We start from the raw sequence: 72089 nt of genomic DNA, 5'->3' as shown, positions 1-72089 counted from the left end.
CCAGGCATGGTGATGCATGCCTGTAAACCTAGCTACTCAGGGGACTGAGGCAGGAGAATCACCTCAACCTGGGAGGCAGCAGTTGTAGTGAGCAGAGATCAAACAACTGCACTCCAGCCTCGGCAACGGAGCGAGACTCTGTCTCAAAAAAAAAAAAAAAAAAAAAGAAGAAGAAAATATTGTTTAATTTATGTGAATGCAGGTTATCTACAAACATTACACATAACTATGCTAATTGCTCTGAAGTAATAAATAGAAAGCAAGGTACAACTACAGACTCAACTGTTCAGTTTATACCCTGAACTGTTCTTGCTTTCACAATGTAAGTACTTCAGCCTACAAATATTGGATAGTTACCTTGGATTATCAGGTTTCTGTCACAGAAACTGAGTATCATTTAGTCTTTATTATTCTGTATTGCTACCTTTAATCTTATCTTTGTGCTAAGCTCTATGTGCTCTTAGAATGAGCTTTTATCTAAACAAATCTGTGTCTACTTTAAAGGAATAAAAATCAAAAAAATAAACTTTTCAGAACCAAAAACAAAACAATAAATCTGAAGTACTAGTTAAAGATAATCTGGAGTCATAAAAAATGACAAAAGTTTTATTTAGTTGTTGACATGATTTACGTATATTTCAAATAAGCAGAGAAAAATATCTACATATATTCTAAATTCCTTAAGAAAACAGGGAATAGCAGCCAGGCGCTGTGGCTCACGCCTGTAATCCCAGCACTTTGGGAGGCTGAGGCAGGCAGATCACGAGGTCAGGAGATCGAGACCATCCTGGCTAACACGGTGAAACCCCATCTCCACTGAAAATACAAAAAAAAAAAGAAAAGTCAGTTGGGCGTGGTGGCGGGCGCCTGTAGTCCCAGCTACTTGGGAGGCTGAGGCAGGAGAATGGCGTGAACCCAGGAGGCAGAGGTTGCAGAGAGCCAAGATCGCGCCACTGCACTCCAGCCTGGGCAGCAGAGCGAGACTCTGTCTCAAAAAATAAAAATAAAAAAATACAAAAGAAAAGAGGGCATTGCAAAAATTTTTTTGGAACTTCTGAGACTTTTTTAACTCTTGGACAACTGAAATTAGCACACTGTACGCACTTGAAATAATGTTTATGGGGGAAAAACCAGAAGAAAGCTATTATATGATATCCATAAGTGCACAAGACCAATGCAACAGAATAGAGAGCCCAGAAATAATGCCACCGTCCTATACTCATCAGAGTTTTGACAAAGCTGACAAGAGGATTGTGGGAAGAATTCTCTCTTTAACAAACGAATAACAGGAATAACTACCTAGCACTATGTAGAAGACTGAAACTGGACCCCTTCATTACACCATATACAAAAATCAACTCAAGATAAATCACAGACTTAAATGAAAAACTTAAAATTATAAGAAACTCTGCAAGAAAACATGGGGAATAACTTTCTAGACACAGAAACTGGCAAAGACTTCATGATGAAGATACCAAAAGCAACTGCAACAAAAGCAAAAATTGACAAATGGGACCTATTTAAACTAAAGAGCTTCTTCACAGCAAAGGAAACTATCAATAGAGCAAACAACCTACAGAATAAAAGAAAATATTTGCAAACATTGCCTCTGACAAAGGTCTAACATACAGAATTTATTAAGAACTTAAACAAGTTTACAAGAAAAAAAGCAAACAACTTCATTAAAAAGTGGGCAAAAAACATGAACAGACGCTTGTCAAAAGAAATACATGTGGCTAATAAGCATTATATATTTAAAAAAAAAGGTCATCGCTAGTCATTAGATAAATTAAAAGAAAAACCACAATGAAATACCACCTCACACCCATCAGAGTGGCTGCTTTTAATAAGCCAAAAAATAACAGATGGGTAAGGTTGCAGAGAAAAGGGAATGCTTATACTCTGCTAGTGGGAGTGTAAATTAGTTTAATAACAGTAAAAATCAGTGTGGTGATTCCTCAAAGAACTAAAAACAGAATTATCATTTGACCCAGGAACCTCATAATTGGGTATATACCCAAAGAAATATAAATTTTTATATTATAAAGACATATTCACATGCATGTTCACCGCAGCACTATTCACAATAGCAAAGACGTGGACAGGCCCTGAATGCCTATCACTGGTAGACAAGATAAAGAAAATATGGTACAGTCAGATGCGGTGGCTCATGTCTGTAATCCCAGCATTTTGGGAGGCCAAGGCAGGTGGATTGCCTGAGCTTAGAAGTTTGAGACCAGCCTGGGCAACATGGCAAAATCCTGTCTCCACGGAAAATACAAAAGGAAACATTGGCTAGGCATGGTAATGCATATGCGTAGTCCCAGCTACTTGGGAGGATGAAGTAGGAGAGAACTGCTTGAGCCTGAAAGGTTGAAGCTAAAGTATGCCAATATCATGCCATGGCACTCTAGCCTGGGCAATAAGCCTGTCTCCAAAAATAAAATAAAATAAAAGATTTAGTAAAAACAAAACGTGGTACATAAACATCATGGAATACTCTGAGGTCATTAAAAAAAAAATGACCATGTCCTTTGCAATAACACTGATGAAGCTGGAGACAATTATTCTTAGAAAACTAACACAGAGGCTGGGCGCTGTGGCTCACGCCTGTAATCCCAGCACTTTGGGAGGCTGAGGTGGGATAATCACCTGAGGTCAGGAGTTTAAGACCAGCCTGACCAACATGGAGAAACCCCTCTCTACTAAAAATACAAAATCAGCCAGGTGTGGTGGCGTGCGCCTGTAATCCCAGCTACATAGGAGGCTGAGGCAGGAGAATCGCTTGAATCCAGGAGGCGAGGACTGTGGTGCGCCAAGGTCACACAATTGCACTCCAGCCTGGGCAACAAGAACAAAAATACGTCTCAAAAAAACAAAACAAAACAAAAAACAAAAAAAGAAAACTAATGCAGAAACAGCGAACCAAATGCATGTTATTATTTACAAGTAAGAGCTAAGTAATAAGAACACATCAACACAAAGAGAACAACAGACAGTGAGGCCTAGTTGAGGGGGGAGGGTGGGAGCAGTAAGAGGATCAGAAAACATACCTGTTTGGTGCTACGCTTAGCACCTCAGTGACAAAATAATCTGCACTCCAAACTCCCATGGCATAATTTTAGCTGTGTAACAAACCCACATGTGTACACCCCACCAAAAATCAAAGCTTTAAAAAAAAAAAAAAATCCCTGTGTGGGAGTGGGAGAGTGTGCAATGTAGGTGAAAGGACTGATTTTCATTACAGATAGTGGCCCAGGTGGTGCTGTATTCTGATTTATTTTTGTTTGCATGCAGACAGATGAGATTATAAACAGGAGGTCCAGAACCTTAGGTTGGTGGAGAAAACAGGTTGCTGTTGCAGATTCTGTGTCTAGGGGTGGGGATATGCCCAGAGACTTGTAGAGACTTGTGGGTTCTTGGCAAGAAACACTAGGACCAAAAATGCTGTGGTGAAGTTCCTGAGGGTGGTGCTTAGTCCTGGGAAGAGTGTGGACACGTCAATGTCTAGTGTGTGTGTTTGTGAGTGGGTGGGAATTCTGCGATGGCAGCTGCAAGAAAAGGGGGTCTGTCATCAGAGCTCTTTCCTCTAAGTTTTCAGTCTTCTGTCACCCTGGAAGAAGACCTTAAATCACAGGACAACAGGCAGTGTGGCAACCTGTGTACAGGAGAACAGAGCCTCCCATTTTCAAATACTCAGAGCTTTGTTCCAGGTCAGGCCTCTGTGATATCTTTTTTCTGACACCAAATCTGTAGAGTTTGCTGAACATCAAACAATTCTCCAACACCAACTCATTGCCTAATATTTGAATTCTGACACCACCCAGAGTCAGCATAGACCCTGATCCAGAGCTCATTCTCACAACATTGTCCTCACTGCAGATGCCAATCAAAAACTCCATAGGCCCATCTATACTTCTGAGCTACTGTTTGAAAACTGAGGACTCCCGGCCGGGCGCGGTGGCTCAAGCCTGTAATCCCAGCACTTTGGGAGGCCGAGGCGGGTGGATCACGAGGTCAGGAGATCGAGACCATCCTGGCTAACATGGTGAAACCCCGTCTCTACTAAAAATACAAAAAACTAGCCGGGCGTGGTGGCGGGCGCCTGTAGTCCCAGCTACTCGGAGGCTGAGGCAGGAGAATGGCGTGAACCTGGGAGGCGGAGCTTGCAGTGAGCCGAGATCGCGCCACTGCACTCCAGCCTGGGTGACACAGCGCGAGACTCCGTCTCAAAAAAAAAAAAAAAAAAAGAAAACTGAGGACTCCCAAATCTCCCTGAAATTCAATAATTTGGTAGAGCTACTTACAGAACTCAGCAAAACACTGTAGTTATGTTTACCAGTTTCATATATAAGATGCAGCCCAGGAAAAGCCAAATGGAAGAAATGCATAGAACAAAGAAAAGAGATGGGGAAAGATGAAACACATAGATAATCCTGGAAAATATTTGTGATTAATAAAATTCTCCATCCTTTGTGTGCTCCAGGAACAGTATATGGAAAGAAACGCCCTTCTCATTATGACTTAGATGGTGCCCTCTTTTCTTACCTATCACACAGCCAGACACATACTCTGCACATTTTCTCCTTTTTCTCATTAAGAAATTCAGTTGAATTTGTCTTCAGTGGTCAAAATAATTTTTTTTTTTTTTTTTTGAGATGGAGTCTCGGTTTGCCACCCAGGCTGGAGTTCCTTGGCACCATCTCAGCCCACTGCAACCTCTGCCTCCAGGGTTCAAGCAATTCTCCTGCCTCAGCCTCCCAAGTAGCTGGCATTACAGGTGGCCACCATGACTACTGGCTAATTTTTGTATTTTTAGTAGACACAGGGTATCACCATGTTGACCAGGCTGGTCTGGAACTTCTGACCTCAGGTGATCCGCCTGCCTCGGCCTCCCAAACTGCTGGGATTACATGCCTGAGTCATGGCACTCAGCCTAAAATATTTCTTAATCAAACTTTACTTAAGTTTATCTCCATCCCTCAGGCTAGTGAACTTTGAGCTGCCCTCTCTGTCTGAGTCAACATACAACCCCATTTTATGTCCCTCCTAAGAACACACTGATTTCAGGGTAAGACATTCTCTGATCTAAATTCTGACTTTTTCACCCTCCATTTGCAATTCCCCTCTCACCTTCCTCTGTAATCTTGTTTACTCCTCCCTACAAAAGAAAGCCCTTTTCTGCCTACATTTTTTGCAAGCCATAAAGATCTTTTAGTCAGTTGGTACTTCTTCCTGTTGCAATACTTTTTTAGGAACTCATTTTTTTTTTTACGTAAATCTAACATTTTTATTTTAGAAAGTGTAAAAAGTGCCTCAAAACCATAACAACTTCATTACCAGTAAGACCCTCCAAGTTTCCTTTCATCTTAATCTTAACTGCATCTGCCTGTGGGGCCCCAGCTTTCCAGGGCTCTGTAGCTTCTTTCAGAATAAAGGCTCCTTCCATGGCTGGGGTGAGCAGTCTGAGATATCTGCAGGGGAGACTCCCCAGAAAAAACTAACAGTGCCTTTAATAACCTCCTATTAGCCGGGTGCGGTGGCTCACACCGATAATGCCAGCACTTTGGGAGGCTGAGGCGGGCCTGATGCAGAGTTCAAGACCAGCCTGACAAACACGGAGAAAACCCGTCTCTACTAAACACCAAAATTAGCCGGGCGTGATGGTGCATGCCTGTAATCCCAGTTACTGGAGGGCCTGAGGTAGGAGAATCACTTGAACCCGGTAAGCCGAGATCACGCCATTACATTCCAGCCTGGGCACCAAGAGCGACACTGTGTCCAACAACGACAACGACAACAACAACAACAAAAACCCTCCTGTTGCAGGCTTAATATTAGCCTTAGCTTGGAGACACTAGCTTCAAGCTTTAATTTCCACGTCAGAGTTATTCACTTGGTTTTTGAAACTAACTGTTAGAAAATCAGTGAAATTATTCACAGTGTTTACATAAAGGAAGTTTTAAGATGCTTACTTTTTTTTTTTTTTTTTTTTTGAGCCGGAGTCTTGTTTTGTCTAGCAGGCTAAGATGACTGGATCTCAGCTCACTGCAACTTCCGCCTCCCGGGTTCCAGAAATTCTCGTGCCTCAGCCTTCCAAGTAGCTGGTACTACAGGCACGTGCCACCACACCCAGATAGTTTTCGTATTTTTAGTAGAGACGCGTTTCACCACGTTTGCCAGGCTGGTCTACAACTCCTGACCACGTGATCCACCCGCATCGGCCTCCGAAGTGCTGGGATTGCAGGCTTGAGCCACCGTGCCCAGCCAGGAAGGGGTTTTGAACCCTAATGCAGTTCCTGTTTTTGTTTCCTTCCCCTGTTGTCTGGGATCAGACCGCACACTCTAAGCTGATCCCGGTTAAGCTTAGACCGAAACTTTTTCCAAATAAGGTAAACGCGCGACTTGCGAGAAAAGGAAAAGGGGGAAGAAGAAGGGGTAGGGTTGATTTACAACTTTTACAACTTATGACCAGAAAGTTAAGTCATTTAAGAGTAACTTTGTTGTCCTAACACCTCTTTACCTCAAGTGATCCACCCGCCTCGGCTTCCCAAAACGTTGGGATTACAGGCGTGAGCCACCGCGTCCGACCCCATAAATTTTTAATAGGAGAAAAGAGAAACTGTAAACCCAAAGGAACAAAGCTCTTCCCATTCATGAACCCGCACCCCGAGTCGGGATTCTCCCCTGCCCAACCTCCCCTGGTCCCTGCACAATCTGGGAGAGACGCCACGCTGCGGGTGCAGAGCTGCCCAGAGAGGGCTCCGCGCCAGGGCACAGTCACCGCGCAGTGAAGAGACAAAGCGCCCGGGGGCCCGGCTGTCAGCACAGCTGCCATCTTATGGCTGGACGGGATTGAGGCCGAGCTGGGCAAGGAGAACTGGGGACGCAGATTGTGGAACTGACTGCGGGGAAGCCTGAGTCCCGTCACAGCCACTTTTCACCGGTTCCAACCAGTCCCTCTCCTCTCTCGGGATGTCGGACCGGCACTCTCACCATTTTTGGCTTCCAGGAGGTCCCGGTGTCTTAGCTGTGGATCTCCCAATACCTGCAGGACACAGGACCACACAACCTGAGCGTCCAGGAGCAGTGAGAACGAGACCTAGAGCTCTGACTACAGCGAGAGACAAAGGCCTCACCAAACCGGAAACCGCCCTCTTCACTCCAGCTGCGTTTCTGATTGGATGGTTTCCAGCCCGCCGTCCCTGATTGGATAATGCTTAAGACCCCGCCCCCTCAGGCCCGGAGTGACAGTAGATGTGATCAGACGCTGGGCTGAGTGAAGAAAGAGTGACAGCCTAAGCTGCAGCCTTTTCAGGCAGGGCTTCCTCCCTGAGCTGAGCCAAGTCCACCCCAGAGCCTGGGAAAATTCTCTTTTCTTTACTCTCTCTCTCATTGAATGTATTCAAAAGGTGAACAGAAGTATTTTACTCTCATATTAATAATACATAAAACTTTTTTTCAAGAGAAAATCAACTTTTACTTTGGCAATAATGTATTGTCAATACTAAAGGTAATTTTGATAAAACGTTATAAAAGATCAAATTTGTCATTTTTGACCTCTCGAGATTTACATATATATTTTGTAATCTAATATCATTTTTTAACTGTTTATATTTTATTTTATCTATATTATTTTTATTTTTTCAATTTGAAACAACCTTTAAGTAATTTCAAACTGTTACAGGAGACAGAAAGAAATCATTTAGGGCCAGTCCGCTGGTGCACGCTTCTAATCCCAGCACTTTGGGAAGCGAAAGTGGGTGGATCTCTTGAGCTCAAGCGTTCAAGACCAGCCTGGCCAACGTGGCGAAACCTCATCTCTAATAAAAATACAAAAAATTAGCCACGTGTGGTGGTACATACCTGTAGTCCCAGGTGCTACGGAGGCTGAAGCAGGGGAATCGCTTGAACCCAGGAGGCGGAGGTTGTGTAACAGCCTAAGGGCTTCATCTTGTCTAGACAGAGGTGATTCATCAAGACAGGGGAATTTGTGGAGGAAAAGTTAAATATTAAATTTGAACTCAATTGAATGTGGACACACACAATGGTCATCAAGTCCTGGAACAGGTTATGTGAGCCGCTTGAGGCATTCCTCTGCTGACCCTCCCCTGGTCCCTGCACAATCTGGGAGAGACGCTACGCTGCAGGTACAGAGCTGCCCAGAGAGGGCTCCAGGCCAGCGCACAGTCACAGTGCAGTGAAGAGACAGGACGCCTGGGGGCCTGGCTGTCAGTGCAGCTGCCATCTTCTGGCTGAATGGGACTGAGGCCAAGCTGGGCAAAGAGAACTCGGGGCGCAGATTGTTTTGGAGAAATCTCTACTTTAGTCTATTCCTATATGTTAGTTATTGAAAACAATAGCCATTCGCAAAAAAAACATGTTGACCTTTTTGTGTTCCTTGAGCCCAGTTGCAAAGAGCCCAGTTGCAACTGGGCCTCATGCCAAACAACTTGTTATAAAAGGAGCTAGGATCCTGGACTGCACCAAAGCTTCAAAGACCTCTCCTTGTCTGTGCAGGGATGGGTGGCTGACTCTTGGGCCCAGGCTGTTGTTTCCTGGTGTGGTGGTGAATCGTGGTCTGGTGAGTGGGTGTCGGACTCTGGAGTCCAGACTGTTGCTTCCTGGTCTGCTGATGAATCCTCCATAGTCTGGCGAGTGTATGGAGGATTTTTTTCTCTTCTCCCCTTCCCATTGCAATGTTCTTATTATATCAATTTTCTTATTATAGATGCATTGCCATTTACCTGGGATAAAGCTTGTTTACCCTTAAAGGTATTGCAAGTGTGTGTCTTTTCTTCTCCCCTCATGTGTTTCCTGCACAGAACATTATATTTCGCAAGGGCTTTGCTTGCTCCTTTTTATTATTTTTTGTTTAATCTTGTCTGCATGCCTTATTTTGCCAAGGTGGTCTTCAAACTCTGATGTCCTTTCTTCTGCTTGGTCAATTCGGCTACAAATACTTTTGTATGCTTCATGAAGTTCTCATGCTGTGTTTTTCACCTCCATCAGATCATTTATGTTCCTCTCTAAACTGGTTATTCTAAGTTAGCAGTTCCTCTAACCTTTTATCAAGGTTCTTAGCTTCTTGGAATTGGGTTAGAACATGTTCCTTTAGCTCAGCAGAGTTTATTACCCATCTTCTGAAGCCTACATCTGTCAATTCATCCATCTCATCCTCTGTCCAGTTCTACACCCTTGCTGAAGAGACATTTTGATAACTCGGAGGAAAGGCAGCACTCTGGCCTTTCAGCGTTCTTTTGTTGATTCTTTCTCATCTTCATGAACTTGTCTAGTTTTGATCTTTGAGTTTGCTGACAATTGAATTGTTTTTGTTTTTGTTTTGTTTTGTTTTGTTTTGTTTTGAGACAGAGTCTCACTGTGTCACCCAGGCTGGAGGGCAGTGGCACAATCTCGGCTCAGTGCAACCTTCGCATCCCAGGTTCAAGTGATTCTCGTGTCTCAGACTCCTGAGTAGCTGGGACTACAGGCATGTAACACAATGCCTGGCTAATTTTTGTATTTTTTAGTAGAGATGGGGTTTTCGCCATGTTGGCCAGGCTGGTTTTGAACTCCTGACCTCAAGTGATCTGCCTGCCTCAGCCTCCCAAAGTATTGAGATTACCGGTGTGAGCCACCATGCCTGGCTTTGGATGGGTTTTTGTCGGTACTTTTTTGTTGTTGATGCTGTTGTTGTTGCTTTCTGTTTGTTTGATTTTCTTTCAGTGGTTAGGTCCCTCTTCTGTAGGGCTGCTGCAGTTTGCTGGGGGATCACTTTAGGCCCTATTCAGGACAACAGGTTCACTCCTGTTCCTGGAGATGTCAATCAAGGAGGGTGAAGAATAGCAAAGAAGAGTGTCTGCTCCTTCCTCTGGAATCTCTGACCTCAAGAGGCACCAACCTGATGCCAGTAGGATTGCTCCTGTATAGGGTGTCTGACAACCCCTGTTGAAGGGTTTCATCCAGTTGAGTGGCATGGGGAGGAGAATCCATTTAATGAAGCACTTTGTTCCTTGGTAGAGGGGAGTGTTTCACTGGGGGGAAACCCACTCATCTGGGCTGCCTGCATTTTTCAGAACTAGCAGGAGGAAAGGCTAAGTCTGCTGGTCCGCAGAGACTGCAGCCACCCCTCCCCTTAGGGGCTCGGGCCCAGGGAGATCAGAGTTATGTCCCTGAGCCCCTGGCTGGAGTTGTTGGAGTTCCTGCAGGGAGGCCCTGCCCAGTGAGGAGGGATGAGTCAGGGTCAGGCCTAAAGAGACACTTTGGCGGCAGTCTGCCACAGCCAGTGTGTTGGGCTGTGGGGGACACCTCTTGAGACCAAGTTGTCTAGCCTCCCTGGCTCTAGCAGGGAAAAAAATGCAGCCAGGAGCTCTAGAAATTGCTGCTGCCCTTCCCGTGCCCAGGGAGCTTAGCCTTTTAGGCAATTGGGAGCCTCAGAGTGCTAGCTGCTGTCCCTCCTCCAAGGAGCTCAAAAGGCTTAGACGCAGGCAGCCACAGCCATGGTGCCGGTCGCCCCTCCCCGGGGAACTCAGCAGGCTTAAGCAGACTCTAGCTGAGAGGATGTTAAGAATCTGTTCAACTCCCGGGTTGGAATCTGAGGCTCCAGTGGCGTGGCTGCAGGAGTGGAATCTTCTGATCAGTGGATTGCACAGTTTCACGGAAAAAGCACAGTTTCCCAGGCTAGGTAGCCTGCTCGGTCACCGCCTCTCTTGGCTGGGAAATGGCTGTGGCGGGACTCAGGCCTCCCACAGTCAGCTCCAAAATCTGCTTCCCGAGTTTTTCTTGCCCAGCTCGGCCTCTGTCCCCTTCAGCCATAACATGTTGGTTACGCTGACGGCCGGTCCCCGGCCGTCCTGTCTCTTCCCTGCGCGGTGACTGTGCCCTGGCCTGGAGCCCTCTCTGGGCAGCTCTGCACCCGCAGCGCCGCGTCTCTCCCAGATTGTGCAGGGACGAGGGGAGGGTCGACAGGGGGAGATTCTTGACTCGGGCTGCGGATTCATGAATGGAAAGAGCTTTGGTCCGTGGGGTTCACAGTTTTTCTTTTCTCCTATTAAAAATGTATTGTGAGCGAGTTCGCTCACGCCTGTAATCCCAGCACTTTGGAAGGCGGAGGTGGGCGAATCACTTGAGGTCAGGAGTTGAAGACCAGCCTGGCCAAAATGGGGAAACCCCATCTCTACTAAAAATACAAAAATTAGCTGGGTGTGATGGCGAATGTCTGTAGTCCCAGCTACTCCGGGGACAGAGGAGAGAGAATCTCTTGAACCTGGGAGGCGGAGGTGGCAGTGAGGTGAGATCGCGCCACGGCACTCTGGCCAGGGCGACAGAGCAAGACTCTGTCAAAAAAAAAGAAAAAGAAAAGAAAAAAAATCCCAGCACTTTGAGAGGCCGAGGCGGGCGGATCATGAGGTCAGGAGATCGAAACCATCCTGGCTAACACGGTGAAACCCCGCCTCTACAAAAATACAAAAAATTAGCCGGGCGTGGTGGCGGGCGCCTGTAGTCCCAGCGACTGGGCAGGCTGAGACAGGAGAATGGCGTGAACCCGGTAGGGGAACTTGCAGTCAGCCGAGATCGGGCCACTGCACTCCAGCCTGGGCGACAGAGCAAGACTCCGTCTCAAAAAAAAAAAGAAATAGAAAAACAAAACAAAACAAAACAAAAAAACCATATGGGAGTCACTGCAACAATATCAAGTAATTTAATGAAAGAATTATAGAAGAATTGTAGAGCACCCAGCTATAGTTTGTAGTTTGAGGTCCATGGGAGGGGCTTGAAGAAAACACATTTATAAGATGCATGATGAAGAAAACCATATTCAATAATTGGTCAGATATAGTTAGGTAGTGTCTTAATTTGTACAATCAAGGTGGAAATTTCCTGATTATGTAATCAGAGTTTAATTTGGCACTTTATAGTTGTTTAAGCTTGAATTGTGTTTCCCCTAATGTAGTGATTTACCAAAAAATGCACTTGAGTTTAGATTTTTTTCTTAGAAGTAGGAATCCGGGGACGAGAGCCTCTTCAGTCTCTCAGACTCCTAAAGTCTAACTGTCTGCCACTTAATTATTTTCACACCCCACAGGGGACTGATTTTCTCTGGCATTTTTCACATGTGTCCCAAGCAGGGCCTCAAGTGTACCCCATGTTCCTCAATTAATCATTTTTTAAAAAGCCTTGCATAACACTATTAAATAAATTTGTTTTCTGTTTGTAAATATTTCCCCTGAGAAGAAAGCAAAGAATAATCCCCTGACACTGTATTGTAAAAATATCTGTGCTTCTTTTTCTTCTATTTTTCCAGAGAACTTATCAGAATGTTTTTAGGTTAAGATTACTGTTTGGAAATTTTATAGGGTGATGTGTCCTCAGCTATCCTTGAGTTTTTTTTTTTTTTTTTTTTTTTTTTTTCTGGGCCTGGGTTTTAGTACTTTCTGGCAATAAACCAAGATACCCACCATGGCTATCTCTGCTAGAGTGTCTAGTGACTATTAGCTCTTTGGTCATTTTCTCCAATAGGACCACTTGAAGTATGGAGTGTAGCCTCTCGAGGGAGCAGGTGGCAGCCTTGGGGCTGAAAGGCATCTCCCGGTGCACTATTTTTTTTTTTTTTCTTTTTGAAAAGCTAACCCTTTGAGACATGAAGATTGTCTTCACCCAATCTAGCTTCCATTTGTTGGATACGCATTGCTGGGCAGCCAATCAGATGCTGGTATTGAGGGGAAAACAGATAATTTCTGCCCCCTGGATTCTCTTGAGTGGGGCAGGAGAATAGTGAAGAAAAAATAGTGAAAATTTTGAAAAAAAAAAAAGAACACTCCAACAGACAAAGAAACTGACCCCAGTGTGATGGCATAAAAACTTACGAAGTAAAATGCACCTGGGGCCCTCACTGGGGCATACCGCACTATCTCCTGGGAGGGTGGTTACTGAGCATGTAAGTGAACCGGATGGGATAGGTAATTGGATGTGTACCTTGAAAAGATTTGTTCACTTATTTTGACCTTCGGTATTTATTTATTTATTAGACAGTCTCCCTCTGTTGCACAGGCTGTAATTCAATGGCTCGATCTCAGATCACTGCAACCTCCGCCTCCTGGGTTCAAGTGATTCTCATGCCTCGGCCTCCCAGGTAGCTAGTTCTATAGGTGAGCACCATTGCGCCTGGCTAGTTTTTGTATTTTTAGTAGAGATGGACCAGGCTGATCCCAAACTTAGGGTCTTAAGTGATCCACCTGACTTGGCCACCCAAAGTGCTGGGATTACAGGCATGAGCCACTGCACCCAGCTGCATCACTTGTTTTTTTTACTGTTATTTGCATTTTATTAGTAGGGCTTAAAAGGTAAGAAAATATTTACAAAGGACATTAAAGAGATGAGTTTCAAAAAATTGGTATTTAATAATATATTCCATTTGTTAATAATTCTCATTTGCCTTTTTCTTTCCCAGAGTAAGCTTAGGAATTTTTTCAGGTGTGTTTTTTATGGTTGAGTTATTTCAAACAAAATTCCTTAAAGCTTTACCATTAAGAATGTTAGCTACTGGCTGAGCGCGGTGTCTCATGCCTGTAATCCCAGCACTTTGGGAGGATGAGGCGAGCAGATCACGAGGTCAGCAGTTCAAGACCAGCCTGTCCGAGATGGTGAAACCCTGTCTCTACTAAAAATACAAAAATTAGCCGGGTGTAGTGGCCGGCGCCTGTAATCCCATCTACTCTGGAGCTTGAGGCAGAGAATTGCTTGAACCTGGGAGGCAGAGGTTGCAGTGAGCCGAGATCATGCCACTGCACTCCAGCCTGGGTGACAGAGCAAGACTCCATCCTCTATCTCAAAAAAGAAAAAAAAAAAAGAATGCTAGCTACCAAAAAAAAAAAAAAAAAAACCAAAAGAAAAAAAATTAGAAAAAATCTCTCTTTCATTTTGACTGTGGACAGTGAACATATTTCCACAGGAAAATGCGGTAGATCATTTATGGGTTACATAGATTCATCAAAACATCAGTTCCTCTTTTTGCAGGGTAAATTTGTGACAGTGATTATCTTGGTTCTATATCATGTTGTCTTGATTTCTTAGTTTAATGCTAAATTATATGTGATGAAACTTATGTACCTTCTACAAGTGTTCCCATATGACTAATTTTTTACTACATTATTTTTAATAGAAATAATAAAATAATACATATATTTTCCGAAAGAAGTAGACATATTTGCTTTTCTTATGGAGATACAAAATGCAGGCACCTTAGCCATTTTCAGTGGCTCATGCCTACAATCCTGGCACTTTGGGAGGCCAAGGCAGGTTGATCACTTGAGGTCAGGAGTTCGAGACCAGGCTGCCCAACATGGGGAAAACCCGTCTCTACTAGAAATACAAAAATTAGCTGGGTGCTGTGGCACATGCCTGTAGTCCCAGCTATTTGGGAGGCTGAGGCAGGAGAATGGCTAGAACCTGGGTGGCAGAGGTTGCAGTGAGCTGAGATTGTGCCATTGCACTCCAGCCTGGGTGACAGACTCCATCTCAAAAAAATAAAATAAAATAAAATAAATGTAAGCACCTTAAAATTTCCTTCCCTTATGTAAACACTTTGAGTAATTTCACTGGATTTTTCAAGCAGTTAGTTTCAAAATCAAGTGAGTAACTCTGACATGGAAATTAAAGCTTTAACCTAGTGACTTGAACTTAAGGCTAATATTAAGCCTGCAACAGAAGGTTATTAAAGGCAGAGTTAGATTTTTTTTTGTTTTTTTTGAGACGGAGTCTCACACAGTTGCCTAGGCTGGAGTGCACTGCCAGGATCTTAGCTCACTGCAACCTCTGCCTCCTGGGTTCAAGAGATTATCCTGCCTCAGCCTTTCGAGTAGCTGGGATTACAGGTCCCCGCTACCATGCCTGGCTAATTTTTAGTAGAGACAGGGTTTCACTATGTTACAGGCCAGGCTGGTTGCAAATGCCTGACAACGTGATTCACCCGCCTCGACCTCCCAAAGTGTTGGGATTACAGTCATGAGCCACTGCACCCGGCCAAAGACCCAGTTACTTTTTTCTGGAAAGACTCCCCTGAAGATGTTTCAGCCTGCTCACCCCAGCCATTGAAGGAGCCGTTATTCTGAGAGAAGCTACAGAGCCCTGGAAAGCTGGGGTCCCACAGGCAGATGCGGTTGAGGCTAAGATGAAGGGAAACTGGGAGAGTCTTACCGATCATGAAGTTGTTATTGTTTTGAGGCACTTTCTAGATTTTGTAAAATAAAAACGTTATATTTATGTAAGAAAAATAAATTCCAAAAAATTATTGCAACAGGAGAAAGCAACAACCAACTATAAGATCTTTATGGCTTGCAAAAATGTAAGCAGAAAAGGACTTTTTTCCCTATGGAGGAGCACACAAGATTAGAAAGGAGGTGGGAGGGGAATGGCAAATGGAGGGTGAAAAAGTCAGATTTTAGATCAGAGAATGTCTTACCCTGAAATCAGCATGTTCTTAGGAGGGATGTAAAATAAGGTTCTGTGTTGACTCAGGCTGAGGGTAGCTCAAAGTTCAGGATCCTGAGGGAGTGAGAATATCCTAAGTAAAGTTTGATTTAAAAATATTTTATTTTAAGCTGGGTGTGGTAATCCCAGTACTTTGCGTGGTCGAGGCAGGCGGATCACCTGAGGTCAGGAGTTTGAGACCAGCCTGGCCAACATGGTGAAACCCTGTGTCTACTAAAAATACAAAAATTAGCCAGGCATCCTGGTGGGCACCCGTAATCCCAGCTACTTGGAAGGCTAAGGCAGGAAAATTGCTTCAACCTGGGAGAAGGATGTTGCAGTGAGCCGAGACTGTGCCACTGCACTCCAGCCTGGACGACAGAGCGAGACTCCATCTCAAAAAACATATATATTTTGACCAGTGAAGACAAATTCAACTGATTTTTCTTAATGAGAAAACGGAGAAACTGTGCAGACTGTGTGTCTGGCTGTGTGATATGTAAGAAAAAGTCATCACAGAAAGAGTGTTTCTTTCCATAAACTGTTCCTGGAGCACACAAAGGATGGAGAATTTTATTAATCACAAATACTTTCCAGGATTATCTATGTGTTTCATCTTTCCCCATCTCTTTTCTTTGTTCTACACATTTCTTCCATTTGGCTTTTCCTGGGCTGCCTCTTATATATGAAACTGGTAAACATAACTACAGTGTTTGCTCAGTTCTGTGAGTAGCTCTACCAAATTATTGAACTTCAGGGAGGTTATGAAAGTCCCCAATTTTTAAACAGTAGCTCAGAAGCATAGATGGGCCCATGGGGTTTGTGACTGGCATCCGCAGTGAGAACAATGTTGTGGGACTGAGTCGTGAATCACGGTCTGTGCTGACTTTGGGTGCTGTCAGAATTCAAATGTTTCACACTGAGTTGGTGTTGGAGAATTGTTTGATGTTCAGAAAACTCTACAGATTTGGTGTCAGAAAAAAAAAAATATCATGAAGGCCTGGCATGGAATAAAACTCTGGGTATTTGGGAACGGGAGGCTCTGCTCTCCTGTACACAGGCTGTCACACTGCCCATTGTCTTGTGATTCCAGGTCTTCTTCCAGGGTGACAGAAGACTGAAAACTTAGAGGAAAGAGCTCTGATGACAGACCCCCTTTTCTTGCAGCTACCACCACAGGATTCCCACCTGCTCCCAAACACACACACTAGACATTGACGTGTCCACACTCCTCCCAGGACTAGGCACCATCCTCAGAAACTTCACCACGGCATTTTTGATCCAAGTGTTTCTTGCCAAAAAGCCACAAGTGTCTACAGGTCTCCTTGCATATCCCCATCCCTGGACACCGAATCTGCAGCAGCAACCTGTTTACTCCACCAGCCTAGGGTTCTGGTCCTCCTGTTCATAATCTCATCTGCCTGCATGCACACAGAAATAAATCAGAGTACAGCCCCACCTGGGCTACTATCTGTAGCAAAAAATTATTCCTTTCACCGACATTGCACTCTCTCCCATCCAGGGATTTTTTTTTTCTTTTAGCTTTTATTTTTTGTTCACGGTACACATGTGGGCTTGTTACACAGCTAAAATTATGTCATGGCGGTTTGGTGTGCAGATTATTTTGTCACTGAGGTACTAAGCATAGCACCAAACAGGTATATTTTCTGATCCTCTGAGTCCTCCCACCCTATTGCAGGATCTGGCCAGCAGTCCACAATGCAACGGGACTCTCTTTTTGCTCCCAGGTGGATCTGCAGGCCGAGAAATAATAGACACACACAAGATAGTGAAAACGGCATCCAGGGGGGTCACCGCCTTCTGGTCCCACGGTGCCAACAATGCACTGGATATGCCAGCATTTATTATTAAGTTTAGTGAGGGCGGGGGTAGGTTAGTGAGGGATTTAGGGCCATTTGATTATGAGGTGAGATGGTCACATGGGAATGAAGTAATTCTTTAACATAACTTCCGTATGCAGAAGTACAGTATACAGAGATAAGAATTAACAATCTAGTGTGTGCATCAGTAATTTCTAACAGAGCCTTAAAACAGGAACACAGTCTTTCCATAACCTATGATTAGCAAGATATTAATCAGCAGTAACAGTTGCAGCAAAAGCTGGTTACAAACAATTCATAGAAACAGGACGTGAAGTTAGACAACTGGTTAGACCAGAAATTCTCAGAAGGGAGTATGCCTTAACCCTAAAGAGGCCTAGAAGAGCCGCGGCAAGATGAGGGTGTTTATAGCCCTATCTTATCCATATGGACAGGCGCCCCCCATGCATCCGTTTATAGGCTTTCCACGAGGGTCGCGTTCCATTCCCAGAGCTATGAACATCTGCTCTTCTGGGATAGGAATCTTGGTGATGTGAAACCTCCCTGACTGCACGTCCATTCATAGGCTCTCTGCAGGGGGAAGCACATCACACGCTGTTGGCTCATTCTGGCAGTCCAACCTGGCATTGTCTTTACACAGTCCTGCATGCAATTTTGTATTTACAATAATCAGGAGCATTTCATCTTTTATTCCATAGCCATAGTTTCAGGAGGTCTCCCTACGCCACCCTCCACCCTCAACTAGGCACCTGTCGTTCTCCTCTTTGTGTTCACGTGTTCTTATAACTTAGCTCTTACTTAAAAATAATAACATGCATTTGGTTTTGTTTCTGCAGTAGTTTTCTTTTTTTGTTTTTTTTTTGTTTTGCTTTGTTTTGTTTTCCAGTAGGAGTTTTGCTCTTGTTGCCCAGGCTGGAGTGCAATGGTATGATCTCGGTTCACTGCTACCTTAGTTTTCTGGGTTCAGGCTATTCCACTGCCTCAACCTCCCAAGTAGCTGGGATTACAGGTGGGCGACACCGTGTGTGGCTAATTTTGTATCTTTAGTAGAGACGGGGTTTCTCCATGTTTATCAGGCTGGTCTCAAACTCCCGACCTCAGGTGATCCACCAACCTTGGCCTCCCAGATTGCTGGGATTATAGGCATTGAGCCACAGCACCTGGCCTCTGCATTAGTTTTCTAAGCATAATGGTCTCCAGCTTCATCCATATTATTGCAAAGGACATGATCATTTTTTTTTTAATGGCCACAGAGTATTCCATGATGTTTATGTACCACATTTTGTTTTTATTAAATCTTTTATTCTACTTTATTTTTGGAGACAGGCTTATTGCCCAGGCTAGAGTGCTATGGCATGACATTTGCTTACTTTAGTCTCAACCTCCCAGGCTCAAGCAATTCCGTCGCCCTCATCCTTCCAAGTAACTGGGATTACATGTGTGCATTACCATGCCTGGCCAATTTTTCTTTATGTATTTTTCATGGGGACAGAATTTACCATGTTGCCCAGGCTGGTATCAAACTTCTAAGCTCAGGCAATCCACCTGCCTCGGCCTCCCAAAGTGCTGAGATTACAAGCATGAGCCACTGCATCTGACCATACCATATTTTCTTTATCCAGTCTACCATTGACAGGCATTTAGGGCCTGTCCATGTCTTTGCTATTGTGAATAGTTCTGCAATGAACATGCATGTGGATGTGTCTCTATAATATAATAATTTATATTTCTTTGGCTATATACCCAATTATGAGGTTCCTGGATCAAATGATAATTCTGTTTTTAGTTCTTTGAGGAATCACTACACTGCTTTTTATAGTTGTTGAACTAATTTACACTCCCACCAGCAGACTATAAGCATTCCCTTATCTCTGCAAATTTGCCAGGATCTGTTATTTTTTGACTTTTAAAAAATAGCCATCCTGATGGGTATGTAGTGTTCTCACAAGTGTGATGTGACATTTCATTGTGGTTTCCCTTTTAATTTCTCTAATGATTAGCGATGAACATTTTTTAAATATGCTTATTAGGCCCATGTATGTCTTCTTTTGAACAGCATCTGTTCATATTTTTTCCCTCTTTTTAATGAGATTTTTTTTTTCTTGTAAACTTGTTTAAGTTCTTAATAAATTTTGATTATTAGACCTTTGTCAGAGCCAAAGTTTGCAAACATTTTCTTTTATTCTGTAGGATGTTTACTCTGTTGATAGTTTCCTTTGCTGTAAAGAAGCTCTTTAGTTTAAATAGGTCCCATTTGTCAATTTCTGCTTTTGTGGCAATTACTTTTGGTATCTTCATCATGAAGTCTTTGCCAGTTTCTATGTTTAGACTGGTATTTCCTAGGTTATCTTGCGGGGTTTCTTATAATTTTAAGTTTTTCATTTAAGCCTTTAATTTATCTTGAGTTGATTTGTGTATATGGTTTAATGAAGGGGTCCAGTTTCTGTCTTCTACATAATGCTAAGTAGTTCTTCCAGCCCCACTTATTGAAGAGAGAATTCTTCCCACATTCCTCTTGTCAGCTTTGTCAAAAATCTGATGGGTGTAGGAGGGCGGCATTATTTCTGGGCTCTCTATTCTGTTGCGTTGGTCTTGGGCACTTGTGGATTTTTTATAACATCTTTGTCTCTTCTGCTTTTTCCCCCATAAACATTCTTTCAAGTGCATATAGTGTGCAAAATTCAGATGTTCAAGAGTTCAAAAACTCTTTAAAAAGTTCCAAAAATTTTTTTGCTATTCCCTCTTTTCTTAAGGGAATTAGATTATTTGTAGATGTTATTCTCTGCTTTTTTGAAATACCTGTAAATCATATTAACAGCTGAATAAGCCTTTTGTCATTTTCTCTGACTCCAGATTATGTTTATCTAGTACTTCAGATTTATTGCTTTGTTTTTGCTTCCCAAAAATTTATTTTTTTTCATTTTTAGTCCTCTAAAGTAGACACAGATTTGTTTAGATAAAAGCTCATTTTAAGAGCATGCAGAAGCTTAGCACAAAAATAGGAATAAATTTAGCAATATAGAATGATAAAGACTAAAAGACACTAAGTATCTTTGACAGAAACCTGATGATCCAAAGCAATTATGCAGTGTTTGCAGGCTGAAGTACTTATACTGCAAAAGCAAGAACAGTTCAGTGTATAAACTGAACGGTGGAGTCTGTAGTTATACCTTGCTCTAATGTTTTTTATTAATAAATAAAACAGACTTTACATGTCTATGCAGAATATTCTCACTCTGAATGAAAATATTAGTAATTGGAAAATAAATTACCCTGTCTCCACCAAAAATACAAAAGTTAGCTTGCTACAACCCAAGACCCAGTCTGCATTATTTTCCTTATTAGGGAATAGGTTACTTTCCTATTTCCCCCATAATGGACCTCTGGTCTCTCTCTCTCTCTTACATCCCTTACGAGACTCCCTTTTCTAAAAAATTTGAAGTATTTAGCCAATCGGGACTAGTTTAGACTGTGTGGTCCAACCCTAACCAGTAGTAGAAAGACACCGAAGTAGAAGCTGCATCAGAGATAATAAAAACTCCTGCTTCCTTTGCTCTGTGTGCCCTTGCCATTGCTTAATATATGAGACGCAACCTTTTATGGAAGTAAATTTGCCTTGCTGAGTGCTATTTCTTGTGCAGTACCAAAAATCTGTTTTTAACATGTGTTTGAGACTCATAGTCTGGACCAGGGGCTCCAAGATTTTTATTCTGTACAAGTGGCCAATGAGCACATGAAAAGATGCACAACATCTTTATTCATCAGAAAGATGCAAGTCAAAATCACAATGATATATCACTTCATACCTACTGGTGCAGGTATATTTCAGAAGACAGATCAGTGTGGGTGAAGATGTGGAAAAATTGAAACCCTCATAGAGTGCTGGTGGGATGGTAGAATTAGGCAGCAGTTTTGGAAAACATTTTGGCAGTTCCTCCTGAGGTTAATATAGAGTTACCACATGTCTTAGCAATTCCACTTCTGAGTATATATTCAACTGAAATCAAAATAGGTCCACACAAAAACATGTATATGCATATCCGTAGAAACATTATTCATTATAGCCAAAAAGTGAAACCAGTGCAAATGCCTATCCATGGAGGACTAGATAGACAAATGGGATATAGTATACAAGGCAATAGTATACTTCAGCCGAAAGAGGAATGATGTACTAATATGGGACACAACATGGATACGTATTAAAGACATTATGCTTGATGGAAAAAGCTATACAAAAAGGGTCATGTACTTTATGAATCCATTTGTATAAAATTCCCAAAATGGGCAAATCCTTTGAAACAGAAAGTGGATTAATGGTTGCCAGAGGCTGGTGGGGAAAATAGAAAGTGGCCGCTTGATGGGTGTGGAGTTTCTTTTTTGGGTAATTATACTGTTCTAAAATTACCTAGTGGTAATGATTGTAAAGCATTGTGAATACACAAAAAGATACTGAAGTGTAAACCTGAAAATAATTAATACATTGCATTTGATGTTATGTGAACTTTACCTCAATAAACATAATTTTATAAGCAAACTTCAAGCCACTGTTGCCAATGATAAAGACTAGATAATATGCTATAAATGCAGTAGAAAAACATAGAAACATATGTATTTAACATCTGAGGAATCTGCCAATATGATAACCAGTACAAAAAAGAGTCAAATGGCCAGGCGCGGTGGCTCATGCCTGTAATCCCAAAACTTTGGGAGCCCAAGGTGGGCAGATCACGAGGTCAGGAGTTCAAGACCACCCTGACCAATATGGTGAAACCCGGTCTCTACTAAAAATACAAAAATTAGCTGAGCTTGGTGTTGCATGCCTGTAATCCCAGCTACTCAGGAGACTGAGCCAGGGGAATCACTTGAAGTCAGGAGGCAAAAGTTGGAGTGAGCTGAGCTTGTGCCACATCACTCCAGTCTGGGTGACAGAGTGAGACTCTGTCTAAAAACACACAAACAAAGCAAAAAAAAAAAAAAAAAAAAAAAAAAGCCTGTAGCGGTGACTCACACCTGTAATCTCAACACTTTGGGAGGCCAAGGGAGGCCGAGGCTGGTGGATCACCTGAGGTTCGGAGTTCGAGACCAGCCTACCCAGTTACTTGGGCGGCTAAGGCAGGAGAATCGGTTGAACCTGGGAGGTGGATGTTGTGGTAAGGCGAGATCGTGCCATTGCACTTCAGCCGCGACAACAAGAGTGAACTTAAAAAAAAAAAAAAAAAAAAAGAGGCCAGGCGGGGTGGCTCATGTCTCTAATCCAAACACTTGGGAGGCTGAGGCGGATGGGTCACCAGGTCAGGATATTGAGACCAGCCTGGCCAACATGGTGAAACCCCGTCTATACTAAAAATACAAAAAAATTAGCTGGGCATGGCGGCACACGCTTGTAGTCCCAGCTGCTTGGGAGGCTTAGGCAGGAGAATTACTAGAACCCGAGAGATGGAGCCAAGATAGCACCACTGCACTCTAGCCTGGGCAACAGAGCAAGACTGCTTCTTAAAAAAAAAATAAAAGCAGATTTCACCTTCTTAGCAAGAGCAGAGCTGCAGTTCTGCATGATATGTTTGGACACCTCTTGTGGGAGATCTGCTGTGCCCAGTGTCTGGACTCTTCCATGGTTATGTTTCTTGCTGCCACTCTTGAGTACCTGATACCCCATATTCTGGAACTGGTGAGCAATGAAGCTCATAATAGCCACAGAAGGTACCATCTATATGTTATTACCATCTATATTGCATATGATTACACATGTGTGTATTATATATATACATATATTCTATATATTATATAAAATGTATATATATGTTTTGGACAAAGATGTATTCAAACGGTAGTTAATAGTTTTTAAATATTCAGAATCAAAATTATTTATAAATATATTTTATTACAAACACAATATTCATCTTATTTATAGCCAAACCACCTGATCTGTCTAATAAGCACATATTTCACAGAGCTACATAGAGTTATCAATGGCTAAATACATTTTTTAGAGAAAAGTATACTCTATAGAAATTCTGGCTTAATTGATGAACTCAAAGCCCCAAATGTTATAAGCACTTTTATGGCTCCATTAAGTTAAAAGTAAGTGTTCCATCAAGTGTTGGGTCAATCTAACTCCTTCCTCCTGAGTATCAACATTTGAAGTTTTCACCTATTCGCCAAAGGCTCACATGGCACCCTCTGGTATCTCTGGACTTTTCATAGACAGATGGTAAGAAGCTGCCCAGCTCATTTGAAGTTCAGGGTCAGATGGTTTGTTCTAGAAGTTCCAGTTTACCATGTACCAGCCATGTGATTCTGTATATTCATTTATTCTCTCTAAGCAGTAGTCTCTACCTGTGTGAAATCAGGATGATGAGTTTCTCTATCTTTGGGTTATCCCAAAGAATAAGTCAATTTGAGCTTAAGTTCAAGCTTAATGCGATGTTTGGCACCACAGGGCATGACACAGGATGCTAAATTGGGCACCTGTATTTTAGAAAACTATAAAACTTTGAGTTTCTTCCCTCTCCTGCATTTTCACATGTATTTACTTTAATCTCTAAAACTGTTCAAGTTGAATAGATGTGTAGACAGGGATTGAGATTAATAATCTCATTTACTAAAGCATCAAAAAGAAGAAAATACATAGAAATACATTTTTTAAAATTTATTTATTTATTATTATTATTATACTTTAAGTTCTAGGGTACATGTGTGTAATGTGCAGGTTTGTTACATATGTATACTTGTGCCATGTTGGCGTGCTGCACCCATCAACTCGTCAGCACCCATCAACTCGTCATTTACATCAGGTATAACTCGCAATGCAATCCCTCCCCCCTCCCAGAAATACATTTATTCAAAGAGGTAAAATATCTATACACTAAAAACTCTAAAACATTAATTAAATAAATTGAAGGCACTAAAAAATTGAAAGATACACCATGTTTATGAATAGAAAGAATTGATATTGTGAAAATGTCCATACTACCCAAAGTGATCTACAGATTTAATGCAATCCTTATAAAAATTCCAAATATATTTTTCTCAGAATTTAAAAAGTAATTATCAAATCTTTATCAATTCATGAAAGACCCAGAATAGCCTAAGCAATACTGAGGAAAAACAACAAAGCTGGAGGCATCATACTACCTGGTTTCTGAATATATTACAAAGCTACAACAAGGCCAGGTGCAGCGGCTCACACCTGTGATCCCAGTACTTTGAGAGGCCAAGGTGGGTTGCTTGAGCCCAGGAGTTCTAGATCAGCCTGGGCAACATAGCAAAACACCATCTCTACAAAAAATACAAAAATTAACACGGTGTAATGGCACAAACCCATAGTCTCAGCTACTTGAGATGCGGAGGTAGGAGGATTCCTAGATCTTGTGAAGTTGAGGCTGCAGTGTGAGTCACGATTAAGCCACTGCACTCCACCCTGGGCAACAGACTGAAACCTGTCTCAAAAAAAAAAAAAAAAAGCCACAGTAAGCAAATAGCATGGTACTGGATAAAAATAAACACACACTAATGAAGCATAATAGCAAGTCAAGAAATAAATGTATCTACTTCATTTCTGTTAATGAATGAACAACGTTTTCACCAGTAGGCTTCACCTTTCAGTGTTCTATCAATGAATATTTATTGGTAGATTATTTTTAATCTAACTTCAAGCATTCTGTAGAAGGCCAAATGAGGGCAGGTCAGATGAATATTAACATGAAATTTTTGTGGATTTATAGTTCATCAGTAATCATTTATGAAAGACTTACCTTATATTTCTGCAGCTGATTTTTTCCAATTGGTCTGGTGGTGAGCACAGGCAATAAGAAACAGATAAATAAATAAATGTATAATGAGAAATTAAATCAGTTGCCTGAAGAAAAAGTAGAGTTCTGTTTAAAACAATAAAGAAAGAGTGAGAATGCTTACTGATCTTTTTTTTAAATCTGTGATGAAGAATCAATCAATATTTCTCTCAGAAGGAAAAAAAAAAAAGGTGGCTAGGAGACAGGATTAACTTGTATCTCCCACTTGGATGGATAGAACAGCATGTGGAGACTCTCATCTCGAACTTTTGCTCATCTCATCTTGAATTACCATAGGAACATACCAGGAAACCCAAAAGAATGCACAGACTCTTTGAAAGAAGTGACTTGCCACTGCAATCTCTGCGAGACTATGGAAAAATAGCAAGTGTCAAAAGTGTAAGAGAAGGAACATTCACCTCTAAACACACATACTCATAGCCTGAAAATCCAGATCACCAGAGAAGGATTTAGCCTTACCTAGGGCTGAAATGAACTTAGAGAGCCAAGCAAAATATAAAAGCAGAAGAAGCAGTGGGAAGAGCCCCACAGGCACTCTTGGTTCTCAGGGAAGCCATTTCTGACTTTATCTCACAGGGGTCCTTGGGAAGGTCTGTCAGTGGAACTGGGGAAGAGCCACAGGGAGAAGGAAACTTCCGGCTAAACTCTGTAATAATTTTGACCTAAGTACGAATGTTCCTTGGCAGAATCGGTGAGGGGACAGTGAATGAGAAGCACAGATATGGGCACAGAAGCCATGGCAGGTGGTGAGGGGTGGGGCCTGAAAGCCCAGGTTGCTTTCTCAATGGGGAGGTTTATAGCCTGGGGCAAGATCTCAGTACTGCTCACTGATTGGATATAAACTTGGTGCCGTTGGTGGGGTATGAGTGAGTGAAACTGGCCTTGCTGGCTTCATGGGAGCTGAGTGAGGCCTGTCACTGCTGGCTTTCCTTCACTTCCTTCCTGACCTGTATGATATGAGCCATAATCCCCCTGGGAACAGAACTCCATCAACCTGAGAACCATACTCCCAACCCCACAGCAGCTGCAGCAAGCCCCACCCAAGGAGGGTCTGAGCTCAGACATGTCTAACCCTGCACTCACCTGATGGCCTTACTCTACCCATGCTGGTAGCTGAAGACAAAAGACATACTCTCTTGGGAGCTCTATGTTCCCACCCATTGCCTGAGAAACCTGAATACTTATCCAGGTGACCCGATGGCAAGCTTGCATACCCCCTGTACTACCACAGCTGATGCTCTATTGAAAATCCCACCTCCAGGTTGGAGGTCAACCAACTCAAGCCATTACATCAACTCATCAAAGAGCAACCCCAGCCAGGTGGTGTGGCTAACACCTGTAATCCCAGCATTTTGGGAGGCTGAGGCAGGTGGATCACATGGAGTCAGGAGTTCCAGACCCCCCTAACCAACACAGAGAAACCACATCCAGTTTCTACTAAAAATACAAAATTAGCCAGGCGTGGTGGTGCACGCCTGTAATCCCAGCTACTTGGGAGGCTGAGACAGGAGAATCCCTTGAACCTGGGAGGCAGAGGTTGCAGTGAGCCGAGATCACACCATTGCACTCCAGCCTGGACAACAAGAGCAAAACTCTGTCTCAAAAACAAACAAACAAACAAACAAACAAATTAAAAAAAAAAAACCCACTCCAATAAAGGAGAAAACAACAGCTAATTCCATCACCTGTAACATCCTGGCTAACCAGAAATCCTCAGTCTTTCATGTGACAACTTCACTGCTAGAACAACCAGCATTCAAAAAACAAACAAACAAAAAACAGTGCACTAAACAGAACTACAATTAACCACCCTCACAGAGTCTACTTTACTCCCCTGCTACCTCTACCAGAGCAGGTGGTAGTATCCATGGCTGAGAAACCTGAAGACAGATCACGTCACAGGACTCTTTGCAGACACTCGCCAGTACCAGCCCAGAGCCAAGTAGCTCCACTGGGTGGTTAAACCCAGAAAAGCAATAACAATCCCTGCAGTCTGGCTCTCAGAAAGCCCCATCCCAAGGGAAAAGGGGAGACCATCACGTCAAGGGATCACCCCATGAAACAAAATAATCTGAACAGCAGCCTAGAGCCTCAGCTCTTTCCTCTGACATAGAAAACCCAAATGAGAAGGAACCAAAAAAACAATTCTGGTAACATAACAAAGGAAAAATTGTTTAACACCTTTGAAAGACTACACTAGCTCCCTAGCAATCCCTAGCAATGGATGCAAACCAAGAAGAAGTCTCTGAAATGCCAGAAAAAGAATTCATAAGGTCCAACATTAAGCCACTTACAGAGGCACCAGACAAAGATAAATACTCACCAAGGCGGGCGCCTGTAGTCCCAGCTACTCGGAGGCTGAGGCGGGAGAATGGCGTGAACCCGGGAGGCGGAGCTTGCAGTGAGCCGAGATCGCGCCACTGCACTCCAGCCTGGGCGACAAAGCGAGACTCCGTCTCAAAAAAAAAAAAAAAAAAAAAATACTCACCAAAAGAATTTTTTTTAAAAAATACAGGATATGGATGAAAAAAATTACCACAGAAATAGATAGCATAAATTAAAAAAAAAATCACAACTTCTGCAAATGAAAGGCACACTTAGAGAAATGCAAAATATAGTGGAAAATTACAACCATAGATCCAAACAAGTAAAAGAAAGAACTCCAGAGCTGAAAGACAGGGCTTTTGAATTAACCCAATCTAACAAAGACAAATAAAAAAGAATTTTAAAAATGAACCAAACCTCCAAGAAGCTTGGAATTACATAAACAACCAAACTTAAGAATAACTGATGTCCTCAGGGAAGAAGTGAAATCTAAAAGTTTGGAAAACGTATTTGAGGAAATAATTGAGAAAACCTTTCCTGGCCTTGCTAGAGATCTAGACATCCAAATACAAGAAGCTCAAAGAACACCAAGGAAATTCATCACAAGAAGATCATCACCCAGGCACATAGTCATCAGATTATCTGAAGTCAATATAAAGGAAAGATTTTTAAGAACTGTGAGACAAAAGCATCAAGTAACCTATAAAGAAAAACGTATCCGATTACCAGCAGATTTCTCAACAGAAACTCTACAAGCTAGAAGGGATTGGGGTCCTATGTTTAGCCTCCTTAAACAAAACAAGTGTCAGCCCAAATTTTGTATCCAGTGAAACTAAGCTTCATAAATGAAGGAAAGATAGAGTCTTTTCCAGACCAACAAATGCTTAGAGAATTCACCACTACTAAGCCACCACTACAAGAACTGCTAAAAAGTGTTCCAAATCTTGAAACAAAACCTCAAAATACACTGAAATAGAACCTCCTTAAGGCATAAACCTCACAAGGCCTATAAAACAATAATACAATATAAAAGGTATTCAGGAAACTACTGGCACAATGAATAAAATAGTCCTTCACACTTCAATACTAACGTTGAATGTAAATGGCCTAAATGCTCCACTTAAAACATACACAATAGCAGAATGGATAAGAGTTTACCGATAAAATATCTGCTGTCTTCAAGAGACTTACCCAACACTTAAGGACTAACATAAACTTAAGGTAAAGGGTTGGAAAAATATATTCCATGCAAATGTACCCATGCAAATGGCAATAGTAGCCATTCTTACATCAGAAAAAACAGGCTTTAAAGCAAAAACAGGTAAAAAATAAAAAACACAAAAAGGGACATTATATAATGATAAAAGGACTACTCCAACAGGAAAATATCATAATCCTAAATATGTATGCACCTAACATTGGCACTCCCAAATTCATAAAACAATCACTACTAGACTTAAGAAACGAGATAAATGGCAACACAATAATAATGGGGAATTTCAATACTAGTGACAGCACTAGACAAGTCATCAAGATAGAAAGTCAACAATAACAACAAAAAACACAATGGACTTAAATTATATCCTAGAACAAATGGACTTGACAAATACAGAACATTCTACCCAACAACTGCAGAATATACATTTTATTCATCAGCACATGAAACATTCTCCAAGATAGACATATGATAGGCCACAAAACAAGTTGCAATAAATTTAAGACAGTCAAAATTATATCAACTACTGTCTCAGACTGCAGTTGAATAAAATTGAAAATTAACTCTAAATGAACCACGAAAACCATGCAAATACATGGAAATTAAATAAATTTTAGAAATTAAATAAATACATGGAAATTAAATAAATAACTAAATTTAAGATCAACCTGGTTCTGAATGCTAGTTGGATGAAATAAGATTGAAATTTAAAAATTCTTTGAACTGAACAATAATAATGGCACAACCTATCAAAACGTCTGGGATACAGCAGATGTGATGCTAAAAGGAAAGTTCATAGCATCAAGTTCCTCTATCAAAATGTCTGAAAGAGCATAAGTTGACAGTGTAAGATAACAATTCAAGGAACTAGAGAAACAAGAACAAGCCAAACCCAAACCCAGCAGAGGAAAAGAAATAACAAAGATCAGAGCAGAACTAAATGAAACTGAAACAACCACCACCAAAAAATCCAAACCATAAATGAAATGAAAACCTGGCTCTTAGAAAAGATAAACAAAATTGATAGACCATTAACAGCATTAACCAAGAAGAGAGAAGATCCAAATAAGCTCAATTAGAAATGAAACAGAAGATACTGCAACCCATGCCACAGAAATACAAAAGATCATTCAGGGTGATTGTGAACACCTCTATGTGCACAAATTAGAAAACCTAAAGAAGATGAATAAATTCCTGAAAATGTACAACCCTCCTAGATTAAAAAACAACTCTTAACAGACTAATAACAAGAAGTGAGATTGAAATAATAATTTTTAAAAATTGCCAACCAAAACAAAAATGTTCAGAACCATGTGGATTCACAGCTGAATTCTGTTAGACTTTCAAATAAAAATTGGTGGGGGCAAGGACAAGATTGCTGACTAGAAGCAGCATCCCATAAAAAAGAACAATAATAGTGTGTGTATCCTGCACCACAACCTGAGGTATCCAGGTTCTCTCATCAGAACTGGCTGGCGTGACCCATGAAGAGGAAGGAAGAGCAGTGTGGTGCCACAGCCCACCTGACACCCACATGGGCCTGGGGAGCCCCCACCCCCACCCAGCTATCAATTATACCACCATACATTGTAATGCCTCTCATTGCAAGGCTTAAACATACTGTAATCCATTTACCCGCATTCAAGATCGCAGTTATGTTGGAAATTTCTGCCTGTTGATCTTCCGCTGATTAAATAGTCTGTTAAGAGAAAGCAGAAATGTGTGAGCATCAGCATGGAAAACAGGGTCAGGCACAGTGGCTCATGCCTGTAATCCCAGCACTTTGGGAGGCTGAGGTGGGCAGATCACGAAGTCAAGAGAATGGGACCATCCTGGCCAACATGGCGAAACCCGGTCTCTAAAATTAAAAAATTAACTGAGCACGGTGGCTCACGCCTCCAATCCCAGCACTTTGGGAGGCTGAGGCGTGCTGATCACGAGGTCAAGAGATGGAGATCATCCTGTCCAACATGGTGAAACCTCATCTCTACAAAAAGTACAAAAATTAGCTGGGCATCTTGGTGTGTGCCTTACATAGTTCCAGCTACTCGGGAGGCTAAGGCAGGAGAATTGCTTGAACCTGGGGCATGGAGGTTGTGGTGAGCCTAGGTTGTGCCACTGCACTCCAGCCTAATGGAAGAGTGAAACTACACCTAGAATAAATAAATAAAAATAAAAAAAATATATAAAATGAGCTGAGTGTGGCTGACCGTGCCTGTAATCTCAGCTACTTGGGAGGCAGAGGCAGGAGAATCACTTGAACCCTGGAAGCGGAGGTTGCAGTGAGCAGAGATTGCACCGCTACACTTCAGTTTGGTGACAGGGCTAGATTCCATCTCAAAAACAAACAACAACAACAAAAAAATACATGGAACACAGTGATGATGGTAGTGTGCACCAGGATTCAGATACCTTACCAGTATAGTTTTCCCCAAACCTCTTTATTCCCCTTTAAAATTTGTTTCATTGCCATTGGGGCACCCAGGTGGTAAGACCATTTGCTACTGACAAAGAGTTCGTATAAAAGTGACAAATTCCTCTGGCCTCCTCCTGAACATCGCAGAGGAACGACTACTAGTTCAGCTAACTGGCTGCCCCCACCCCTTCCTTCATCAGAAATGTTTATGTTTTTAACAGGATTATAAGCCACGGCCTTCCAGCATTGGGTCCCACCAGTGTATTTCATGGATCCATCAGTAAACCAAGCATGTTTCTGATCCTCTGGGCTTAGTTATTTAAAGGATTTGTCCCATTTGGTGTGTGGGGGAGGTTTCCTTCCCTATCTGCAGGACTCACTTGGTGGTTTCCTGAGCTAGCAAGTTTTCCACATCCTCATGTAAAAGTGGTACCCCCTTTGGTTTTGGCTTAGCCTGGTTTTGTATGTCCCATTTCCATTTTATGATGCTACTTTCTGGGCGTGCCCTACCTGGTGGGTTTTGGGGGAACTCATGACCCAAGTCATAATAGAAATTTCAGGCCTCGGCCGGGCGCGGTGGCTCAAGCCTGTAATCTCAGCACTTTGGGAGGCCGAGATGGGCGGATCACGAGGTCAGGAGATCGAGACCATCCTGGCTAACACGGTGAAACCCCATCTCTACTAAAAAATACAAAAAACTAGCCAGGCGAGGTGGCGGATGCCTGTAGTCCCAGCTACTCGGGAGGCTGAGGCAGGAGAATGGTGAAAACTCAGGAGACGGAGCTTGCAGTGAGCTGAGATCCGGCCACTGCACTCCAGCCTGGGAGACAGAGCCAGACTCTGTCTCAAAAAAAAAAAAAAAAAGAAATTTCAGGCCTCATAAAGACATCATGGTTGAAGCAGAAGTATTCCATTTCCAGCAAAGCCCAATAGCAAGCTAACAATTGCTTCTTGAAAGGGGTATAAGCTTTTCCGGCCTCTGGCAGTTTCTGGTTCCAAAACATAAAAAGTACCCTCTTCCCATCTTGTTTCTGCCTCAGGCTCCAATTAGCATGTTGATCTAGGACTGTTACTCACAGTTTGTCTGGCCTATCCCGTATGGACCATAGATCCAGGGCCAGTTGCACTGCTTGTTTAGCTTGTTCAAAAGCCATGCTCTTTTTCTCTCTCCATTGAAAGTCATACCTATTTCTAGTGACTGCATACAGAGGTTGTAAAATGTTACCCAAGTAAGGAATATGATGTATTCAGAAACTAAACAAGACAATACGTTTCTGGGCCTCCTTCTTAGTGATGGGGGTTGCAAATTATAGTATTTTAGCCTTAGCCTTTGGTAAAGTGGACTATTTCTTTGCATTCCATAGGATGCCAAAGAATTTTACATTTTTGTGCAGGTCCTTGAATTTTACTAGGGTTAATTTCCCATTTTTGAGATAGGATCTGGGTTTTTATCTACTCCAAGCCCCGACTGACTAGTTCTTTAGTTTTACCCTGACCAGGCCACCTGGACAGCTGCTTTTTTCAGCAATAGGCTGATAGCTTTGTGCCTGATCAGTCAAGACATTGACTGGCATTGGTCCAGGGCCAGTCTGGAAGTCAGATGAGCATTTTCCTTTTCCAGCTTACATTTCTCTTGTAGCAACCAGCCCCTATCTTGATACATTAACTTATAAGCAGCAATCAAACACCATCCACTTTGAGAGATCCCTCAGCATCTCCTTTGGTGACCGGAATCCCCTGCATCACTTAACACACAGTCAACGGTTTAAATTGTACTAATTTAGATTCCCAATTCCCTCAAAGGCCAGTTCCCCTGGACCATTCAATCACAAAGAGGGAGAACTGGGAGAGATCTCATCCCAGGATATGGGAAGTCTCGGAGCCTCCAGCCCTGTCCTTCTGGTCAAAAAGGGGCACAGTTTTGTTTTCGAATCCCGTTTGTGACGCCAAAAATGTTCTGTGTGGGAAATGTGAGAGGGGAGAAGAAAAGACAAACACACAAACCCTTTAAGGGTAAACAACCTTTAGCCCACATCAATAGCAATGCAGACATAATAAACTAATGATATAATAACCAAATGGTATAAAAAGCAAATAAATATCATAAGCAGATTGATATAATAAGCAAACTGCAGTAAGAAGAGGAGACGGGAAAAGATATATATATACACATACATATATATATGTGTGTGTGTGTGTATATATATATTTACTCTCATCAGACTATGGAGGATTACCAACTGAGTGGGAAGCAACAGTCTGGGCTCCAGAGTTGGCCAGACAAGGTGAAGTCTCATGAAGCTTCAGGGTGGTCTGGGACCCTAGCTCTTTTGTAAGAGTTGTTTTGTAAGAGTTGTGTGGCATAAGGCCCAGTGAAAAGGGCCATTCGTGACTTGCCTCAAGGAACACAAAAAGGTGAACTTGTTTTTGTGATTGTCTATTGCTTTTCAACAACTAATGTATAGGAATAGATTGAAATAGATATTTCTTTGATACAGGGCTGGATGAACACCTCAGGGGCTCAGGGGACCTGTTCTGGGACTTGGTGGCAATTGTTTGTGTCCACGTTCAATTGAGTTCAAATTTAACATTTAACTTTTCCTCCACAAATTTCCCTGTCTTGCTGAATCGGCTCTGTCTAGGCAAAGGGCAAAATGAACCCCTTGGGCCATTACACAACCTCCGCCTCATGGGTTCAAGTGATTCTCCTGCCTTAGCCTTCAGAGTAGCTGGGACTACAGATGTGCACCACCACACCCAGCTAACTTTTTATATTATGAGTAGAGATGGGGTTTCACCGTATTGGCCAGGCTGGTCTTGAACTCCTGACCTCAAGTGATCTTAGCCTCCCCAAGTGTTGAGATTACTGGCATGAGCTACCTGTGCCTGCCCCTAAATGATTTCTTTCTACCTCCTATAGCAGTTTGAAATTACTTAAAGATTGTTTCAAATTGAAAAAATAAAAAGAATGTGGATAAAAGTAAAATATAAATAGATAAAAAAATTACAAGATTCCAAAATATATATGTAAATCTGGAGTGGTCAAAAATGACATATTTGATTTATTTATAAGATTTTATTAAAATTAGCTTTAATAGTTAATACACTATTACCAAAGTAAAAGTTGATTTTTTCTTGAACAAAAATTTTATGTATTAATATGATAGCAAAAATACTTCTGTTCACCTTTGAATACATTCAACAAGAGAGGGTAAAGAAGAGATAGGATTTTCCCATACTCTGGGGTGAGCCTGGCTCAGCTCAGGAGGGAAGCCCTGCCTGAAAAGGCTGCAGCTTAGACTGTCACTCTTTCTTCACTCCGCCCAGCATCTGATCACATCTTCTGTCACTCAGGGCCTGAGGGGCCGGGGCCTTAAGCATTATCCAATCAGGGACGCTGGGCTGGAAACCGACCAATAGGGCACGCAGCTGGAATGAACAGGACGGCTTCCGGATTTGGCGGGGTCCTTGTCTCTTGCTGCAGCTGGAGCTCCAGGTCTGGTCTTCACTGCTCTGTGTCCTCTGCTCCTAGAGGCCCAGCCTGTGTGGCCCTGTATCCTGCAGGTATTGGAAGATCCACAGCTAAGAAGCCGGGACCCCCTGGAAGCCTAGAAATGGTGAGAGTGCCGGTCCAGCGTCCGGATAGAGGGGAAGAGGCTGTGGCGGTACTCAGGCCTCCCCGCAGTCAGCTCCACAATCTGCACCCCGAATTCTCCTTACCCAGCTCCACCTCAGTCCCGTTCAGCCATAAGATGGCGGTACGCTGACAACCTGGCCCCGGGCGTCATGTCGCTTCCCCGCGCAGTGATTGTGCCCCTGGCCTGGAGCGCTCAGTGGGCAGCTCTGCACCCGCAGTGCCGCGTCTCTCCCGGATTGTGCAAGGACCACCGGAGGGTGTCAGGGAAGAATCCTGACTCTCGGTGCGGGTTCGTGAATGGGAAGAACTTTGATCTGTGGGGTTCACAGTTTCTCTTTTCTGCTTACAATTGTATGGGGCCGGGCTTGGTCAAAGTGCGGCCGAGGCGGGCGGATCAGTTGAGGTCAGGAGTTGAAGACCAAGACTGACCCAAAATGGGGAAACCCCTTGTCCACTAAAAGTACAGAAATTAGTTGGGTGTGATGGCGAATGTCTGTAGTCCCAGCTTCTCGGGAGGCAGAAGTGAGAGAATCGCTTGAACCTGGGAGGCGGAGGTTGCAGTGAGCTGTGATTTCTTTCACTCCAGCCTGGGCGACGGAGCAAGACTCTGTCTAAAAAAAAAAAAAAATTATGGGAGTCACTGCAAAAATATCAAACAATTTAATCAGAGTGATTCAAGAATTGTAGAGCACCCAGCTACAGTTTGTAGTTTGTAGTCCATGGAGGGGCTTGAAGAAGAGACATTTGTGAAATGCATGAGGAAGAAAACCAAATTCAGTAATTTATTAGGTTTAGTAATGTAGTTTCTTAAGTTGTACAATCAAGGTGGAAATTTCCTGGTGATGTAATTGAGCTTAACTGGCAGTTTATAGTTGCTTAAGCCTGAATTTTGTTTCCCCTAATGTAGTAATTTACCAAAAAATGCACTTGAGCTTAGATTTTTTTTTTTTTTTTTTTTTTAGAAATAGAAATCCGGGGACTAGGGCCTCTTCAGTCTAATTGCCTGCCACTCAGTTATTTTCACATCCCACAGGGGACTGATTTTCCCTGGCATTTTTCACATGTGTCCCAAGCAGGGCCTCAGGTGTACCCCATGTTCCTCAATTAATTATTATTATTATTATTTTTTTGAGACAGAGTCTTGCTCTGTCGCCAGGTTAGAGTGCAGTGTCAGATCTCGGCTCACTGCAACCTCCACCTCTTGGGTTCAAGCCATTCCCCTGCTTCAACCTCTCGAGTAGTTGGGACTACAGGCACGCGCCACCACTCCCAGCTAATTTTTGTATTTTTAGTAGAGATGAGGTTTCACCATGTTTCCCAGGAATCCTAGTTACCAAGGAAAAAAATAGGGAAAATCTCTCTTCCATTTTGGCTGTAGACAATGAATGTATTTCCACAGGAAAATGTGGTAGATAGTTGATGAGTTACATAGATTCATCAACACATTAGTTCCTCTTTTTGCAGGGTAAATTTGTGACAGTGAATATCTCAGTTCTATATCCTTTTTTCTTGAGTTCTGAGTTAAATGCTAAATTATAAGTGATGAAACATGGTACCTTCTAGAAGTGTTCCCATATGACATTTTTTACTACATTATTTTATTTACTTATTTTTTTTAAACAGAATCTCACTCTGTCACCAGGTTGGAGTGCAGTGGCATGATCTCAGCTCACACAATCTCTGCCTCCCAGGTTCAAGCAGTTCTCCTGCCTCAGCCTCCCAAGTAGCTGGGATTACAGGTGTGCACCACCACGCCCAGCCAATTTTTTTGTATTTTTAGTAAAGACAGGGTTTCACCATGTTGGCCAAAATGTTCTCAATCTTCTGACCTTGTGATCCACCCACCTTGGCCTTCCAAAGTGTTGGGATTACAGGCATGAGCCACCGTGCCCGGCCTACTTCATTATTTTTAAGATAAATAATAAAATAATACATATATTGTCTGAAAGAAGTAGATATACATGTTTTTCTTATGGAGGTATAAAATGCAAGCATCTTAGCCAGGTGCAGTGGCTCATGCCTGTAATCTCAGCACTTTGGGAGGCCTAGGCAGGTTCATTACTTGAGGTCAGGAGTTTGAGAGCAGCCTGCCAACACGATGAAACCCCATCTCTACTAAATACAAAAATTAGCCAGGTATGGTGGCGTATGCCTGTATTCCCAGCTACTTGGGAGGCTGAGGCACAAGAATGTCTTGAACCCGGGAGGTGGAGGTTGCAGTGAGCTGAGATCTTTCTAGCCTGGGCCACGGAGCAAAACTGTATCTCAAAAAAAAAAAGAATGTAAGAACCTTAAAATTTCCTTCCCTTATGTAAACACTGCGTTTGAGTAATTTCCCTGGATTTTTCAAACACTTAGTTTCAAAAACCAAGTGACTAATTCTGATATGGAAATTAAAGCTTGAACCTAGTGACTCCAAGCTAAGGCTAATATTAAGCCTGCAACTGGATGTTATTACATACTCAGTTTTTTCTGGGGAGCCTCCCCTGCAGATGTCCCAGCCTAATCACTCCAGCCATAGAAGGAGCCTTTATCCTGAGAGAAGCTATAGAGCCCTGGAAAGCTGGGGATCCAAAGGCAGATGCATTTGAGGTTAAGATGAAAGGAAACTGAGAGGGTCTTAGTGATGATGAAGTTGTTACATTTTGCGGCACTTTCTATACTTTGTAAAATAAAAACATTAGATTTATTTTTAAAAAATGAATTCCAAAAAATTATTGCAACAGGAGAAGGTACCAACTAAGTATAAGATCTTTATAGCTTGCAAAGATTTCGGCAGAAAAGGGCTTTCTTTTTTAGGGAGGAGTGAACATAGTTAGAAAGGAGGTGGGAGGTGAATGGCAAATGGAGAGTGAAAAAGTCAGATTTTAGACGAATATGTCTTACCCTGATATCAGCATGTTCTTAGGAAGGATGCAAAATGGGGTTGTATGTTGACTCAGACTGAGGGTAGCTCAAAGTTCAGGGGGGGAAATAAACTTAAGTAAAGTTTGATTAAGAAATATTTTATTTTAGTCCAGGCCCAGTGGCTCATGCCTGTGATCTCAACACTTTGGGAGGCTGAGGCAGGCGGATCACCTGAGGTCAGGTGTTTGAGACCAGCCTGGCCAACATGGTGAAATCTTGTCTCTACCACAAATACAAAAATTACTGGGAGGCTATTGGTAGTGAGGATCACCTGAGAAGGAAGTTTGGGGAGTTTGGAGACCAGCCTGACCAACAATAAAGGAAAGCCCACATCACTACTAAAAAATTCATCAGATATGGTGGTGCATGCTGTATTCCCAGCTACTCGGGAGGCTGAGGCAGAATCACTTGAACTTGGAGGTAGGGACGTAGTGGTAAGCTTGAGGGTGTGCCAGCACTCCAGCCTGGGCAACAAGAGTGAAACTCCATCTCAAAAAAAAAAAAAAAAAAAAAACCAACAAAAATTCTCCAGGTGTGGTGATGGGCACCTGTAATCCCAGCTACTTCAGAGGCAGAGGCAGGAGAATTGCTTGAACTCAGGAGGTGGAGGTTGCTGTTCTCCGAGATTGCATCACTGCACTCCAACTTGGGTGACAATGTGAAGAAATGTTTTTTTTTTTTTTTTTTTTTTTTGAGACGGAGTCTCGCTCTGTCGCCCAGACTGGAGTGCAGTGGCCAGATCTCAGCTCACTGCAAGCTCCGCCTCCCGGGTTTACGCCATACTCCTGCCTCAGCCTCCCCAGTAGCTGGGACTACAGGCGCCCGCCACCTCGCCCGGCTAATTTTTTGTATTTTTTAGTAGAGATAGGGTTTCACCGTGTTAGCCAGGATGGTCTCGATCTCCTGACCTCGTTATCTGCCTGTCTCGGCCTCCCAAAGTGCTGGGATTACAGGCTTGAGCCACCGCGCCCGGCCTGAAGAAATGTTTTATTTTGACCACTGAAGACAAATTCAGCTGATTTTTTTTAAATGAGAAAAAGGAGAAAATGTGCAGAGTGTGTGTCTTGCTGTGTGATACATAAGAAAAGAGAGCACTATCTTAGTCATAACGGGAATAGTGTTTCTTTCCATAAATTGTTCCTGGAGCACACAAAGGATGGAGAATTTTATTAATCACAAATATTTCCCAGGATTATCTATGTATTTCATCCATCTCCATTTCTTTTGTTTGTTCTATGCATTTCTTCCATTTGGCTTTTCCTGGGCTGCATCTCACATATTAAACTGGTAAACATAACTAGTGTTTTGCTGAGTTCTGTGAGTAGCTCTACCAAATTATTAACATTCAGAGAGGTTATGGGAGTCCCAAGTTTTTAAACAGTAGCTCAGAAGCATAGATGGACCCATGGGTTTTTTGACTGGCATCTGCAGTGAGGACAGTGTGGTGGGACTGAGCCCTGAATCAGGGTCTGTGTTGACTCTGGGTGGCGTCAGAATTCAAATGTTAGACAATAAGGTCAGGAGTTCCAGACCAGCCTGGCCAATGTGGTGAAATGCCATCTCTACTAGTAATACAAAAATTAGCCGGGCATGGTGGTGTGCACCTGTAGTTTCAGCTACTAGGGAGGCTGAGGCAGAAGAATCACCTGAACCCAGGAGGCAGAGGTTGTAGTGAGCTGAGATGGCACCACTGCACTCCAGCCTGTGCAACAGAGTGAGACTCCATCTCAAAAAAAAAAAAAAAAAAAAAAAAAAAATCCCTAGAAAATCTTAAATGATTTGTTTAAATTGCATATTAGTATGTAGCATAAAGTTGACAGGGCAGTGGCTAGAAAATATTAAAATTACAGAAACTCTGAGATTTAAGGTTTTTTTTTTTAGGTAACCTTTGAAAAAACAAAACTGGTGGTACTACAGGGGCATAGAGAGCAGAATTCTACATAGTGACCCCACCCTGCCCCAGACCTGTTCAGATTCACCCTTTTTGGAGGCCTTATTTTGGTCTGACCGTACCTTGGAGTCTTGCCTCAGAGAACTGATTATAAGAGATCAGAGTTTTGGCTGTGAATCCTGCTGTCTTTCCAGAGCTGGTGCTCACAATTTCCTGAAACCCAAAAGCAGGTAAGTGGGATAAATAAAGTATGTACTTTAGGGTCTTAGATTTTAAATGTTCTATTAAAACCAGTGCTTGCGGAGACATTGTATTTAGAATCTTGTTTTCTATTCCTGCGGATCCAGTAGTTGCTCCATAAGTCACAGAAAAGTAAATATAAAGAGAATAAAATTTTGTCTAAACTACATTAACTTTTCTTCCTGTATCTCTTTCATCTGTCTATATTTAGCTTTTATTCTGTACAATTTTTTAAAAAATTGATGACAGAGGAACAGAAGAAGACATAAAGATGCTGGGCCCTTTTTCTAAATCCTGGAAATTATTAAACCCTTAGTACCAACTCCCAGGGTGTTATGAGAATTAAATCACATAATGTATTATGTCCAGCACAGTGCTGTGTATCATACTGTTGAGCACATAGTACCTACTTAATAAACATTGCATTAGTACATGTGTACATGGTGTTTTTAAAATACAGACCTACTCAGACATTGCTGCCTTCTGTTTCCTCTGTAAACTTTAAAGAGCTAGCAAAGAATATAAAACTTTAGGATGGAGATGGGTTGTCCTTGTTTGTACCAGAAGTATTTGGTTGTGACAAGAGTGCTAAGCCTAAGGGATCCTGTGCTGTGCTGGGTTTAATAATTTCCAGGATTTAGAAAAAGGGCCCAGCATCTTTATGTCTTCTTCTGTTCCTCTGTCATCAACTTTTTAAAAAATTGTACAGAATAAAAGCTAAATATAGACAGATGAAAGAGATACAGGAAGAAAGGTTAATGTGGTTTAGACAAAATTTTATTCTGTTTATATTTACTTTTTTGTGACTTATGGAGCAACTACTGGATCTGCAGGAATGGAAAACAAGATTCTAAATACAATGTCTCTGCAAGCACTGGGTTTAATAGAACATTTAAACTCTAATGTTAATAATGCACCAAGGGGAAGCAACATCAGCATTGACGGGGGCTTGTTTAAAACACCCATTCATGGACCCTTTTCAAACCTGCAGAATCACATTACATAAAGTGGAGCCAGAATTATCAAGTGATTTATAAGCTCATTAAAGCTTGAGAGGCAATGCTTAGCTTATTGATGATCAGCCCAGGCTTCTTATTAGGATCACATGGTCAATTTGCAGAAATGTATTGTGCCCTCCCCACAGGTTCTGTTTATTGTTCTGGGTGGAAGCATCCACGCTGTTTTAATGAAGGGCCTCCTGTGACTCTAAGATGAGGCCAGAATCAAGTATGAAGGCTTCAAAATACATTCATGAGAGTTAAGTTCCACCTTTGCACTAAAGGGTGGTCATAGGGCCTATTCTGTTTGGATTTGGAAGGGACTGGTAGTTCATGCATATTTCCATTACTGTAGCAGAAATTGCTAGTGTCTGTGGCAGGGGAGGGCACCTGAGGACAGGAAAGGAGAAACTTATATTTTCATCTTCATGGAGCAGCTCATTGTTCCTGAATCTCTTCTGTTTTAAAGGACAGAAATGGGTGGATATTTTTGTTATTCTGCCAGTTGATGTCATGCTAGCAGGTAAACATGTGGTACTGACACCTTTAAAGGCATATTCTCAAGACGCAGTCGTAATTTGTCCAGAGAATCTCGTCTGAGAAGGAATTCTATAGAAGGAGGAGATAGGAAAAAAAAAAAAGGATTTTCTTCAGGTAAACATGCCTCAGCTGAAAGCTGTGTCCACTCTGCCTCCCGGACTGCCATGCATTTAGTACTTGAAAACCTTTACTTCTCTACTTGTGTTTTTCCTCCTTAAGGAGTTTGGTTTAAGTACTTCTTAAAATTCTTATGATAGTCAAGGGTCTCTGAAAAGTATTTCTTTCCTGTATCCCAGAGCCTTCTCTACATTCTGTACAGAATAACTTCTTATATGCCATGCAGATTTACCAACAAGAATTTATGATCTGCAATATTAAAAATGTTCCCTTTGTGGCTGTTGAACACGGAAAGATGTGGATACTCAGCATTTCTATTGGGGAAAACTGTGGTCCTTAGTAAAAAGTGGAGAAAATATAATGTTGAGGCTCCATTCGTGTATTCTGTTAGCTGTATGCCGAACAGGATTAAGAAATTGCTTATTTAGGTCGGGTGCGGTGGCTCACGCCTGTAATCCCAGTCCAGGCGGGCAGATCACCTGAAGTCAGGAGTTCGATACCAACCTGGCCAACATGGTGGAACCCCATCTCTACTAAAAATACAAAAATTAGCCTGGTGTGATGGCAGGTGCCTGTAATCCCAGCTACTTGGGAGGCTGAGGCAGGAGAACTACTTGAACCAAGGAGGTGAGGTTGCAGTGAACTGAGATCATGCCATTGCACTCCAGCCTAGGGGACAAGAGTGAGACTTCGTCTCAAAAAAAAAAAAAATTGCTCATTTAAATGTGATGGCATTTATTATGAGAAATTCTGAAAAAAATTGTTAGGAGATACCTACTCTCTAGGGTGCTAAATGAAGCCTACTTAAAATTACTGCTAGAAACTACAGAACATAGATGGTGTCTGCATTTTGAGGTTTGCATAAAACTGATGATTCTTTTTGATTAAATTCAGATTTTATTTGCTTTTTTAAAGAAGAAATATTTCAACAGTGATACTGTGTTCTTCTGTGTGCATTAGGACATCATGAAAATTTCTCCTAGTGCAGTTAATGGTTAATGATTCACTTGCTTAAATAGCTCTCTGATGATTTTTTTTTTTTTTACTATATAGCTAATTATTTTTCTCTTCATTATTAAGTTTCATTATGCAGCTGATGTGTGTAAACAATCATATTTAATCTGGCAGCTGTTCTTTTTTCTTTTTTTTCTACGTATTTTTCTTTGGAAAATGAAGGCTCTTATCTTTGTTTACAGGCCAGAAAAACTGGAAAAAAACCCAGACTCTTCTGCTTACTGGATATCTGACAAAATATCCTTCTTGGGCCAAAAACATTGACATTATTGGTGAGCTTGTTAGAAATTCAAAAAAAATCAGACTTTATTCCAGATCTTCTGGAAAAAAGGGTCTTCACCTTATTATACATACTAAAATTTGAGAGGTGCCTTCTAACTCAACATGTATTTCTCATCTGAAAAATATTCACAACTCATTCCATATGATATAAATATGCATTCAAAAATGTACATGTTTGTGTTCATGCCCTTAATTTTATACTTTATTATCTATAAAAATACATGAACTGATTTGGATCTTATGCTCCTCTTTTTTCTCAGAGTTGCAGAATACTTTAGAGAATATTTCTGTGTTGAAAATTATTTTATTGGATAATTTTAATCAATCCTGTAAGTCAGAACCAGTTGTATTCACTCTCTCATTTCACCTTAAGTCAAATTAAAAATTCTACCCATAATCACTTGGTGAAAATGTGTGCATGTGTGTGTTTCAGGGGCCATTGCAATTTAGAGATGTGGCCATAGAATTCTCTCTGGAGGAGTGGCATTGCCTGGACACTGCACAGCGGAATTTATATAGGGATGTGATGTTAGAGAACTACAGAAACCTGGTCTTCCTTGGTGAGAAAAACTTTAATACATAAATCATAATATACACAAAATGTTTTATTTCTCTTTTTTGTGGAATGTTTTTTAGTAATTTATTCTTTTTATAAAAGAGTTTCAGATCCAGTTTTTCAAGAACATCTTCAGAATTTGTTCATTTAGAAAAGAATTACTTCAGTGCCTCATGCCTGTAATCCCAGCAATTTGGGAGGGTGAGGCTGGGGGATTACCTGAGGGCAGGAGTTCGAGACCAGCCTGGCCCACATGGTGAAACACCATCTCTCTAATAAAAGTACAAAAAATTAGTTGTGGGCTGTGGCACGCACCTGTAATCCCAGCTACTTAGGAGGGTGAGGCAGGAGAATCGCTTGAACTTAGGAGATGAAGGTTGCGGTGAGTCGAGATCATGCCATTGCACTGCAGCCTGGTGACAGAGCAAGATTCTGTCTTGAGGAAGAAAAAGAAAAAGAAAGAAAGAAAATAAAAAAATTTCTTCAAGATATTTCATCTTAATACAAACTTTCCACATTTCTGAATTGAGTTATATTCTTCACTCTAAATTAGTGGTAATTCCAGAAATTTACTGACATAAAATATTGTAGCTTCCACCTGAAAATCTAATTGTCGCCACCAATTTTTGATTCAGTAGTACCAGGTAGTAAAATTAGGAAACCTACAAATTGAAAGTTTTTTTTTTTTTTTGAGACAGAGTCTTGCTGTGTCACCCAAGCTGGAATGCAGTGGTGCAATCTGGGCTTACTGCAACATCCATCTCCCAGGTTCAAGCAATTCTTTAGCCTTAGCCCCCTGAGTACCTGGGACTACAGGCACACATCACCATGCTCGGCTAATTTTTGTATTTTTAGTAGAGATAGGGTTTCACCATGCCGGCCAGGCTGATCTTGAACTCCTGACCTCATGATCCGCCCGCCTCGGCCTCCCAAGATGCTGGGATTACAGGCGTGAGCCACCGCACCAGGCGAATTGAAAGTATTTTCTAAATATTTAGAAATTTCTGTTACAAATTTGTATTTTGGTATTAATTTACTAAAATATTTTATCACATCATCTTTCCTGAGCACATTACTAGCTTGTAATTGGAGAATATGCGCAAGATTCATGTTATTTATTTTTAATAAAACAGGTATTATTGTCTCAAAGCCAGACCTCATCACCCGTCTGGAGCAAGGAAAAAAACCTTTGACTATGAAGAGACATGAGATGGTAGGCAAGCCCCCAGGTAGGTGCGAATGAAAGTGAATACAACAGACAACACGGATAAGAGGCCCAAGGTCAAAGAGAAAGCCAGTTCTTAAGGTGTGATTCGGGAAGCTGTGTTCCAAAGGAACTTCCTGGATAGCTGTTTTTTTTTTCTTTTTTTTCTTTTTTAAATTTTGCTCTCACAAAGGGGCATATTGTCTTATGCTTTTAAATTCTCTAAAAATTCTCCTTTTCTTTTGGTGAGCCTCCTTCTTGTTCATAGTGAGAGCCAAAGTCGTCTTCATGGCATATAAGAGACTGCACAATCTGGCTGATTTTTCATTGTTTTGGGGACACACAAATATCTGACTTATTTTGAGAAACTAAAACTATTTTTTAGTTCTATTTTTGCATCAGGTCTGAAATGCGTGAGAGTAGTAGTTTCTGTTGCATTTTTTTGTCCATTTTTGTGCACGGTCCATCCTATTTTTATTACTATACAGTCTTGAAATATAGTTTGAAATTGTAAGTGTGATATCCTGCTTTGTTCTTTTTCCTTAAAATTGCTTTGACTATTTGAAATTTATTTTAGTTTCATGTAAACTTTATAATTGTATTTTCCATTACTTAAAAAAAAAAAAAAACACTGCAATTTTGATAGGAAGACTATTGAATCTATAGATCACTTTGGATAATATGACACTTTAATAACATTTATTCTTTCAATCCATAGACATAAAATATTTTAAAATTAATTTTGATTTTCTAACTTTTATTGTAAACTTTTTTTACCTCCTTAGTTAATTTTTTCTCAGAAATTTATTTAATGCTACATTAAATAAGAATTTTTCTTCCTCATCAGATACTTTAAGTGTAAGAAACCATACGTATACTTGTGTGCTTAATTTTATATTTTGCTAATTTACTGAGTGTATTTATTAGTTTAGACAGGTTTTAATGTACTGTTTATGGTTTTTTAAATATAAGATTGTGTGATCGACGAACAGCAACTTTTGACTTATTTTTCTTCAATTTCAATGAATTTTTTTTTTTTTTTCTTTTGAGAGGGGATTTCACTCTTTTTGCCCAGGCTAAAGTGCAGTGGTGTGACTTTGACTCACTGCAACCTTCGCCTCCTGGGTTCAAGCGGTTCTCCTGCCTTAGCCTCCTGAGTAGCTGGGATTACAGGTACTCACTATAACACCCAAGTAATTTTTTGTATTTTTTTGGTAGAGATGGGGTTTCACGCTGTTGGCAAGGCTGGTCTCCAACCCCTGACCTCAGATGATATGCCCGCCTCTGCCTCCCAAAATCTTGGGATTACAGCCATGAGCCACTGCACCTGGCTGGATTTTTTTATTTCTTTGAATAATTCTTCCGCCACATACTTCCAGTACTACATTCAAAGAGAAGCATTGACAGCGGGCACAATATAGTTTTGTATTGGTGTCTGAATTTGATGGAGCAAACACCTCTTCGAGTTTTCATAAACTGATTTTAGAAGCATTTCCTCAGGGAACGGTGTGGGTTTCTTTTTTGTTTTGTTTTGTTTTCTTTTCTTTTTGAGATGTAGTTTTGCTCCTGTTGCCCAAGATGGAGTGCTATGGTGCGATCTCGTCTCACCACAACCTCTGCCTCCTGGGTTCCAGTGATTCTCCTGCCTCAGCCTCCCAAGTAGCTGCAAATACAGGCATGCACCACCACGCCTGGTAATTTTGTATTTTTAGTAGAGAAGGGGTTTCTCCATTTTGGTCATGCTGGTCTTGAACTCCTGACCTCAGGCTATCCACCCACCTCAGTCCTCCAAAGTGCTGGAATTACAGGCACCACACCCTGCCCAATTGCGTGGATTTCTATGTGGGCAGAACTGACCATAAACTGTGGCTCAGGTAACTGAAACTGTCATAGAACTGCTTCAGGGACCTCAGTAAAGGCCACGGTCTGCAGCCCTGCCTACATTGTTGTAAATGGGTGCCTTCCTCCAGGTCTCTGGAATGGCAGGACCTCTACCAGACTGTGGCTGGGAGGAGTTTGGGTTGGTTACAGAGTAAGTTCAGAATTCTCATGGGACCAAGTTGGGTGAACCCTATCCTGGTGCATAGCCATGAATGGGGGTCCTGTAGTTTTTTCACCTGACTAAGGGCCTACCTTCTGAATAGAACACTTCTCAATCTTAAGCTTTAGCAAGATTTCACAACTCCCTCCCTGGATCTCAAATCTCTCTTAGAGGTGCTTATTTTGGAGATGGTGTCTTGCTACATAACCCAGGCTATTCTCAAAATCCTGGCCTGAAGCAGTTCTCTAACCTTAATGTACCATGTAGCTGTCATTACAGATGTGAGCTATAATGCCTGGTTCTCTCATAAAAGCATTTTTGTCAGAGAGGGCTGACTTTTTTTGCTGTAAGGGAATATGAAAATAGGGAATTTTAATCTTTTCCTCTTCCTGATGTCACTTTCCCTATACATTTTTACTTTCTATTTTCTCTTTCAGATTTGTCTGTAAATTTTGATTCAAATATTTGGGACAATATGTTAGAATTTGCATGGTGTGCCTGAAGTAAATTAGATAATTCACAGGGACTCATATTTACTAAAATATTTACTTATAAATTTAAGTTTGCTGCAGGCAAAAAGGAATTAAAGGATTTTCATCTACTTTTTTAGCCTATATATAAATAATAATGTAGTTTATTTCTCAATATTTGTTTTACGTATCAGAGGGCCTAACCCTATTCTGCAAATTATATATTTTTTTATTTAACAATGTAAGGCTACTCTTTGCTTCTAAAGTTGGATTACAGCAGTTTCATTTTGTGTAAGAGTACCATATATTTAAAACATTAAAAGTAACTCTAGTTTCTTTTAAATGCTAATTTTTAAAGTTTCTCATTAGAATCTTCTATTTATACCGCATATTCTCCAAAATTTTACTGCCACACAGTGCATACCAGTGATTCAAAATACCTGCAGTTAGTGAGTACACACTAGCAGTTAAATATTTCAGTTATCTAGAAACTATTTTTTTTTGAGATGGAGTCATGCTCTGTCACCCAGCCTGTGGGGTGCAGTGGTGTGATCGTGGCACACTGCAACTTCCGCCTTCTGGGTTCAAGCAATTCTCATGCCTCAGTCTCTCAGGTGCTGGAGTTACAGACATGTGTCACCACTCCTGGCTAATTTTTGTATTTTTAGTAGAGATGGGGCTTTTCCAAGTTGGCCAAACTGGTCTAGTTGTGAGCCACCGCACACAGCCTGATAATTTTTTTAATGATACATTAATGTTGCATACTAGGTTTTATGAGTAAACATTTCTTTTATTATTGTTTTGAAGTTTTATATTAGTGTGCTTTTTTTTTTTGAGGCCGAGGTCTCGGCTGTGTCACCCAGGCTGGAGTGCAGTGGCGCAATCTCGGCTCACTGCAAGCTCCGCCTCCCAGTTCACGCCATTCTCCTGCCTCAGCCTCGGTAGCTGGGACCACAGGCGCCGCCACCACCCGGCTAGTTTTTGTATTTTAGTAGAGGCGGGGTTTCACCATCCATTAGCCAGGATGGTCTCGATCTCCTGTTCGTGATCCACGCCTCGGCCTCCCAAAGTGCTGGGATTACAGGCTTGAGCCACCGCGCCCGGCCATTAGTGTGCTTTTTCAGTGTAGGGTTTTCTTTTTTTTTTTTTTTTTTTGAGACAGAGTCTTGCTCTGTCACCCAGGCTGGAGTGCAGTGGTGTGATCTTGGCTCACTGCAACCTCTTCCTCAAGGGCTCAAGCTATTCTTCTGCCTTGACCTCCTGAGTAGCTGGGACTACTAGTGTGTGCCACCACGCCTGGCGAATTTTTGCATTTTTAGCAGAGACGGGGTTTCACGATATTGGCCAGTCTGGTCTGGAACTGCTGACCTCGTGATTTGCGTGCCTCAGCCTCCCAAAGTGCTGGGATTACAGTTGTGATCCACTGTGCCTGTCCTCAGTGTAGGTTTCTTAACATTAGTTTATTGGGTGTTTTGGTTTTACTTAATGTATTATAATTTTAGATAATTTGCAATTCTGCTTGTACATTTTAAGTCAATTTTAGGTTTAAGAGATAAATTATGCATGTCTGTCACAATCAGATTACATATGTATGTCTGTTTATCTATAAATATGACCCAAATTTTAGTTATGGCTTATCTTATATTCTTTCTTAGCTTATTTTCCATGGTAGTTTTATCTTGTCTAAGTGAGTACTCATGGAGATAGTCTTATTTTTACCATGTGTTTAATTATTAACATATATTTCCTTTTGTGAGAGAAACACTTTTGTGATTTGAAGGTAATTTTCAAAAAAATGTATAATTCTGGTTTTTTCTCAGTTTTTCTTTAAAAAAATTGTCTTAAAAACACATAACATAAAATTCACCATCTTAAATCTATTGAAGTTTACATTTCAGGGCCAGGCATGGTGGTGGCTTGGATCTGTAATCCTAGGATTTTGGGAGGCCAAGACAGGAGGATCCCTGGAGCTCAAACAGCCTGGGGAGCATATGGAGACTCTCCACTATAAAAAAAAATGTAATAATAGCCAGGCATGGTGGTTTGCAGCTGTGGTTCCAACTACTTGGGAGATTGAGGGGGAGTCAGAATTGTGCCACTACACTTTAGCTTGGGTGACAGAGTGAGACCCTGTCTCAAAAAAAAAGCTGTTCGGCCGGGCGCAGTGGCTCAAGCCTGTAATCCCAGCACTTTGGGAGGCCGAGATGGGCGGATCAGAAGGTCAGGAGATCGAGACCATCCTGGCTAACATGGCGAACCCCCGTCTCTACTAAAAACACAAAAAAATTAGCCGGGCGAGGTGGCGGCGCCTGTGGTCCCAGCTACTCGAGAGGCTGAGGCAGGAGAATGGTGGGAACCCGAGGCAGAGCTTGCAGTGAGCTGACATCTGGCCACTGCACTCCAGCCTGGGCGACAGAGCGAGACTCCGTCTCAAAAAAAAAAAAAAAAAAAAAAAAAGCTGTTCATTTTAGGCATGTTAATTATATTCGCTTTGTTATGCAAAATACTTCTAGAAACTTTACATCTTGTAAAACTAAAACTCAATGCCCATTAAGTGCCAACTGCTCATTGTAGCCTCTCTTCAGCCCTTGACAGACAAACCTTCCATTTTCTGATTTCATGATTTTGACTACTTAAGATATCTCATATAAGTGGAATCATACAATATCCATAATTTTGTTACTGGATTAATTCAGGTGACATAATATTCTTAATGTTCATCTTAAAATGTGATAAGATTGTTCTTTTTAAAGTGGAATAATATTCCATTGTATGTATATGTTACATTTTTTGATGTGTTTATAAATCAAGAGATATCTGGGTGGTTCAGCCTTTTGGCTTTTTTGAATACTGGTACAAAATACATGGATTTTCAATTATCTTCCAGGTCCTGTGTTGCATATTTTTTTTGTTTGGTTTCCTTCCTTCCTTCCTTCCTTCCTTCCTTCCTTCCTTCCTTCCTTCCTTCCTTCCATCCTGGTTAACACGGTGAAACCCCATCTCTACTAAAAATCCAAAAAATTAGCCGGGCCTGGTGGCAGGCGCCTATAGTCCCAGCTACTCAGGAGGCTGAGGCAGGAGAATGGCGTGAACCTGGGAGGTGGAGCTTGCAGTGAGCAGAGATCACGCCACTGCACTCCAGCCTGGGCAACAGAGCGAGACTCCATCTCAAAATAATAATAATAAAAATAAAAATAATTTTTTTTGTTCCCTGAGCAAGAATATGTTGAAGAGTGTGATCCATATTCACATATTTGTGAATTTGCCCGTTTGACTTTTGCTTTTAATTCCTAGTTTCATTCAGTTTTTGTTAGAAAACACACAGTGTATAATTTTAGTGTTTTTAAAGTGATTGGTGGTGGTTGTTTTGAGACAAGATCTTATCATCACCCAGGCTCCAGTGCAGTGGCATAATTGTGGCTCACTGTAGCCTCAGCCTCTGGGGCTCAAGTGATTATTATTTCACCTCAGTTTTTTGAGTAGCTAGGACTGTAGACATGTACTACCACGTCTGGCTAATTGGTTGCTTGTTTTTAGTGTTAGGACCTCACTGTTTTGCCCAGGCCGGTCTCAAACTTTTGACCTCAGTGGATCTCCCAAAGTTTTAGAATTATAGGCAAGAGCCATGACACCCAGTAGGTATTTTTAGATTTAATAAAGCTTGGTATGTGTCCTAACAGAATATAACAGATGCAAATAAGAATATTGTGTATTATCTTGGTTTTGACGGGAGAGTTTTTTATGTGTCTGTGAAGCCTAGTTGGTCTATAATATGGTTTGGATGTCCCTGTTGTCCAAACATCAAGCTGCAATATAAATCCTCAGTGTTGGATATGGGACCTGGTAGGACATGTTTGTGTCATGGGGGTGAATTTCTCATGAATGGCTTGGTACATACTGTTGGTAACCAAAAAGATTAGACTCTATCAATTCAAATAAGAACTGGTTCATTAAAAGAACATGGCTTCTTCACCTCACACTTGCTCTGTGTCTTATCATATAATATATCCAGTTACTCCTTACTTTCCGCCATGATTTTAAGCTTCTTGAAATCCTCATTAGAAGCAGATGCTGACACGTGCTTCTTGCACAGTCTGATGAGCTGTGAGCCAAATAAACCTTTTTTCTTTATAAATTATGCACTCTCAAGTATTCCTCTATATGCAAAATAATTAATATGGTCTATAATATTGTCTCAGTTTTCTCTTATTTTTTGTCTGAATTTTCTGTTTATTATTGCAAATGGGTTTTTGATGTCTACAATTATTATGTTGCTATGTGTTCCCCTTCACTTTTGTCAATATTTGCTTATATATTTTGGAGCCTTGATGCTATATACCCGTATACATATAGATAGATAAATATTTTAGATTCCTGCGAAATCAATTTACTTTATCATAATATAATATCAATCATTGTCCCATGGTAGTACTTGACTTAAAGTGTATTCTGTCTAATATAATTATGATTATCTTCATTGCTGTTACTATTTTCATGGAATATAACTTTTTTTCATTCTGTTACTTTCAGCCTATTTGACTCAATGCTAAAATGAGTCTCTTGTAGGGAGCATAGTATATGCTTTTTGAAAAAAACCACTCAGGCATTCTATATCTTTTTTTAATATAATTTTATTTACTTATTTATTTATTTATTTTATTTTATTTTTTGAGATAGCGTTTCACTCTTGTTACCCAGGCTGGAGTACAATGGTGCAATCTCAACTCACTGCAACCTTCACCTCCTGGGTTCAAGTGATTCTTCTGCCTCAGCCTCCGAAGTAGCTGGGATTACAGGCGCATGCCACCACACCTGGATAATTTCTTGTATTTTTAGTAGAGATGGGGTTTTCCCATGATGGCCAGGCTCATCTTGAACTCCTGACCTCAGGTAATCTGCCTGCATTGGCCTCCCAAAGTGTTGGGATTAGAGGTGTCAGCCACTGTGCCTGGCCTCATGTATTTTTGAGGTAGGGTCTCACTCTGTCAACCAGGCGTACTTGCATGGCTCACGGCTGCTCGAACCTCCCAAAATCAGATGATCCTCTTAAGTAGCTGGATTACATGAATGTGCCCGCACACCCAGCTAGCTTTTTTTGTATTTTTTGTAAAGACAGAGTTTTGCCATGTTGCCCAGGCTGATCTTGAACTTGTGGGATCAAGTAATTGGCCCACCTTGGCCGTCCAAAGTCCTAAGGTGACATTTCGTTTCATTAAATAGCTTAATGAGAGTTCTGTATTTTTGTATCTACTGAATGATTTGGTGACAGAAGTTTGCGTTGCTTTTACCTATTACCTTTCAGTAACAATGCTGCAATAATTATGCAAAAGTTAATGAATATGCTGCCTTCTGTTTCATTAGTCTACTTTTTCAACTTTTTACTCATAACAAATTATTTTAATTCTGTAGCTTTTTGATGTGTTTTGAAATCAGAAATGGTAATGCCTCCAACATTGTTCCTTTTTTTGTAGATTGTTGTGTAGTTTATTGTCTCTTTAGATTCCATATACTTTTGGATTTGTTGTTTGTATTTCTTCAAAAATGCAATGAGACATTTGAAAAACATTGCATTAAATCTGTAGATTAAACTGAGCAGTACAGACATCTTCACAATATTATTTCTTTTTCAATTGTTTGTTTTTGAGATGGAGTTAAATTCACCCACGTCGGCCTCCCAAAGTGCTGGGATTACAGGTGTGAGCCACTGCACACAGCTCAGTTTTTTGAACAAGTGCATGCTCAAGAGCGTGTTTTATCATTTCTATATATTTGTAAATTTATCAATTATTTACATTATTGTTTTACACTGTAATTCCATTTTTGTCATAGAAAGTAGTCTATAAAATTTCAGTTTTAAAAAATGTGTTAAGGCTTCATTTTTGGTCTAAGAGGTGGTCTATATAGGAGAATTCTCTATGAGCTATTGAGAAGGCTTTGTATCCTGATGTTGTTGAGGAGTGTTCTCTTTATCTTCATTAGAAATAATGGTTTTTTACTGCCTTCTAGTCCTCTGTTCCCTTATTAATATTCTGTCTTGTTTTTTTATTATTACAGAAAATGAAGGATTAAAATATCCTACTATAGTTATATTGCTGTCTGTGTGTATTCAATTTTGTATTTGCTTTATATATTTGAAACTCTAATATGAGATGCATACATGCAAATACACACATGTATAAACAAATTTGTCATAGATTCCCAGTGAAAGAATGCATATGTTGTTTAATGCCTTCTTTGTCTTCTTGAAGTTTTGACTTAAAGTACGTTTTATAAAATATGACAGTTTCTTAGTTAAGATATAGCTTGTGTAATATTATTTTGAGCCCTTCTGCTCTCATTTGGTTAATATTTACATGAAATTTCTACTTCCGTCTTGCCACTTTCAGGCTTTTTTTTATTATTAGATCTCAACTGACTCTTGTAAAAAGGCAAGTTGAATCTTGATTTTTAAAAATTTTTAATAATCCTTTTTATTTAAAGTGTGTCTCTTAATTGGAGAGATAATTATATATATATTTAAATAGTTTTCTGCAAAAGAAAAACTTAAGTTATTTTATTGTTTTATTTGATTCTTGTGTCTTTGTCTCTCATTTTCTTTTTCTTTTTTGTTTTTTTTTATTTTTGTATTGACATGCTTTCAGTTTTTCTTATTTTCTTTTGTGTATCTGTACAGACATTTTCTAAGTGATACCTTCTGAGTTTACATAAAACCTCTAAAAGATCCAACAATATATTTAAATGTGGTAAAAAATCAACTTAAGTTTCATACAAAATATTTTCATCATTACATCTGCCTTCACTTTGTTATTGATTTGGCTAATTATATTTTTTATGTTTGTATATTCATTAACAGATGTTTGTAATAATTTCTATTTTTTAATTAATAATTAAAAATGTTTTCTGCACCATTATGGTAATGTTAAGTAAGAAATTCCATTTTTGTATATGTGCATATCTTTCCCAGAAAGTTACATATTTTCATATGATTATGTGTTGTTTTCTTGCATTATGTTGTTTTCAGTGGAAGAAATTCCTTTCAGTATCTTTGATATATAGGGCATATGCAGTGCCAATGTAGGTTCTCAGGATTTGGTTATTTTGGATGTACTTATTCTTATTTGGTAGTACAATTGTGGTGATGGTATTATTCTGACTTGATGGCTTTTTTATTATTATTATTATTATTTTAACTTTAACAATATCATAGTTTCCTTCTCAACTGCAAAAAATATTTTTCTAAATTGACTTGTTATCTCATGAGACTATGCTTATAAATGACACATCATTTTTATCTTACAGCTCCCAAAATTCTCTAGTCCGTGATTTTTGAAATTTTGCTTATATGTATGTTTGTTATAAATATCTTTGTGTGTATCCTAGTTTGTTTGTTCAGCTTCCTCATGTTTACCTCATTTTTAAAGAAATTTTCCAGTTTTTAAATATTTTTTATATCCACAATTTTTGTTTTTTGCTATTTAAATGTTTCTGGTTGTTATTCTCATTTTTCTGATCTTTGGTAGTTGTCTGTGTTCCTACTTAACTTGCTGAATATTCAACTTATTTAATTAATTAATTTATTTATTTTTCTGAGACGGATCCTCTCCTTGTCGCCTCGGCTGAAGTGCAGTTGTGCAATCTTTGTTCACTGCAACCTCCGTCTCCCAGGTTCAAGCAATTCTCTTGCCTCAGCCTCTCAAGTAGCTGGGATTATAGGTGCCTGCAACCACACTTGGCTAATTTTATGTATTTTTAGTACATATAAGGTTTCACCATGTTGGCCAGGCTAATCTTGAACTCCTGACCTCAAATTATCCACTCACCTCAGCCTCTCAAAGTGCTGGGATTACAGGCATGAGCCACCATGCTGGCCCTATTTTATTACATTTTTCAGACAGTCTTCCTCTGTTGCCCAGGCTGGAGTGCAGAGGTATAATCTTCACTCACTGATGGGGCCATGTTGCTCTCATATTTTGTATTCACTGTAATCTTTGATTGAGATTTGGACATTAACAAAAAGCTACCTGTTAGAATCTTTAAAATATAACTATCCTGACATAGTCTGAAATCAGTTGTCATGGCTAGAGATTTTGGGAATTTCTCAAACACGTTTTTAGGATGTGTCTTGTCTAAAATTTTGTGTTTATTGTTTAGTTAAATTGGCTTATTCATATTTCTTCTTAATAGTCAGTAATTACTTGCTCTACCTATTCACTGTTTGGGGTAGGGCAGTATCTCTGCTTCTGTAACATTTATCTTTAGACGCAGCAGACTCAAACTGTTAATCCAACTTATATCACCATTTCCTTCAGCATTTTATGTCATGGGAGACATTTACCAGTGTCTAGAAAAACCCCTAAAAGCCAAAAATAAAGATGTATGTGCCAATATTTTTCTTGTTTTTTAAAAAAGAAACCAGATTTGGCAATTTACGTGTGTGTGTGTGTGTGTGTGTGTGTGTGTGAGAGAGAGAGAGAGAGAGAGACAGAGAGAGAGAGAGAGAGGGAGACAGAGTCTCACCCTGTTACCTATGCTGGAATTCAGAGGCATGATCTTGGTCACTACAATATCTACCATTAGAGACTCTCACTGTGTCACCCAGATTGGAGTGCAGTGGCATGATGTCGGCTCACTGCAACCTCTGCCTCCTGAGTTCAAACAATATTCTGCCTCACCCTCCTGAGTAGTTGAGATTACAAGTGCCTGCCACCACACCTGTCTAATTTTTTGTAGTTTTAGTAGAGACAGGGTCTCACCATCTTGGCCAGGCTCCCTTTGAACTACTGACCTCATGATCAACCCATGTCAACCTCCCAATGTGCTGAAATTACTGGCATGAGCTATCATTCCTGACCAACAATTTACTTTTAAAGGCACAATGTTATACTGGAGAGCAGGAAGAGCTCTGCTGGGTATAAGTAACAGGCTTTTCTTTTTATTCTGTGTGGCTCTTTGCATTGTGCTCACCTGGGGCCCTTCACACACTTAATTATAAATTTTTTACAAATGTATTTTGGGCAGTATATTTGGTTAAATTTATATGTCCAGGAAGAAATTACAGCTTGTGATATTTTACTATGTCATCTTGCTTATGTAGTATGTATACTTGTATAGGTTTGATTTATAAAGTATATTTATCTGAGTCTAGCAATTGAAGTAATATGTTTTTATGGTTTCTTTCAGTTTTGTGTTCTCATTTTACCCAAGACCTTTGGCCAGAGCAGAGCATAAAAGATTCTTTCCAAAAACTGATACTGAGAAGATATGAAAAATATGGACATGACAATTTACAGTTTAAAAAAGGCTGTGAAGGTGTGGATGAGTGTAAGGTGCACAAAAGAGGTTATAGTGGACTTAACCAACGTTTGACAACTACCCAGAGCAAAATATTTCAATGTGGTAAATATGGGAAAGTCTGTCATCAATTTTCAAATTCAAACAGACATAAGACAAGACATGCTGGAAAAAAAGCTTTCAAATGTATAGAATGTGGCAAAGCTTTTAACCAGTCCTCAACCCTTACTACACATAAGAAAATTCATACTGGAGAGAAACCCTACAAATGTGAAGAATGTGGCAAAGCCTTCAACTGGTCCTCACACCTTACTACACATAAGAGAATTCATACTGGAGAGAAACCCTACAAATGTGAAGAATGTGGCAAAGGCTTTAAGTACTCCTCTACCCTTATTAGACATAAGAGAATTCATACAGGAGAGAAACCTTACAAATGTGAAGAATGTGGCAAAGCTTTTAACCATCCTGCAACCCTTTTTTCACATAAGAAAATTCATATTGGAGGGAAACCATACAAGTGCACTAAATGTGGCAAAGCCTTTATTTCATCCTCAAACCTTAGAAGACATGAGATAATTCATATGGGAGAGAATCCCTACAAATGTGAAAATGTGGCAAAGCCTTAAACACTCCTCTACCCTTACTAGACATAAGATAATTCATACTGGAGAGAAACCCTATGAGTTTGATGAATGTGGGAAAGTTTTTAACCAGCTATCAACTTTTATTAAATATGAGAATTGATATGGAACATAAACCCTACAAATATAAAGAATGTGACAAAGAGGGAGTTCTCAACCCTTATTACACATAATTCATATTGGACAGAAACCTTAAAGAATGTGGCCCCTGAAGAATGTGGCAAAGCCTATAATAAGTTTTCAATCAATTTTTTTTTTTTTTTTTTTTGAGATGAAGTTTCATGCTTGTCACCCAAGCTGGAATACAATGCCACGATCTTGGCTCACTGCAACCTCCGCCTCCTGAATTCAAGTCATTCTTCTGCCTCAGCTTTTCTAGTAGCTGAGATTACAAATGCCTACCACCATGCCTAGCTAATTTTTATATTTTTAGTAGAGATGCAACATTACCATGTTTGCCTGGGTGGTCTCGAACTCCTGACCTCAGGTGATCCACTCACTTTGGCCTCCTAAAGTGCTGGGATTACAGGCATGAACCATGATGCCTGGCCACCATTTCTGAATTCTTAAAAGAGACTTGGTGATAATTCATGCTGAAGAGGAACTCCACAAACCTAAAAAAAGTGACAGTGCTTTTACCAACCCCTCCAACTTCTCTATACATAACAATAATTATTCTGGTGTGAAACCCTAGAAATACATAAAATGTGACAGAGCCTTTATATGGTGGCCACACTTGATTGTGGGTAAGATAACTCATACTGGCAAAACTCCTACAAGTGTGAAGAATGTGGCAAAACTTTTAGTCAGTACTTACACCTTACTTCACAAGAAAGCTATTATCCTTGAGAAAAATTGTACAAATATAAGGAATATGGAAAACCCATTAACTCCTACTCATATCTTAACATAAAAAGGTTCCTTTTAATAAAAGCATTAAGAGTGTAATTACTTTCAAAAAATATTTCAGAAATTATAAGCCTTTAAACTGAAGAAATATGAAGACAACTTTTTTTTTTTTTTTTTTTTGAGACCGAGTCTGGCTCTGTCACCCAGGCTGGAGTGCAGTGGCCGGATCTCAGCTCACTGCAAGCTCCACCTCCCAGCTTTACACCATTCTCCTGCCTCAGCCTCCGGAGTAGCTAGGACTACAGGCACCCGCCACCACGCCCGGCTAGTTTTTTGTATTTTTTTAGTAGAGATGGGGTTTCACCGTGTTAGCCAGGATGGTCTCGATCTCCTGACCTTGTGATCCACCCATCTCGGCCTCCCAAAGTGCTGGGATTACAGGCTTGAGCCACCGCGCCCAGCCTGAAGACAACTATTACAACTATAAAGGGGGTTATAGCACATTTACTTATATCAGAGATCTTATTGCATACATTTTGTACTACAGGAAAACCCTGAAGCAGTTGCTCAAGCTTTGTTCAACATCAGGAAATTTATATTGGAGATGAGTCCTGTAAATGTAATACGTTTAGAAACACTTTATTTTTTTTCCAGAAACTACATCTTAGAAAACACCAGAGAGTTTATACTAAAATATAGTTTTGCAGATGCAGTAAATATAAAAACATTTAATTCAAAATAGAATGTATATAAATATCAGAGAATCTACAGTAGAATAACTAAGACACTGACACTTGAGTATAAAAACTAATCCACAACTACAGTTTTTAGATAAATGATTTGTAGGTAACTTTAAAAGATTTTTGGAAGCATTGTAATTACATTGAAAGTATACTTGTTTAAAATTTTTTGAAAACCGAATAGTGATGTAATACAGCTTTCAAATTATGCTGTTATTCCTATTTTATTCACATGTGAAAGCAAGTGATCAATTCTACATCAGAGATATTAGAGATATTTAAAAATTACTTGGACATTATGACCTTTTCTATAAAAGAGTAAGGACATTAAAATGTAAGATGCATAATGAAAATATTAGTGGAGAGGTTCTTTGTAGTAAACCTCTATTAAGTAATGTATAAGGTAAATGTTCAGAGCAATACTTTTCTACATTATAGTGTCACAAAAATAGTTAAAATATGTTAAAATAAATTAGTATATTGTTTTACTAATTGTACTTTTATGTAATAAAATACAGTACATTTAAAAATTGTTAGGGCTGGGCTCGATGCCTGAAATCCCAGCACTTTGGGAGGTCGAGGTGGGTGGATCATCTGAGGTCGGGAGTTCGAGACCAACCTGACCACCTGAGGTGGTGAATTCGAAACCAGGCTGACCAACATGGAGAAACCCCGTCTCTATTAAAATTATGAAAAAATTAGCCAGCCATGGTGGTGCATGCCTGTAATCCCAGCTATTTAGGAGGTTGAGGCAGGAGAATTGCTTTAACCAGGGAGATGGAGGTTGTGGTGAGCCGAGATCATGCCATTGCACTCCAGACTGGGCAACAAGAACAAAACTCTGTGCTCCCACCCCTGCAAAAAAAAAAAAAAAAAAAATTGTGTGTGAAGTTAATTTTATTATTTTTTAACCATGTTAAGACTATTGTACATTTAACGAAGCATTATCATGCCACTAACTTTAAACTATCCCACCTTACTCAAGGATGCGGCTACAAGATGGTAGCAATATATGATTTGTTATATAGTGAAATAACATCTCTAGTAATTACTTTGCCAGTGGCTTTAAACTGCAAATGAGTTAAAGAATATTGTTTCCAGGCCGGGCGCAGTGGCTCACGCCTGTAATCCCAGCACTTTGGGAGGCTGAGGCAGGTGGATCATCTGAGTTCGGGAGTTCGAGACCAGCCTGACCAACATGGAGAAACCCTGTCTCTACTAAAAATACAAAATTAGCTGAGCCTGGTGGCACATGCCTATAATCCCAGCTACTAGGGAGGCTGAGGCAGGAGAATTGCTTGAACCTGGGAGGCGGAGGTTGCGGTGAGCCGAGATTGTGCCATTGCACTCCAGCCTGGGCAACAAGAGTAAAACTCTGCCTCAAAAAAAAAAAAAAAAAAAAGAATATTGTTTCCACAGATTAAATTTTTACTCTTTTTTCTTAATGAAATTTGTTATTTATATTTGTGGTTATATAGTATGTGTACATATTTATGCCTTATATGGCATCTTTTGACTCAGGCCTACAATATGTAGTAATTACATTAGGGTAAATATGGTATCCATAACCTCTAGCATTTATCTTTTGTATTACCAACAGTGTAATTATATGCTTTTATTTATTTTAAAATGTAAAATTAAATTGTTACTACAGGTTTTTTATGGTCACAATAATTATACAAAAATATAAATAAAATGCGTCCACGTGCAATGGCTCACACCTGTAATTCCACCACTTTGGGAGGCCAAGGCAGGTGGAATGCTTGAGGCTAGGAGTTCAAGACCAGCCTGGCCAACATGGTGAAACCCCGTCTCTACTAAAAATGCAAAAATTAGCCAGGCATGGTGGTGCACGCCTGGAAGCTGAGGCAGGAGAACTGTTCAAACCTGGGAGGTGGAGGTTGCAGTGAGTCGAGATCGCGCCACTGCACTCCAGCATGGGTGGCAGAGTGAGACTCCATCTCAAAATTTATTAATAAATTTGTTATATAGCTTTCTTTGAATGTGTGGGGTCTCTGCATGCAAGCATATAGACTTTTAGTTTTAATTTACATAGAGTTAAATATACTCATATTACTCTGAAGATAAACCGTAGGTGTATGAAAATTATGAAGTGAGTGTTTTTGTATGAGTACAAGTTTGTACATATTTTCAGAAGATCAATTATTGCAACAAAACTAATTAGGTGACTAACAAAACTAAACACTTTGAAAATCCTGAAAGCAAATTTATACTTACTGCTTTGTATTCAATTTATTAATGTAAAATATTACACCTTATGATTTGGATTCTCCCTGGAATCTCCCTCTTAAAGCACAGGCAACTTTGTCTCCAGAAACAACACTCTTGAGTACAACAGTAAAACCCCTCTTCAAACAGAAAAAAAAAAAAAAGATTTTTAACACTTATTTTCATGAATATTCAACCAAAATTGAATAATTGGATATATTTTTATTGTTCTATGTGTATGTGAATGTATAAAATGTGCATACAGGAAAAATGAGCGAGAGAAACAGATGTTAGTTAAGATTTGTAGTGAATAAAACTGGAAAGTACTTAATTATTATATCCAGTTGATATCTTTGTTTATGTAGATAACAAAAGCAGCAGAAAGACTTTTTATTTTTTCAAGATGGAATCTTGCTCTGTCACCCAGGCTGAGTGCAGTGGTGTGATCTAGGTTCACTGCAACCTCCACCTCCTGGGTTCAAGCAATTCTCATGCCTCAGGCATTTTAGTAGCTGGGATTACAGGTGTGTGCCACCACGCCTGACTAATTTTTGTATTTTTGGTAGAGACAGGATTTCATCATGTTGGCCAGACTGATCTCAAACTCCTGACCTCATGATCTACTTGCCTCATCCTCCCACAGTGCTGGTATTACAGGCATGAGCCACTGTGACTGGCGAAAGACTATTTTAAAAGTTAATTTAGGTGGGTAGACAATGTTCTAAGATAATACCCTGGATTCCCAGTCTCTTGCACACCTGCTGTGTAATACTTTCCTCTTGAGTGTAGAAACATGTGTGACTGTGCTGGGAAATCACTCATGAAATTAGGTTACTCATGTGTTGACTTTGTCTTTATCAAAATGGAGATTATCCTGATTGTGCTAAACTTAATCAGATGTGCTTTTAAGAGAAAGAGATACACCATAGAAAAACACCCCTGCTGGCCTAAAAGTAAGTGACTTCTTGGTGGAACATGTAAGCTGCTTATGGTGGCCACATAACAGGAAACATGTTCGTATATTGTCTTCATCCTGCCTCCTACATGTTGGTTTCAGTAAGGAGCATAAGAGGATCTTATGGCAGAGGGTAAAAAAGGGACTCTCATTCATGTAAGAAATAATCACCTCTCATCTGGGATAGCTTAAGAGAAACAGGAGACCACAACAGGACCACATTAATGGGAGAAAAAGGGTAACCTGGGTAAAAGTGCTCACTGGCACTATGGAACAATATTTAGCAAGCTGTAGTGAATGATCAGCCTCTGGGATACTGCTAGTCTACCAACAATGCTGAACTTAATTCTGTTTCAATCAGAATGTCTGCACCATTCTGGTGACCCAGGTTTACACTATTCATTACAGAAATACCATGAAGACCAGTGGGTAATGTCCTAGAATTGAACTTACTTCAAAAAGCATACTTAATTGTTTTCACATTTGAAAAACCTTAAAAACGATGAATTTATAATTAACATACAGTATTCTACTATACTGTAATACAAGATTAAACTGTAAACACCTTAATACGAATATTTTTTGAATGCATGATTAGTTATGTAGATAGTTTCTTTCAGAGTCACAGGACCAAAGTAACAACTAGAGAAAACATTTGAAATGGGATAAAATTAACCAAAACCACATCTTTTCAATGGCTTGGTGTAATTGCCATACTTATGGAAATGGCCAGATGACTAACAAGAAACAGAAAGATTTTGGCTTTTCTCAATGATTGTTTTTGACCTTTTGAAATAAAAAATCCTGGCTAAACTATTTAAAGAGAATATTTTATAGGTGGCTTCCCAGGGTTTCCAAGTAAATGAAGGATGGATTCTCTCTCTGTAACCCAGGCTGCAGTGCAATGGTGTGTTCTCAGCTCACTGCTAACCCCGCCTCCCTGGTTCAAGCGATGAGTATCTGGGATAACAGGCATCCACCATTATGCCTGGATAATTTTTGTATCTTTGATAGAGACGGGATTTTACCATGTTACCCAGGCTCATCTTGAACTGCTGACCTCAGAGTGCTTGGATTAAAGGCTTGAACCACTGTGCCCAGCTGGAAGAATTTTGATAGGCAGGAAAATGCACCTCATATACACACATTGCTCTACTCTGATTTACTTCAACACTGAAAAATTGAAGATTGTTAAGTGTAGTCTCAATTTAGAGTGAATTAACAAAAGATTTGTTTTTCAAATGAGCAAATGTATAAAATTAATGGGTAACAGATTCCATTAGCTGATAAAAAATAGTATGACTAAATTTAGTAAGTATCTAGCTACGCAAATAGCAGTCCAATTAAGTTAAGACCCTAATAGCTGCATGTGGAAAGCATTGATGTGCAGTGTGGTGCACCTCCACTCAGCATTTTCTTCTGCCTCTTTACAGAGATACCAATTCTTTCTGAGTTATTCAGGGTCCATACTGCTGTTAGAAATGCTTGTTCTCTGGAGCCATAAAGAAATGGCACTTGAACATAAATTTAATTTTCTTAGCAAGGCCATTTTTACTTTTTTCAGAAACGGTACACTCGCCAGCAGTTTTGCCACAAGAATACACCGAAAAAAGGAGACAGGGTCATTTATAACCTGATGCATCCTTTCTACTGATGTGTCCGGTTTTCATTGGCTGAAACGGGACCTCACATTCTGTATTTCTCCCGATTGTTTAGCAACTTAGAACTCTTTTTAAAAAGCAAAGGCAGAGGAGAACAAAGGAAGGAGGAAGTCACTTGTGGAATGCTGAGAAGGTAAAAGTACTCTTCAAATAAGGAAGAGTAACAGGCTTATGACCTAATGCTTGCTTGGACCAGTATAAGCATGCCAGGGCAAATATTTAGGCTAAATTGTGGGGCTAAGAACATAAAGTACATTGATTTTTTATTTTTATTTTTTTTAAGTCTTTTTAAAATGTCTTATTTATTTATTTTTTATTTTACTTTAAGTTCTAGGGTACATGTACACAACGTGCAGGTTTGTTACATATGTACACATGTGCCATGCTGGTGTGCTGCACCCACTCAACTCGTCATTTACATTAGGCATATATCTCCTATCGCTATCCCTCCCTGTCCCCCCAACCCATGACAGGCCTCGTGTGTGTGTTACCCACTCCCAGTCCAAGTGTTCTCATTGTTCAGTCCCCAACTATGAGTGAGAACATGTGTGTTTATTTTCTGTTCTGCAATAGCTCTTTGTTGAGAATGATGGTTTTAGCTGCATCCATGTCCCTACAAAGGACATGAACTCATCTTTTTATGGCTGCATAGTATTCCATGTGTATATGTGCCATTTTAATCCAGTCTGTCATTGATGGACATTTGGGTTGGTCTCCAAGTCTTTGCTATTGTGAATAGTGCCACAATAAATATATGTGCATGTGTTTTTATAGCAGGATGATTTATAATTTTTGGGTATATACCCAGCAATAGATGTATTGGCTAAATGGTATTTCTGTTCTAGATCCGGAGGAATCGCTACACTGTTTTCACAATGGTTGAACCAGTTTGCTACAGTCCCACCAACAGTGTAAAAGGTTCCTATTTCTCCATACACATCCTCCAGCACCTGTTGTTTCCTGACTTTTTAATGATTGCCACTCTAACTGGTGTGATGGTATCTCATTGTGGTTCTGATTTCATTTGATGCTTTTGATGATAAGCATTTTTTCATGTGTCTGTTGGCTGCATAAATGTCTCTTTTGAGAAGGTCTGTCTGCTATCCTTTGCCCACTTTTTGATGTGCTGCTCGATTTTTCTTGTAAATTTGAGTTCTTTCATATGTTCTGATATTAGCCTCTATCATAAGTAGATTGTGGAAAATTTTCTCCCATTCTGTAGGTTGCCTTGTTCACTCTGATGGTAGTTTCTTTTGCTGTGCAGAAGTCTTTAGTTTAATTAGATCCCATTTTGTCAATTTTGGCTTTGTTGCCAATGCTTTGGTGTTTTAGACATGAAGTCCTTGCCCATGCCTATGCCCTCGAATGATACTGCCTAGGTTTCTCTCTTAGGGTTTTATGGTTTCAGGTCTAATTGTCAAAGCCTCTAATCCCATCTTGGAATTAATTTGCATGTAAGGTGTAAGGAAGGGATCCAGTTTCAGCTTTCTATGTATGGCTAGCCAGTTTTCCCAATACCATTTGTTAAATAGGGAATCCTTTCCCCATTTCTTGTTTTTTTCAGGTTTGTCAAAGATCAGATGGTTGTAGATTTGTGGTATTATTTCTGAGGGCTCTGTTCTGTTCCATTGGTCTATATCTCTGTTTTGGTACTAGTACCATGCTGTTTTGGTTACTGTAGCCTTGTAGTATAGTTTGAAGTCAGGTAGCGTGATACCTCCAGCTTTGTTCTTCTGGCTTAGGATGGTCTTGGCAGGGTGGGCTCTTTTTTGGTTCCATATGAACTTTAAAGCAGTTTTTTCCAATTCTGTGAAGAAAGTCATTGGTAGCTTGATGGGGATGGCATTGAATCTGTAAATTACCTTGGGCAATATGGCCATTTTCATGATATTGAATCTTCCTATCCATGAGTATGGTATGTTCTTCCATTTGTTTGTGTCTTCTTGTATTTCAATGAGCAGTGGTTCATAGTTCTCCTTGAAGAGATCCTTCACATCCCTTGTAAGTTGGATTCCTAGGTATTTTATTCTCTTTGAAGCAATTGTGAATGGGAGTTCATTCAGGATTTGGCTTTCTGTTTGTCTGTTATTGGTGTATAAGAATGCTCTGATTTTTGCACATTGATTTTGTATCCTGAGACTTTGCTGAAGTTGCTTATCAGCTTAAGGAGATTTTGGGCTGAGACAATGGGGTTTTCTAAATATACAATCATGTCGTCTGCAAACAGGGACAATTTGACTTCCTCATTTCCTAATTGAATACCTTTTATTTCTTTCTCCTGCCTTGTTGCCCTGGCCAGAACTTCCAACACTATGTTGAATAGGAGTGGTGAGAGAGGACATCCCTGTCTTGTGCCAGTTTTCAAAGGGAATGCTTCCGGTTTTTGCCCATTCAGTATGATATTGGCTGTGGGTTTGTCATAAATAGCTCTTACTATTTTGAGATACTTTCCATCAATACCGAATTTATTGAGTTTTTAGCATGAAGGCTGTTGAATTTTGTCAAAGACATTTTCTGCATCTATTGAGATAATCATGTGGTTTTTGTCTTTTGTTCTGCTTATGTGCTGGATTACATTTACTGATTTGCATATGTTGAACCAGCGTTGCATCCCAGGGATGAAGCCCATTTGATCATGGTGGATAAGCTTTTGGATGTGCTGCTGGATTCGGTTTGCCAGTATTTTATTGAGGATTTTGCACTGATGTTCACTAGAATATTGGTCAAAATTCTCTTTCTTGTTGTATCTCTGTCAGGCTCTTTGGTATCAGGATGATGTTGGCCCCCATAAATGAGTTAGGAGGATTCTCTTTCTATTGATTGAATAGTTTCAGAAGGAATAGTACCTAACTCCTCCTTAAAATTTGCAGAATTCCGGGCTGTGAATCCATCTGGACCCTGACTTTTTGGTTGGTAGACTATTAATTATTGCCTTAATTTCAGAGCCTGTTATTGGTCTGTTCAGGGATTCAACTTTCTTCTTGGTTTGAATTCTAGATGGCGTATGTGTCCAGGAATTTAACCACTTTCAGGTTTTCTAGTTTATTTTACATAGAGGTGTTTATAGTATTCTCTGATGGTAGTTTCTATTTGTGTCTGTGATGATATCCTTCATCATTTTTTTATTGTGTCTATTTGATTCTCTGTCTTCTTTTTATTTGTCTTATAGCGGCCTATCAATCTTGTTGGATCTTTTCTAAAACAGCTCCTGGATTCATTTGATTTTGAAGGGTTTTTGTGTCTCTATCTCCTTCCTAGTTCTGCTCTGATCTTTAAGCATTTTCTTGCCCTGCTAGCTTTTTGGAATGTGTTTTGCTCTTGTTCTCTAGTTCTTTTAATTGTGATGTTAGGTGTGTCAATTTTAGATCTTTCCTTGCTTTCTCTTGTGGACATTAATGCTATAAATTTCCCTCTAAGCATACTGCTTTTAAAATGTGTCTCAGAGATTCTGGTATGTTGTGTCTTTGTTCTCATTGGTTTCTGTGCTATCTTTATTTCTGCCTTCATTTCATTGCGTACCCAGCAGTCATTCAGGAGCAGGTTGTTCAGTTTCCATGTAGTTCCACAGTTCTGATTGAGTTTCTTAATCCTGAGTTCTAATTTGATTTGTGTTCTGTGGTCTGGCAGACAGTTTGTTATAATTTCTGTTCTTTTGCATTTGCTGAGGAGTGCTTTACTTCCAACTATGTGGTCAATTTTGGAATAAGTGTGATGTGGTGCTGAGAAGAAATGTACATTGATTTGGGGTGGAGAGTTCTGTAGATGTTCATTAGGGTCTGCCTGTGCAGAGCTGAGTTCAATTCCTGGATATCCTTTAAGTTAACTTTCTCTGTCTCAAGCTGATCTGTCTAATGCTGACAGTGGGGTGTCAAAGTCTCCCATTATTATTGTGTGGGAGTCTAAGTCTCTTTGTAGGTCCCTAGGGACTTGCTTTATGAATGTGGATGCTCCTGTATTCGGTGCATATCTATTTAGGTTAGTTAGCTCTTCTTATTGAATTGATCCCTTTACCATTATGTAATGGCCTTCTTTCTCTCTTTTGATCTTTGTTGGTTTAAAGTCTGTTTTATTAGAGACTAGGATTGCAACCCCTGCCTTTTTTTTGTTTTCCATTTGCTTGGTAGATCTTCCTCCATCCCTTGATTTTGAGCCTACATGTGTCTCCGCACGTGAGATGGGTCTCCTGAATACAGCACACTGATGGGTCTTGACTCTTTTTCCAGTTTGCCAGTCTGTGTCTTTCAATTGGAGCATTTAGCCCATTTATATTTATGGTTAATATTGTTATGTGTGAGCTTGATCCTGTCATTAGGATGTTAGCTGGTCATTTTGCTTGTTAGTTGATGCAGTTTCTTCCTAGCATCGATGGTCTTAACATTTTGGTGTGTTTTTGCAGTGGTTGGTACCGGTTGTTCCTTTCCATGTTTAGTGCTTCCTTCAGGAGCTCTTGTAGGGCAGGTCTGGTGGTGACAAAATCTCTCAGCATTTGCTTGTCTGTAAAGGATTTTATTTCTCCTTCATTTATGAAACTTAGTTTGGCTGGATATGAAATTCTGGGTTGAAAATTCTTTTCCTTAAGAGTGTTGAATATTGGTCCCCACTCTCTTTGGCTTGTAGTGTTTCTGCCAAGAGATCCGCTGTTAGTCTGATGGGCTTCCCTTTGTGGGTAACTTGACCTTTCTCTCTGGCTGCCCTTAACATTTTTTCCTTCATTTCAACTTTGGTGAATCTGATAATTATGTGTCTTGGAGTCGCTCTTCTCGAGGAGTATCTTTGTGGTGTTCTCTGTATTTCCTGAATTTGAATGTTGGCCTGCCTTGCTAGGTTGGGGAAGTTCTCCTGGATAATATCCTGAAGAGTGTTTTCCAACTTGGTTCCATTCTCCCCGTCACTTTCAGGTACACCAATCAGACATAGATTTGGTCTTTTCACATAATCTCATATTTCTTGGAGGCTTTGTTCATTTCTGTTTACTCTTTTTTCTGTGAACTTCTCGCTTCATTTCATTCATTTGATCTTCAATCACTGATACCCTTTCTTCCAGTTGATCGAATCAGTTACTGAAGCTTGTGCATTTGTCACATAGTTCTTGTGCCATGGTTTTCAGCTCTATCAGGTCATTTAAGGACTTCTCTATATTGGTTATTCTAGTTAGCCATTCGTCTAATCTTTTCTCAAGATTTTTAGCTCTTTGCGATGGGTTCGAACTTCCTCCTTTATCTTGGAGAAGTTTGGTCGTCTGAAGCCTTCCTCCCTCAAGTCGTCAAAGTCATTCTCCATCCAGCTTTGTTCCAGTGCTGTTGAGGAGCTGTGTTCTGTTGGAGGGGGAGAGGAGCTCTGATTTTTAGAGTTTTCAGTTTTTCTGCTCTGTTTTTTTCCCATCTTTATGGTTTTATCTACCTTTGGTCTTTAATGATGGTGATGTACAGATGGGGTTTTGGTGTGGATGTCCTTTCTGCTCATTAGTTTTCCTTCTAGCAGTCAGGACCCTCAGCTGCAGGTCTATTAGAGTTTGCTGGAGGTCCACTCCAGACCTTACGTGCCTGGGTATCAGCAGAGGAGGCTGCAGAAGAGTGAATATTGCTGAACAGCAAATGTTGCTGCCTGATCATTCCTCTGGAAGCTTCATCTTAGAGGGGCACCCGGCTGTGTGAGGTGTCAGTCTGCCCCTACTGGGGTGTGCCTCCCAGTTAGGCTACTTGGGGTTCAGGGACCCACTTGAGGAGGCAGTCAGTCCATTCTCAGATCTCAAACTCCATGCTGGGAGAACCACTACTCTCTTCAAAGCTGTTAGACAGGGACATTTAAATCTGCAGAGGTTTCTGCTGCCTTTTGTTTGGCTATGCCCTGTTCCCAGAGGTGGAGTCTACAGAAGCAGGTAGGCCTCCTTGAGCTGTGGTGGGCTCCACCCAGTTTGAGCTTCCCAGCACTTTGTTTACCTCCTCAAGCCTCAGCAATGGCAGGTGCCCCTCCCCCAGCCTCGCTGCCACTGTGCAGTTAAATCTCAGACTGCTGTGCTAGCAATGAGGGAGGCCCCATGTGCATGTGACCCTCTGAGCCAGGCGTGGGATATAATCTACTGGTGTGCCATTTGCTAAGACCCTTGGAGAAGTGTAGTATTAGGGTGAGAGTGACCCAATTTTCCAGGTGCTGTGTGTCACAGTTTCCCTTGGCTAGGAAAGGGAATTCCCTTCCCCCTTGCACTTCCTGTGTGAAGTGATGCCTTGCCCTGCTTTGGTTCTCACTTGGTGGGCTGTACCCACTGTCCCGCACCCACTGTCTGACATGCCCCAGTGAGATGAACCCAGTACCTCAGTTGGAAATGCAGAAATCACCTGTCTTCTGTGTCACTCATGCTGGGAGGTGTAGCCTGGAGCTGTTCTTATTTGGCCATCTTGGAATGACCTCTGTTTTTTTTTTTTATTATGGCTAGCAGATATTTAGGAATGTTAGCACAGGACTTTGAATAAACTTTGCTTCTAAGAGAAGTTACTATTCCTAATTAGATGGGGAGGAAACTCTTTGAAGAGGAACCTCTACGTTACTTTTTACACTGGGAACTGAGAATGCTGTGTTCAGAGTGATTGCTGAAAACATGGCTAATACACATCTTCCATATGATAATAAAATGTCATAAATATTACTCTGCCTCAGAAAAGCTTTTACTAAAAGATTATCTATAGTAACCAATTTGAGTTCATGGAAAATTTCAATATTCCAGATAATTCAGACAGTGTAATGTCAATAAAATCTCAAAACATTTGAATAAGATAAAGTCTTCTTAGTGAAGAATTTTGTATTACTGGTAAATTTAGAAAAAAAATAGAAAACCAGGATGACTGCAGTGGCTCATGCCTGTAATCTCAGCACATTGGGAGGCTGAGGCAGGTGGATCACCTGTGGTCTGGAGTCCAAAACCAGCCTGGCTAACATGGTGAGACCCCATCTCCACTAAAAGTACAAAAAATTAGCCAGGCGTGGTGGCAGGCACCTGTTATCCCAGCTGCTGGGGAGGCTGAGGTAGAAGAATTGCTGGAACCTTAGGGGCAGAGGTTACAGTGAGCCAAGATTGTGCCATTGCACTCCAGCCTGGGCAACAAGAGCAAAACTCTGTCTCAAAAAAAAAAAAAAAAAAAAATTAAAAACCAGTACCTCAAGCCAAATAACATTGTTTCACACATGAGTAGCAACCAAACAAGTGCTATTCATGATTACATCATCAGTTTTTTGTTTGTTTGTTTTTTTGAGTCTCATGTCACCCAGGCTGGAGTGCAGTGACGTGATCTTGGCTTACTGCAACCTCTAACTTTCAGGTTTAAGCGATTCTCCTGACTCAGCCTCCCTAGTAGCTGGGAGTACAGGCACCCAACACCACACCCAGCTAATTTTTTTTTTTTTTAGAGGAGTCTTAGTCTGTCACCTTGGCTGGAGTGCAGTGGCACAATCATGGCTCACTGCAACCTTGGCCTCTCAGGTTCCAGCAATTCTCCTGACAGCCTCTTGTGTAGCTGGGATTACAGGCACCTGCCACCACACCTGGCTAATTTTTTGTATTTTTGGTAGAGACCAGATTTCACTATGTTGCCCAGGCTGGTTTCAAACTGCTGACCTCAAGCAATCCACTGCCCTCTGCCTCCCAAACTGCTGGGATTATAGGCATGAATGATTGTGCTCATCAATTTTTGTATTTTTAGTAGAAGTGTGGTTTCACTATATTGGTCAGGCTGGCCTCGAACTCCTAACCTTGTGATCCACCCACTTCAGCCTCTTACAGTGCTGGCAATACAGGAGTGAACCACCGTGCTCGACCTGATCATTGTTAAAGTAGCAGTAGCACCATGTGCTTTCCTAGGACTTGCTGGCCTGTTTTTCACTGATACAAAGTGAAGAAGGCATTGAAATATTGCTGAGAAGTGGCTGTCCTGCCAGAAAATCGCTATTCTCAGCTGTATCCACATTGACTAATAGTGAGGAGAAGTGAAGTGGATAAAAGGCAAATGTGTCTTCTCTGTATCTTTTTTCATCCATTGGCTGAAGAACAGGAGGATGCAGAAAATAAAAAATAATAATAATCCCTGAAAGATCATGAAGAAACTCTCTTTACCAGACAAAAAACGTCATAGGGAATTTTTGTTTGTTTGTTTCATTATTGTACTGTCTGCTTCTATGAGTTTAAATTTTTTGTTTACACTTTACATAGTAACAGGATTATGTGGGTCGGACACAGTGGCTCATGCCTGTAATCCCAACACTTTGAGAGGCCAAGGTGGGTGGATCACTCGAGGTCAGGAGTTTGAGACTAGCCTGGCCAACATGGGAAAACCCCATCTCTACTGAAAATATAGAACTTTGCTGGGTGTGGTGGCATGTGCCTGTAATCCCAGGTACTGAGGAAGCTGAGGCAAGAGGATCACTTGAACCTGGGAGGTGGAGGTTGCAGTGAGTGGAGATGGTGCCACTGCACTCCAACTTGGGTGACAAGAGCAAAACTCCATCTCAAAAAAAAAAAAAATTAAGATTATGTTTTCCGCTTTTTTCTGTGTTGACTTATTTTACTTAGCATATCTTTCAGGTTCATGAATGTTGTTGCAAATAACAAGACTATCTTATTTTTAAGGGCTGAATAGCATTTCATTGTGTACATATTTTATTTTTCCATTCACCTATTGATGGACATTTAGGTTGATTTCATACATGAGTTATTGTGACAATGCACTTCCTTCCTTCTATTTTGTTATTGTTTTTG

At 40.5% G+C, this 72089-nt stretch overlaps 1 protein-coding gene and 1 long non-coding RNA gene across 2 annotated transcripts; one reads left to right on the top strand and one right to left on the bottom strand.

Annotated features, from left to right (window-relative positions):
- Positions 1–590: 590 nt before the first annotated feature.
- On the bottom strand, positions 591–7519 carry LOC116271744. Its single transcript, XR_004180503.1, has 2 exons — positions 6997–7519; positions 591–816 (listed from the first exon to the last, which is right to left on the bottom strand). It is a non-coding gene; the product is annotated as an uncharacterized LOC116271744 (long non-coding RNA).
- Positions 7520–34465: 26946 nt separating this feature from the next.
- LOC101010579 (zinc finger protein 737-like) lies at positions 34466–57195 on the top strand. Its single transcript, XM_009193998.4, is given in 5 exon segments — positions 34466–34694; positions 43137–43263; positions 44393–44488; positions 56155–56887; positions 56889–57195. Coding segments are annotated over 5 exon segments (1263 nt in total). The 5' UTR covers positions 34466–34511; the 3' UTR covers positions 57013–57195.
- Positions 57196–72089: the final 14894 nt, after the last annotated feature.

This window comes from Papio anubis, chromosome 20 (genome assembly GCF_008728515.1).
Source record: "Papio anubis isolate 15944 chromosome 20, Panubis1.0, whole genome shotgun sequence".
Classification (NCBI taxonomy): Eukaryota; Metazoa; Chordata; class Mammalia; order Primates; family Cercopithecidae; genus Papio; species Papio anubis.
The sequence above is the reverse complement of the archived record's forward strand: the minus strand, read 5'-3'. Positions and strand labels throughout refer to the sequence as shown.